The sequence below is a fragment of the Nannobrachium achirus genome, assembly GCF_963921795.1.
Source record: "Nannobrachium achirus genome assembly, chromosome: 6".
Taxonomy (NCBI): Eukaryota; Metazoa; Chordata; class Actinopteri; order Myctophiformes; family Myctophidae; genus Nannobrachium; species Nannobrachium achirus.
The window spans coordinates 52,852,264-52,924,352 of NC_137815.1; the positions used below are offsets into that span (position 1 = coordinate 52,852,264).

The window sequence follows — 72,089 nt, forward strand, 5'->3', positions numbered from 1 at the left end:
TTTTAAGACTGATGTGCTTTTATTACAAGAATGCTCGTTGCCCTTTTTAAAATCATACAGAGAATGGGAAGACAAGTGGCCAGTGGGACCCTCCATATGGAGTGGTTCCAATCAGAATAAAGCGGACGGTGTGGCCATTTTAATTAAGAACCCCCACATTCTGGTGAAGGGAAGCACGGTGGTGAGAGACGGGCGGGCTCTTTTAGTACATCTGACTTATTTGGGGAGGGTTTTTAACCTTCTTAATGTGTATGGTTTTACTGACAAGAACAGTAGATATGACCTTTTAGAAGACCTGCAGCCCCACATGCTAGGGAGGGATCCTTTAGTGGTGGGAGGGGATTTTAATTGTGTGTTAAGCAGGAAAGATAGACGAGGAGCAGGGGTTGAATTCAAAGTTGACAAGACGTCTGTTTTATTACAGAGCATCTGTAGGGATTTTAGACTAATTGACTGTTTTAAAACCCTGCATCCCAGAGAGGAGGGCTTCACCTGGTCTAATGGTGACGGCACCAGAGCCTCTCGCATTGACTATGCTTTTACACGGGACTGTCCGCCCACCGATGCTAGATTAACCCCTGTTTTCTTTTCTGATCACGCTATGCTTTCTGTCACCCTTTCACTTCCCTCAGGTGTGACGGTAGGGAGGGGTCTGTGGAAACTAAACTGCTCCCTGTTAGAGGATGAGGAGTTAGTAAACCAGTACCGGGAGCAGTACAGTCAATGGCAGACCCTTCAGGACTGTTATGACTCACGTGCACTTTGGTGGGAGATGGTGAAGGGAAGGACACAGACTTTCTTCAGAGAGGCAGGTAAGAGAAAGAAAGCTAGGGAAGATAGACGCATGTTGGGGCTGCAAAAAAGACTCCAGCGTTATTTTGACTACAACCAGCAGGGTTTTGATTTTAATGACTTGATTAAGGAAGTAAAACAAGAAATGTCAGATTTGGCAGAAATCAAGAGTCGTGGAATTATTTTAAGAAGTAGAGAAAGAGAAATAGAAGAAGGAGAAAAGTGTACAAGGTACTTTTTTAAAAAGATTGTTAACAGAGGGGAGGGAATGGTAAAGTTAAAGAAGGAGGATGGGGAGGTGGTGGAAGACATAGAAGAGATGAAAGAAGTAGTAGAGGGCTTTTATGGGGACTTGTACTCTGAAAAAGAAATTGACTTAAATACCATGACAGAGGTTCTAGGTTTTTTAGACAAAACAGTCTCAGACAGTGAGTTTTTATCCCAGGATTTTACACTTTTAGAGTTGGATAAATGTTTGAGAGGTTTTAAGAAAGGGAAGTCCCCAGGAAATGACGGACTTCCTTTAAACTTTTATCTGACTTTCTGGGACATTTTAGCACCTGACTTATTGACTGTTTTTAAAGACCTAGAGCGACTAGATCGACTACCTGACAGTTTTAGGTTAGGGATAGTAACTCTACTCCACAAGAAAGATGACAAGACTGACCTGAAGAACTGGCGACCGATTACACTGTTAAATTTTGACTGTAAACTTTTTAGTAAACTTTTAGCGTCACGGATGTCCATGGCTTTGGGGGAAGTGATCCACCCGGATCAAGCCTGTGCCTTACCGGGGAGGAGGATCACAGACAACCTAGTGCTGATCCGAGACACCATCTGTTATGCGAGAGACAGAAACATGCGGCTTATAGTCCTAAATCTAGATTTTGAGAAAGCTTTTGATCGGGTCTCGCACCAGTACCTTTTTAAGGTACTGCAAAAACTGGGGTTTCCAGGGAGGTTCATAGCGTGGGTGGGTTTGCTGTATAGAGATATCAGCAGCAGATTTGTTGTAAATGGGCATCTTACAAATGCAGTTGACTTACACTGCGGCGTCCGTCAGGGATGTCCGTTATCCGCCCTCCTTTACATCGCCGCGGTTGAACCATTGGCACAAATCTTGAGAAGGGACCAATGGATCAAAGGGGTAAGTATTCCAGGGAGTGGGGGGGAAACAGCCAATTGTTTTTTATACATGGATGATGTGAACATTTTATGCACTGACCTTTCATCCGTTAACAGGACACTTGACTTGACTGATTTTTATGGACGGGCCTCTGGTGCTAAACTTAATAGACACAAAACCCAAGCCCAGTTTTATGGACCATGGAGAGCAACTGACATGACTGGACTTCCCCTGACTGTGACCCAGACTGACTTAAAGATACTGGGGGTCAAATTTGACAGACAGGGGGAGGGCAAAACCAATTGGCCAGACCTGGTAGGGAGAGTTAGGCAGCGACTGGGGTACTGGGGACTTAGAAGACTGACAATAGAAGGTAAGGTTTTAATCATCAAAGCTGTGATTTTACCCTTGCTTTTATCTGTCTCCTCAGTTTTTATGCCTCCTAAACGAGTGATTTTAGACCTGGAACGAGCCATCTTTTATTTCATATGGGGATCCAAGTGGGAGAGACTGAGACGTGACGTAATGAAGAAGCCAAAGGAGAAGGGGGGGAAAGGAGTCCCCGACCTGTATTTATTTTTTGGCAGCCTTTACACCGCACTACACATCACACACGCTACAGCCCCATCCAGAGAACACAAGACAGCTGCTATGGCCAGATACTGCATGGGGTCTTATCTCAGACACTTGCACCTTTTACCAGTTGATCTTAGAGTTCCAGTGTCTTTTAACCTGCCACCTGCCTATGCTTTTATCAAGAAGTTTGTTCTGCACTTTAACCTTGAGCAGGATGTGGATGTTTTAAGTGACCACCGCTCTCTTCTCTCTCTTGTGCAGGAGCGGGAAACAGTGAGTCCAGTGCGCCTGCTTGCAGTAGGCGAGCCCCAGGCGGTGTGGCGCAATGTGAACCATCCTGCCCTCCCCAACAGACTCCGGGACCTGTCCTGGATGGTAGCTCACGACATCCTCCCAGTCAGGGCTGTTATGCACTCCCGGGGCATGGCAGCGCACTCAACATGCCCCCGTCCTGGTTGTGGCGCACCTGAGACGGTGAGGCACTTGCTCTGGGAGTGCCGCGGTGCCGTAGACCAGTGGGCGACAGCCGGCTCCCTGATCAATTCCCGTACTCAACCGGTAGGGGGCGTCCTCACAGCACAGCTAGTGCTGTATGGGGTGGGCCAGGATCGCTTGACAAAAGCTCAGTACACAAATCTCTGGCTCACCCTTGCCGCCATCAAAGACGCCATATGGACTACCCGCAACCTGCTGGTGAGCAAGCGCATGCACATCCCCCCCGTGGCTGCGATCCGTATGGCCGCAGCAACGGTCCAAGCGGCCGAAGCTGCAGGCGGCAGGCCCTAGGAACGCAGCCGCAAAGAAGCATGGCCTCTGCGCTCATTCGGACGAGGGAGACCGAAGCCCACAACAAAGGTCAGGGCCGCAGGCAGACTGACTGGTGATGTTCATTGACAGGTCCCGAGAGACCTGACCGTTTGGAGGAGGCAGGATGGGGATCTAACCGTTAGTGACTCACCCCGCTCCTGCACATAGAAACAAGTTGAACTGTGAATAAATTAAGAGAGTTTTTAACATCATCCACTTTTTAGTCTCTTGGTAAAAGAGCAACAGAACGTTTCCCTGATGATGGCTAGCCAGATTGCTTTTTAACTGACACTTTCTATGAACTCAACACACTTACACTGACATACATAATGGTCTTCAAACAGCACTTTCAACACTGTTTTTTAACCTGCTTTTTTAGTCATGATGCTCTGTTGTTTTTTACAAACTATGTTTTTAACTATGAAACAGTTCTTTAATAGCATGTGACACATCTTTTATTTATTTAAAATGCAGGCTATTTATTATTTTTTGAGTAGAAGAGAACAAAAAAACAGTGTAGAAGAGAAAAAAAAAAATGGTGTAGAAGAGAAAATGTGCTGTGTAGAAGAGAAAAAATACAATGAAATGTTATATATTTGTTTTTATTGATGAAATGAATGTATGTAAAGGACAAGTGTTAATAAACATTTACGAAACAAAAAAATTTCCAGTTTTCAGTACTTCACTACATCTCAAAGGCAAATATTGTACTTTTACTCTCCACTACAATTATTTGAAAACTTTAGCTACTAGTTACTTTGTAGATTTTGATTATTATTACAAAACATACTAACCACTTCAGCCCTAGATATTTTGGCCATTTGAAATAGCAGGTCTACAAACTCACAAGTGTCCCTATGTGACACTACACTGCTTGTAGATTTTCAAAAGTTTTTATATTATTATTATTCACTTTTAAGTAATGACTGGCAGTGGTTAATTTTAAAGATGGGGCTTTAATTGCTTCATCAGATCAAATCAATTTCTGTTTTTAATGGACGAACTTCCAAAATATACTCATAGGCCTATTTTCCAATGCTAGTTAAGCCTGATAAAAGTAGCCTATCAAACTCCCCAAATTCACCAGAGCACAGGACATCTACTCTGTTAAAAAGGTTCTGGGTGAGTAACCTCGCATCACCAGGCTTTCCACCTCTGAGGAAAACTGGGCGAGTACCCCCAGAATTTCTAATATGACCATTAGACATGTTGTGTTTTGCTACAGCACTATTTGTTTTCTTCTAGAGCAGGGGTTCCCAAACCTTTTTGGCCCAGGGCACCCTATTTTTTTCATCCGAGGCACCCCTACAATATATTCATAATTTTCACCTTTTATTAATGCCATATTTTAGCGATTATGTTGCGAGGAAAATGTTGAGATAATAGCCATTTTGGTTAGAACCGACTGAAAATAACTTTTTACTTGGTTTAAAATGCTACTAAATATGTTTTTAAAATAAATTAGTCCAAATAAATTCCAAATATTATCAAATTATCTCACGGCACCCCTGGACTGCCGTCACAGCACCCCAGGGTGCCCCGTTCACCCACTTTGAAAACCCTTGTTCTAGAGCTCCATATCAAATAATGAATAAAATATTTTGACAAAATAATTGAAAGCATGGGATGGGACTCCCCCATGACAGTGTGGTATGTTCAACAGCCTCTTTAGCTATGCCTTACTGAACTGAGCTGAGCTGAGTGACATTCACCCTAGATGCATACAGCCATGGGACCAGGGCAATGGCGTCCTCTTGTGGAACTTTGTTCAACAAGCAGTGCAAAAAAGGGGGTCCTGCTAGCTCAGAACTTAGATAGACAGGTCTAGATTGGAATGATAATGTATGTTAATAGTCACTATTTAGTTATAAGGTGTGATGACTTGTGGCTAGTGCTCCTTTTTAGAGAGCATCTTACAAGACGCATAGACCTAGGCTACAAGTGTAGTTTCGCAACTTGAATGAACATGACTAGAAACAACTTCAAAAATCATAGCTACACAGTGTTTGTGTGCACAATCCAGGTGCATCAGTGAATGTGAGCTTCCCTCCATCCAGGGTACAATGTCGTTGTGTCAGCACAGCCTGTAAAGATATAAGCCACCCCAACCACAGACTGTTTCAGATGCAGAATCCAGGAGATTTTCGTGATTACAGGGGGTCCTACCCCTGAAACCTTTTTCTTTTAACCAACTTTTTTAGTAGATGTATTTTCCTGTGCTCTGTTGAATTTTGTGTGTTGATACTTTTAGGCTTGCTTTATGGCATTGGAAAATGATGGGTACAAATTCAGCCATTAAAACACAAAAAGTATTAGGCCGACAGAAATTGATTTGATGATAACCAGTCATTATCTCTGTATGATTGCATGCACTGTCCACACTCCCCGATCAGGGGTCCCACTCTGCAGACATTTTTTAACATGGTGGATTTTGGGAGTTTGATACCAAATCCAGGAGAAATCCAGGAGTCCAGCAGGAGACGTACAGTGACGTCAATACGTGCGCGTCACGCGTCTCTGACGCATTCACGTTGCCTAAAGACGCATTCACGTCAGTGTCCGTGGGTCCCACGGACGCATCGCCTCCATTGGAGTCCACATTAAAATAATTTACCACGTCGCGAAAAAAATATATTTTAAAAAGCCACCATTGTTCATGGGTGAAGGCATGCTACTTAACGCTATGTTAACACAAATTAAATCCGCGTAGAAAGTCTTAAAACAGACGATAGAACTAACGACAGTGTGTTTTGAACGCCATTGTGTGTCCATGGATGGTCACATAATTCAATGGGTGCCTGAGTTTTAGCGTAGCACCGGGCCGCTCTCTGACCATAGTGGCACAGCGTGTTAGGTGATACACCAACAAGGGTTCCCCCACAGAACGCACGGCGCAGAAATATGACATGCTCACTGCTCACACAGCGACCCGCCTCCTCTCCCTCTGTCCTCTTCATTCAATAACAACTGGATACACGCGCTATTGTTTATAGATGTGGTGGACATTGGACAACGTGTTAGAAGCCACACAGGTCTTCATTGCGTCTTAACAACAATAGCGACGATTAACGTCGTGGTGAACGTGGTCAAATAACCTTTATTGGCTCAACTACAACACGGAGGAAGCAAGCTAGCCTAGCATGTATGCTATCTGAGACAGTATGTATGTACTGTATGTAGCCTAGGCTGGCTAACTGTTTGATTGATTATAGTGTTTTCGTGGCGGCGCCGTCCATTTGGTGGTCCGCCGGGGCAGCGGACCACCGCAGCCGCCTGTGCCTTGCCCTCCCGCATCCATAGAGGGGCGGCACGTCCCTCTATGATCAACCGTTCAGAACAAAAGTAGCCGATCTACAAGCAATCCTAATCCACTGTTTTTGACCCAGTCCACTGGTTCTCTGTGTACAGCAGAGCAAACACAAGCACAGCATTTCCCCCATTCCATAGAAGCAGTAACAGTACAAACAGGAGACATCATGATCTCACTTAGAAGATCCATATATTATCGATGTATATAAAATAACATGTGGCTGTTGATTATGAAGACTTGGTAAAAGCTATCTACGCCCCCAAGTGGTCAACATCCGATATTACCGGTTAGACCTGTATAAAAAAAAATCAACCCATCACATGACTATTTGGAAGTATTAAAATTGTAAGATTTGGAATTGTGGTTCATTTCTTTCAGACACATTTCTACGTAACATGAACATAACCATATAATAACCAATTCAAGTTAAATGCTGCACTTTGTCAAAAATGACATGACGCGTTGAATTTTTGTGGGACCCATAAAATATCCCTGGGACTCATCCAAAAGACCTGTCTTGGGTCCCGGGACTCATTACAATAAAAACCTATTAACATCACTGGACGTAGTCGAAATCCAGGACCAGGAGACTCCTGCTGGATCCAGGAGGGTTGGCAGCCCTAGGAGTGTAGCACCACTCAAAAATAAGTTTCTGGCCTGGGGCCATTCTGTTTTAGAATATTACCCACAACATCCACAGAAACACAGAAAATTAGGCCTCTCATCAAAATAATTCTGCACTTTAAGGAGAATATCACTACACTTGTATTTAGAAAATGTTATAAGCTTCAATTTGAGACCAGGATTAGGCCTAACTTTCTATATTGAGAAATACACTGACTATGGCCAAAATTCTATAGGCAAAACAAGAGGGCATATTGAATTTAATTCAAATGTACTCAATGCCCAGCAAAAACATGGCCAATAATGGAAATTCATTCATGACATGACATGAGAATCAGACAGACATGACAATGACAATTAATTAATGAAGTGATTGATTGGTTGATTGATTGATTGATTGATTGATTGACTGACTGGTTGGTTGGTTGGTTGGTTGATTGATTGATTGATTGATTGATTGATTGATTGATACCTACCTAGATTGTAGCAGTCAAAAATGGAGCTTCCTGGTCAGTAGCCCTGTCCTATGAATGGCTGGCTATATGATCCTTTTCGCTGAATGGCCAGTCACAGCCTCACCCTCGCCACCTGTTCCATTCAGGAAATATGAGACCAAAAATACATTTTTAATTTGGATCAAAACAGTGTAGTCTCTTCATTTCACACAACTACAATAAAGTCATTTGTACAAAGAGGTAAAAAAGAAGAAAAAGAAAATAACCCGATAAAAAGTGGAAGGAAGTATTATTTATTATTATTACAGTATTTATGTTCACCCGCACAAGCCGATGGTGCGGTCCAGTTTCTTGGCACGCACTCTCGATGCCATGGCTCGGAGGTACGGTGCGCTGTGTGAGTGGCTGGTTGGTCGCCAAGCAACCAGCAGCTCACCAAATTAGCCAATCGTAGTGCGACTGCCTTCAGACTATAGGAACTGGAGATAGTCTCATTCGCTAGCCCGACATTCTCGAAGGATTCTTCCCGTGTTTCTTATCGCATATCGATAGATGTAGTGAAGTGTCCCGTTTTCTGACTTGTCACGGGTTATCAGGTGTCTCAGCCTCTACTCTTCCCATTGATCTGAACTTATCTCCAGTGAAAATATGCTGCGTTTGAGGCCGCTGCTCTGCCAGTCTTGGAGAAGAGGGTAGGTACTACTAGGTAGTTTCACATGAGCGAACACGAGACTCCTGTCCCTACCTCCACTGACTTTAGCCTAATAGGCTACTAAATGTCATTTGCAATAGTGTCTCCTTTTAACTGTTAATTTGTAATTATGTATGGTTTTTGAATAAATGTGCCTCTTTTGACACAACTACAATAGTTTTTAATTCAAAATCCAATTTAAAAAACAGCTGTCCGTTCCATTTAATGCATAACTGTGTAATTGCAATCATGTGCAATGCAGATGCCAGATTGCTTTTTCGTTGACTAGTTAAGTAGTCAAGTCAAGCCTTCCCAACCAATTTCTTTTTATTGAAAAATGATCATAAATGTGTGCACCTTTGATACTCACTGCCTGCAACAGTTCACATGTAAGTGATCATACACACTCACTGACAAGTGCAGTCATGTTAACTTATGATAATCAGAAATACATAGGTATGAAAGATGTATGGAAGATGAGTTAATAGGCAAGGTTTTACTTTTGGAAGTGCTGTCACCTTCTGCATGTAATAATATAATAATAGACCGGTTTAGCCCTATGTTCATGTTGCCTTTGGTCTAGCACCTGTAATAACATGTTTTTCCACTCATGTTTATTGTCTTTTTCTCATGGTGGCCCTGAAACAAAATCACAGAGGCTTGCTTCATGTAATCTTGATGCACATGCATGAATGACAACCATATGTGAATAATGTTCCTATTTGTGTTTGTCAGTGGGAGATTTGGGGATATGATCTTTTTTCCACAAGGCTAGCTGTTGCACCCCAGTTGGCCCCTGTCAAAACAGTGACCTTCAGAAAGTTTAGACTTGAGTAGTTAATAATATATGAACTATCTAAGGGAATGTGAATGCACCAGAATGGAATGTTGTAACTTCTCAGAAAGAAAAGTCAGAGAATCAAATTAAATAATATCAAGAAATAGCTCACCAAGGCCTGATTGATGCCTTGCATTATCTATTCACATAACTATAACAACATCTTTTCTTTCTTCTACAACAGTGTACTGTAGAACACTAGCCATGATATAGACGTACCAAGAACTGAGCCTAAATCATAATACATATTTGAAGAATGTAACTGTCTCCCTTTCCAGTCCTAAAAGATTCATGTGTGGTTAATCTGGTTATCTCAAGTTACTCATTACCATGAAGACAGACTTGTGGCAAGCCACCGCTACAAACAGTTAAAATTCTGGGACTGCACTAAACTGATTCAGGCTAGAGCCTGTCTGTTCACAAGAGGTCAACATCCTCGTTTGGTTAAGATTTTCATGGCCACTGAAATCCTGTTCGGGTCAAAGGCACCGGTTGAACCGCACTATTGACCTACCTGGTGATTCAGACAGTGAAAGGAAGCAAACTGAATACATCTGGAATTGAATTTTATGGGATTATTTTATGGCATGTTTTATCTTCTTAAATGAAAGCCTATGAATAAGTCAGTGGTGTATTACACTAGCCTATATTATAACTTATACGCATGTTATAAGTAGTATGATTGTTTTATTTAAAGCATAGCCCTCAACCTCAACTAACCATTTCATCCATTGAAAACACGCTAGCGTACGACCATGCGCGTGTTGTTGTGCAGGGAATGATTATCGTGTCCCTCCGAAAAAAAAACTAGAACACACCACTGATGTAAGTCATGCTTTGTCATGTCTGTCTGTGTTTAGTTTCAAGACCTTTCCCTGTGCAGCTGTTGATGTAAAGAATGAACCGATCCTGGGATTCAAGGAGGGCAGTCCAGAGAGAGCAGAACTCCTGAAGGTTAGAACACAGCTGCTCAAAACATGTCAAACTTATCACATGCATGCAAAGTAACAAACATTATGACATTACTTTCACTCTCATAACCTGTACACTTACACTTGAAGCTGTCATATTCACGTTCTAAGAAGAAATTGATTAATTGATTGACTTTATACGTCAGTTGCAGTTTTCAAAAAAGAGCACAGGAAATACAGTTCAATATACATTTGGGTCCTTTGTACTCAATTAATCGAAAAAACGTTCTGAATTTAACTTAGAACGCTCTTCCAAAGGGCTGCACAGCCATGTCTCTCCATGTTTAGTATTCATTGAACATTTTATTAGCACGTCATAACACTTTGTGTTGAACTAACCATGTCCATAGCTAAATATTTCCTGCTTCTCATAATCTTATGATATTGGTTGCCAGTAATTCATCCACTCTCACACAATATATTTTTGTAGGTGCAATGGTGCATGTACAGAGTGTACTGTAGATTGCCGAAAGACTGTTTAAATATTTGCTGAATTACTGGATGTTTTTCACAGGCCTTGGAGGACCTGAAAGGGAAAACAGAGGAGATACCCTGTGTGGTCGGAGATGAACATGTGTGGACCAAAGACATCAGATACCAGCTATGTGTGAGTGGAGTCAACTCCATGTACTGTAGTCTGAGTAAACTATTGCCTCATAGTGTGGGAAAACATGGAGAATTGGGAGGCAGACACTTTCACCATACAATGTTGTTATTTACTGAATGCTGTGCTGCCAAAATGTGGACCTGCATTCAGAGACAGCAGATTGAATTGTAACATTCTGTCATTGTCTCCGCCTGGCCGAAGGTGTGGCCGAGACTATGTTTTGCACCCTGTCTGTCTGTCCGTGTCCGTATACGTCCGTCTGAGAACAGCTGATCTCCGGGCACCTTTGGCCCAATCGACATAAAACTGTGCACACACGCTCCCTGGATGCTGGAGCAGAACCTCTGCCCCAAATATTTCACACCAGCCTTTTTATAGCGCCACCAGGAGGCAGATATTTGCCAAAAACATATATATTTTTGTTATATTATTCCTAAAGATTGTGTCCTAATCACGCAAATCGGTACACATCTATAGTCATGTGATCAACACTGATCTGTCCGATTTTTCATATTCTGTCCCTTATCTAAAGTTTGCAGGAGTGGCTCGTTTTGAACAAAATGCCTAAAATTTGCTTTGCTTTTACTGTGAAACTTTGCACACACATTCCCACTAGGCCGAGGAACAATTGCCACTCATTTTTCATATTCCATCCTAATTGGTGAATTCCAAACATTGCTGGCCCTGGCGGAGACCCGTGCACCTTTTTCTAGTTTATATATTGTTTTTATCAGCTGTCTGTGTTTTATCTTGTTTTTGGTGATAAGATTAAGAAGGTGCTGTATTCTACTAGCTCCCGTTTACGCTTGCTTTCTTTTTCTTTTTCTCCTTTCAAAGCCTTACAATCACTCGCATAAAGTGGCCAAGTTCTGCTATGCTGACAAGGTAATTTGCTATTTGAGAAGAAAGACAATTAATTAATATTGTATATTTGAAATGTACTACTAGTTACATTTTCTATCCTTTTGCTAGATTTTATTATCAAAGCTAGACTGTATTTATGTCAAATGTGGGTTAACGGTAAACAACATTACATGTGCTTATAAAACGTTTTCTTGAGCAAGTCATTATTATAGTATCATTACAGTGAGTGAGCTCCAAACAGAATTTCAGCCTGGGATCAATATTTCTCATGGAAGTGTAGTAGTATCATATATTTTGTTATTCGAGGGTCTGTTTGCCCCTCCAGAATCATCATACAATTATCAAACCTTTTAACAAACTTGATAAAAACAAAAGGATCTCACTGTACCACACATTGTAAGCCTTCTGTCCAATAATCCTTCCCTCTCATTTGTGATGGACACAGGAGTTGCTCAACAAAGCCATCTTGGCCTCGGTGGCAGCACGGAGAGAGTGGGACCTGAGGCCAGTCCAGGACAGAGCCCAGATCTTCTTCAAGGCTGCTGATGCCATTAGTGGGCCCAAGAGAGCTGAGATCCTAGCCAAGACCATGATTGGACAGGTAGAGTAACATTTGATGACTTGTTGTGATATAGATTTTAATGTAAAGTACATTCTTGAGCTGGTAAGGAGCAGCCCTGATTAATGTCTAATGTCCAAAGTGATAGCGTGCGGTCTGCGACTCGGCACCCGGCACTGATGCAAAAACTCAAATTCCCATAACCCTTCGGGAGATGACCAGATCAGAAAATGAAAACCTATGTTTACAGCAATGGATTGCTGTAAGGAAAATGCATTTATCTCGTAATCTCTCTCCAGATGCGTTCTTGTTTAAAACAAGCCCTTCTCTATGGAACATAACAAAAGCACGGATGGTTTATAATTTTAGTTAGAATCTACTGATTAATTAATTATATACCCGGCAGTAGATGTGTTAAAATGACTTAGAGAGGAATGTTTTCTTCAATGTAACTTTACTGAAAATACCACGCTATATTGCTGATGATATACACATCAGCCAGCATATGTTTTCAGTGTGTCCTATCATTGGTTACTTTCCAGGGTAAAACCGTAGTACAGGCAGAGATTGATGCTGCTCCAGAGCTGATTGACTTCTTCAGGTTCAACGCCAAACACGCCATCGAGCTGGAAGACCAGCAGCCATTGGATACTCCGGGGGTCACAAACACAGCTCTCTATCGTGGTCTGGAGGTAGGAACTGTGCTTGTGCGGCATCTACCTACCTAGGGTACGATCACACTGAGATGCATCACTACAGGTGCGAAGCTTCTGACACACCTTGGCAAAAGTTACAAGAATATTGTTTTCCTATGGTACAGCGCCTGGTGTGCCGTGCACTCCTCCATAGTGCTGCTGTCACGTTTTTCTGGACGTTTTAGACATACCGGTACATAAAAGTTTAAACGGTCTCAAACTTTCAGCATCAGGTATGAAGTCACATCGCTCGTCAAACTACAGCAGTAGCGTTAAGCAGCCTTATTAATCGCTTTCTGTGGGCACCATTGTGGGTCCTTTTTCATACAATGGTAATTACATAATGATTACAGATACAGATGAAGACCCAAATTAGCTTGACACATTGCACCTAATAAGCTGGATTTGGTGGGCAGGTATATTTGAGTGCGAGTAATCTTGTTTTGTTTTTTTCTTTCCTCTTCTAGGGTTTTGTAGCGGCTGTTGCTCCTTTTAACTTCACAGCTATTGGTGGAAATCTGGCAGGCACCCCCGCTATGATGGTAAGCTAAAATGGATTCAGTATTTTCTCAAATTACTTCAACCTCAGTCCTGTCCCATCCACTTTAATCACTTTCAACCTGGTGTCCCTATTTTGGGCATGTCATTATTGACATGTATTTATGATATGTATATATAGTTATATACGGTATATGTGTGTTTTTTTTATTATCATAAACTACGCTGTGCATCGTAACGCATTGTGAGCTTGTAGATCAGCTATTTCTACACCATTGTACGTAAGTTACGATGGTTAAGTATATCATTCTTTAATCAGTAGAGTGGATTTAATTTGTTGAATTTGTGGTCCTGTTTTGCAGGGTAATGTTGTACTGTGGAAGCCCAGCGACACGGCCATGTCAGCTAGTTATGCTGTCTACAAGGTCCTGCGGGAGTGTGGCCTTCCCCCCAACATCATCCAGTTTGTCCCAGCTGATGGACCTGTGTTTGGAGACACCGTCACCTCCTCAGAGGACCTGGCAGGCATCAACTTCACTGGCAGCGTCCCGTATGGCCATTTTCAGTTCAGAGTTCCTGTACCAAGTTCTTGTAACACTTAACTTTGCCAGGACCTTATTCAAGTGTATTCTTAAATGTATAAGTAGCAGGCATGCATTGATGTTAGTGTTATTTTATATGTACATTCAGTGGTGTAACGACCCTCCGTTGGGCCCCGGTTCAAGGATCAACATTGTCCATTTATTATAAATTGTATTATTATTGTTACTGATGTTTTGATGTGAAGTTCTTTTTTTATTCTTCTGTTCAGGACATTCAAACGTCTATGGAAACAAGTAGCTCAGAACCTGGACATCTATAAGAACTTTCCACGTGTAGGAGGGGGTGCGTTGTGCTTATATAGCCTCTCCAACACAACATTACATGCACAACATCCACTTTACATGGATTACAACACACAAGAGTTTAATGCCAAAATTACAAGAAATGAATGTGTGTGTGTCACAAAATATAATGTTCATCTCCTTTAGAGTGTGGTGGGAAGAACTTCCACTTTGTTCACTCTTCTGCGGACATTCAGAGCGTGGCGACTGGGACCATCCGCTCCGCATTTGAGTACGGAGGCCAGAAGTGCTCTGCCTGCTCCAGGATGTATGTACCTGACAGCAAGTGGCCCCAGATCAAAGAGCAGCTCCTAGCCATCCACAAACAGATCAAAGTGGGAAATGTAAGTGGAGAATGTATCACAGCTAAAGAATCATTAGTGAATAAACATTATACTATTTTTTAGCTTATACATTTCACTTGTCCCGTTTTGCCCTTCACCTGACTTAGAGTAGAACATGATTGTTTGCATTGCTTTAACCTTCAAACCAGCATACACTGTAAGCTGTAAGTTAATTGGCTGTGTTTCTAATATTAGCCTACCCATTGCCTTCAATTAGGGTATGCTAATTTATTTATTTATGTTCTATTTTAGATCATCAAAATACATTTAAAACACTTCACAGTATTCCTTTCAGATAGCCTTGTGCATTATACATGCTTTTATAATAATGTGATGTGGAAAAGGGAAAACTAATTAGTGTTCTGTAAAGCTATTTAGCTTCATCTGATACTCTTTCTTTTTCTTCAGCCTGTGGAAGACCTCAGCACTTTCTTCTCAGCTGTGATTGATGACAAGGTACAGTATTGATTAGTCATCGTATACATATCATCACACTGAGCACCCCTAACTGCTCGCCGGGTGCTGTATCAATAGCACCCAGGGGGACAGGGCACTATTAGTTAAACGCAGAGGACAAATTTGTGCAAATGTACAGTGATGAAATAATTACCCCAAAGAAGTAAGCAATTTACCCCGAGTGAGAGGACATTATGCTCTCATAATGTCCGCAGTGAGGGTGTTATCGGACGAGGCGCAGCCGAGTCCGATAACACCCTCACTCAGGACATTATGAGAGCATAATGTCCGACCCCGAGTGGTAAATAGCTTTTCTACCACTTTTTCCCGTATACATGAAAGAAAACACATAGTTGTAACTTGCAAGGATCTTAAGTTACAATCATTATTGCCTATAAAACTTCCGCGAGACAGCAGATAGTTCCACAAACAACATCTTCTACTCACCAACAGATGGCGCCAACTCCATACTAATCCATGCGTCTAGCTTACAGCTAAGCTAACGTCAGTTAGAAGTACCGTTCCGGCCGTAAATAGAGGCTGTTCGCTTCCAGAAAGGCATAGGTTCAGAGAAAAGGGGCTTTAAAGTTGGCGGATTGCATTGGATCCAAATAAATCGGCGACTATAGCATGCACGTTAGTAAACATAGGACCGTTGCCACCGTCATTTGTTGGTTGGGGGAAAGGTGTTCCGACTACCTCCTGAAGTCCCCGGATGTACACTGAGGTGCATTGATCTCGGACAAGTCCTCATACAACTTTGCGGCAGTTGTTTTGTCATAACCTCCGGAATTTAGCCAATCAGAATCCAGTATTTGAACACGTGACTAGAAAAAGTGGTAGAATTATCATATCTGTACTACTATGCATGTAATGTCCACTATTACCTACACTGGAAAGGTTATGAAAATACCTACGGTATATTCCTTTACCCCCTCTAGTCTTTTGCCCGTAATAAGAAGTGGCTTGATCACGCAAAGTCCTCCCCTAACCTGACTGTCATCGCTGGGGGAAACTGTGATGATACCAAAGGCTACTTTGTGGAGCCCACCATCATTGAGACCAAAGACCCACAGGATGCCATCATGTGTGAGGTACGCTGTCTTCTATGAATGAGTTGGTTGCTGTGAAAGTAAATGTGAATGCTCCAGCACATTGCTAGTAAGGTTTTGGATATTTAGATACTTGTGTTATATATTATGTAATGATACTGTTATTGTCATAGTGTTTGCTTGGCAGTCCTGACATCTTTGACCATTTTTTTTTTGTATTGTTTTCAGAACACAGGCCGGGTGCATGACCTTAAATAAGCATTTAATGGGCATTATGAAAACCTTGGGTGAAGTTTGTTTAGCTAAACAAACTCAAACCAATGATTCACACACTGTTTGTCAGACAATTACCGTATCCATTCACACATAGCCGGTTAACTCAAGGGCCCTGCCAGCATAAAGTCTGTTGCATGTCCTCTCCCTTCCATTTAACGTCTGGAAAACGTCCATAATACAGTGCATGTGTGAACGTGACTGAATTTACAAAGATCAGTAATGTATTTTATGGCCTTGCAAACCGTCTCATATAGGACTTGTTTTGTTGCTGCAGAGGTACTTTTTGACACCACTTTACCTTTTCTAGGAAATCTTTGGGCCTGTTCTAACAGTCTACGTTTACCCTGAGAAAAACTACAAGGAGGTGCTTCACCTGATTGACAACACCTCCCCATACGCCCTGACAGGGGCTGTATTTTCTCAGGACCAGTAAGACATGTTTTTGTCTAAATACCCCAAAGGCATAGCTGTGCGAAGTATAGTAACCCTATAGGGTGTGCCAAATGTAGTTCTAAGAGCGGCCATTTCTTGGGTAAACACAGCCTTACACACGTGTTCTGATTGGAGTAAAGCATTAGTTCTATGCAATCAAACAATTGAAACACCTGTGTTTTGACCCAAGAAATGGCCGCTAAGGACTACAATGACGTAGCTGCTGGCACACACTATACGGTGGTTTTATGTATAGGACCTAATTTCTACTGTATTCATGTGTTCTGATGGTCCGCCGCTGCTTTGCCAGTGTACCACTGTTGTTGTATGTCTATAATATGTTTCAGATCATCGCCTTGGCATAGCTAATATCCCAACATCTATGCTTATTTGGGTGTATTTGTCCAATCCTTAGGCTATTTGATATGCTACATTGCATGACGATTCTGCAATCGTCATGCAGGCCTATTTATATTAATAAAAAACTAAATCAAACCGATTATAAAATTAATTAAAAACCCAATTTTTTTGTGGCCTGCGCCCGCGGAAGGGGTCCCTGAACCAGCACCTGCAACTGTAAATGACTTCCTACGGCTCTGCCCAAAGGGATAGGAATTTTGTAATAATAAATAGTCTGCTTTTGTATTTATTTTAATATATAAAAATTAATTATCATAAAGTCTGTATGAAGGATACTATGTGACACTTCTCACACGGTTGAACATTATAAAATAAAAAAGCACTTTATTGGACGATTAATTGCAAAAAACAAAGGCTCTGATTTTTGAACATTTGGGAATTAACATCACTTCACTTTGTTGCTTTGTTTCAGGACTGTTATTGCTGAGGCAGCCAAGGCCTTAAGAAATGCTGCAGGCAACTACTATGTGAATGACAAATCTACTGGCTCTGTTGTCGCTCAGCAGCCATTTGGTGGCGCCAGAGCTTCAGGTACGAATGCTGACTTGGTTACCAGATGATAATTCTGGTACATGTCCTTCCATGTCATGCCAATAGGGTGAGGGATAATGAAAGACCTCTGCTCAATCACACTTAGCCATTTACATTATTGTCCCCAAAAATGTGATAACTATTATAATAGTTATCATTGGGCAAAATTAACAGACTGGTTCAGAAAGAGAAACAAAGGAAATAAAGACAGTAGTGCATTCACTCTATAACATACAATACAAATACTGTACATACATATACAATACTGCTGCTGTGCATACACACAAATTATGCACATACATACATACAATTTCTCTGTTTTAAGTCTTATTTCAATTAGAAGAAAGGATTAGAATGATCTTTGGGGTGAAGTGTAGTAAGTACAGACTGTTAAATATTGGTTATTTAGCCTGGTTATTTTGTTTGTATTGTCTTCCAGTTGAGGAAACTCAAAGTAGGCCTACGGTACAATCATTTCACTCCAAAGTTGCTAACAGCTGTATTGTATGTGATAATAAATACCCTTGAAACTTGCTGCTCACAAGAAGGCTACATCAGACATGTCAAGTTAATATGACTTTGGATGTGGGAGCATCTTTGTAGCTATTTTTGGTCCAGTGTGGCTCAATATGTAACCATTCCCATCATGTCCTCTTTGGATAAAGTGTCCTAAAATAGCATGTGTTCATAATATTGTAACAACCATGCAAGAGATCTGGCCGTAACTCGCCATGCCAAGTGAGCTAGCTCTCTTGGCGTTGCGGGTTGCTTGCCTTGTCTGCTGAGTGGGGGGCTGGGGTTCGCTTCCCAGTTGGAGGCGAACTGCCTCACTCAGTCTGCTAAACAATATGAATGATTTTGAACTATATGAATCATATACACCCATATACACACCATATATATGTTATTGCCCACCTGACCAAAAAGTCTAAACCCTGACCCTTCTTCTCTGCTAGGAACCAATGACAAACCGGGAGGACCCCACTACGTTTTGAGGTGGACGTCGCCACAGATGGTCAAACAGACTCACGTCCCCCTCACAGAATGGAAGTACCCGTACATGGGCTGAGGAGAAGTTAACAAAGTACTATTACCCGGTCACAACCTTGTCCCTCCATCCTTACCTGAAACCTCTACCCCCCCACCCAACTCCCTGCTGAAGACATGACAGTGATTTGAAGAGAGAGCAATGTCTTTCTACCCTGTCGCTCAATGAATCTTGCACTGAACCCAGACGGAAATGTTAAGAATGTAATTTTAGCTTTTGAAAATGGGAAGGCAGTGCAATAGTGCTCCCCTGATGGTATTGATTGTCCCTGGCTGCTAGTGTCACAGGAGAGTGGTACGACAGTGTTCAGTCCGTCCTCCTGCAGTCTTACCGCAGTGTAACGACCTAATACAATGTGTATTTGATGTTACATTGTATTTTGTGCCCACATTAGGGCATGTCCGCACTATTCATCTGAGAGTCTGGCATTTTCAAGGTGTTCTCACCATTACTGTCCATGTAGCTGATAAAACTCAAAGGTAAAAGCCATCTGTCAATGGGACTTTTCTGTTAGTGAAGTTAATTTTTACAATTTACTTTAATTTACTTCCAGTTTACTTTAATTAGTTGTTATTATCTGAGCTGAACTAAATGTTATTTTATGTCAGTAGTGCACTCAAAAACATCTAGTAGTGCACACATACTGCTTGTGGCAATGTTGTGGCAATGTTAAATCACATGCTAGTAAACTAAAATTATATCTTATTTGGTGCTAATACAAAAATAATACATTGGTGTGTAATGAACAGGCCATTATCCATAATTTTATATTTGCTCTGGCGGTAACAGTGATTTGACAGCTACAGTAACATGTAATGAAACACAAATGGGTCATATAATATTTGCAACTTACCTTTGGTTTGAACATCTTGCATAAATAACTTGGGTGGGGTTTACTAAGGATTATTCAGAATACGGTATGTTGACACCCCTGTTGACAACCCATCTATATGATTGTCTTAACTTTCCGATGTTCAGTGTGTCCTGTGTCATAAACTCTACCCATTCACTATTTAATGCAGATTAATAATAGATACATCCTCAGGAGGCTTTGCAAATGCTATTCGGCCATATAGTCTGTTACTGTGAAGCTGGCTTGAAGGCTGACTGCTGATACCTTGGTTATACTTTATTTGCTTTGCCAGCTGATCAAAATAACCTCATAATCTATATGTATAACCTACTGTCATTTCACTTCTGGGAAATTTCCATAATGTGTATAGTTTTAAAAGTTCATGGGAATATATTTTCTTAAAGCATTTTATATTTTTAATTGTTGATTCTGTCAGCAAATGCAGCAGGTTTGACTGTATTCAAAATGTGCCTGTATTGATAAAAAAACTGCAAAATGACTTGAATTTGTAACAATTAAATTATCATTAACTCAACTGTTTATAACAACATTATATATAAAGCTTAGAATGGGGAAACTCTGTTATTTTTATGGCATTGGTCTCACTGGGAACCAGTCCTGTGGGAACACGGAGCTGTCAAAGTACAAAGGAGAGGTTTTACAACTACTTGTCAGGATGTAGCGAGTGTTTGATGGCACCTCCAGATTGACACACAAGCATACATACACACACACACACTCCACGGCACACTCCTGTCATTTTTGTCTCGGGAGATGCTGTCACTTGACCTACAAGCATTGTAAAATATTGTGGAGTGAGAGCCACACCTTTTAAGGATTATTTACTTTAACTTGTCTGAACAAACAACTCCTATTTCTCCCCACAGATTGCTTGACACCTGCTTTTTCTTTAATGACATGCACCACTGGAAGTTAAGTTTAAGGTCTTAACTAAAAGATATCTGGGGCCCATCATGCTTAATATGGTCAAGCATGCAGAATATGGAATGTTTGCAGATGAGAACTTTCAAGACAATGGGAATATAAGTCTTATTTACATTTGCACAATAGACAGGGTTGTGATGGTAACTTTCTTTCAAGTTGTCCAATCATTATGCAAGTCCTTCCATTGTTAAGCCATGCTGGGAGCATCCTTTTGCAGAATATTGGAATACATAAAGAGAGAGAATGCATTGTTATGCATAATGAATGGACCAAAACATAATAAACGTGGGCTGGCATGAGGCATACTCCGAATACCTTTCTCACCGTTTAAATCCAAATCGGCTATATGATTATTGGGGGTGCATGAGATGCTTTGTTGGCTTCAGCAAACAGATCAACACTAATTCAACGGTCGGATATCCAACTGTTTAGGCCTACTGTCAGACACGATGAAGCCTCAATTTCTGCTTGCTGCCATATTGACATTGAAATGTTAAGCTGCTGCTTATTACCATATGGCCATACTTACAAGCAATAAAATACAGCGCTGCTGCTGAGGGATTGGGGGGAGCTGCGAAATGGGACGCACACTTCTTAACTGACAGCTCTGAATGGTGCGAGTGTGAGAAAGCTCAGGTCGGCTTGGGGCTTTCCGGAGGCGACCGTGAGTGTCTGTGTGGGTGTCTTTGTACTCGAGTCCAAACAGCAGCTGGACTATTCACTCAGAAATTGTTTACTCAATAGATCCAATTCCCTGCTCTGATCTCTCCTCTGCCACGATTCTCCCGCCTAAAATCTTGGAACCATTCGCTGTAGGCCTAGCTAAATAAAGGCAAAAAGCCCAAAAACAAATCTTAAAAAAAAAAAAAAAATTAAATACATAGGCCTATGTAGGCCTATTTCAAAAGATGTCTAGGCCTATATGAAAACCTATTTCAAAAGATTACCTGCTAGATCTACATTTTAACAGCTACAAACAAATCTTAGAAATTCCATAAAAAATAATGTCTAATATTTTAAAAGGCCTACTGCCTTTATGTTTTCACTTTTAACAAGTTGGGTGTTTTTTACGACTATGTGCGATGTGCCGCCCTACTAGCCTGGTATAACCAGCCTAGATAATGCATCTAGCTAACTAACTACAGTTAACATGGCTGGGATGTCTAGCTCAGCTCCGCCCTACCCCATGTCAAGGTTGCTACCTCATGCAACTGATGCAAGCATGCGTCACACCTGATGCTTGTGAATTAATCTGTCAGATTGACGATTAGCCATTGGCCTCTGTTGATGATATGTAGGCCTAAACTGAAACGCTGCCTTTTTCGATTGAGACTGTTGATATAAAAAATAATACACATTTATTTCAAGTTTAACGTTTGCTTTTATTTTGCATTTTATAAGATGATATCAATGTGATATCATATCAAATAGATTTTCAAAAGACACGACTTTAAATAGACTATGTCGTTTGAAAATCATAGGCCTTTTGGTAATATGGGCATGCACATGTGCCAATACAGAACCTATAGGCAATAGTTTACAATATACAAAACAACATTCACATTGTGAAGAACACAAGAATTACAATACTAGCCTTGGGCTATAACTTAAAGGGAACAAAATATTTAGACAGTAGCCTATCTATAGGCTATAGGCCTATAGGCTGCTAGCCGCTACAACACAGAGAATGTGGCTAGAGCAGCATATTATGTCATTATCATGCTCAGTCAGGATTTTATGACTTTTAACAGTCTGAATGTGGACACCACATATAAACAGAATGCATGCATGCACGCACGCATTGCACGGACACGGAGCTGTTACATCTGGTCATCACCAGGGTCTCCAAAGCAACTGTCTTCCACCTGACCCACTGACGCACTTTGACGCGCTGTGCCCGAGAGAGCGCACCTGCACCACGGGACTTGGAGCCTGCTGCTGCACAGCCTTGACACTCTGCAGGGGAAGCCCGGCTGCAAGGCGAGCAAAGTGGCTGATGATGACCACGTTCTGCTGAGATTCAGCAGGCTGCATGTGCAAGGAGAGGAAGCGGAGCGCCTCCTGCAAGCACCGGGTGAAGCCCTCGGCGTAGCTCTGTGCAGGCACACGCGCGCTTTCTTTCAGGTAGCATACGGCTGTCTCCAGGATGTCGGCTTTCTCCAGCTTGGAGCAGGGCTGCTGCGCTTGCAGCTCCTTTTCCAGGAGAGCTTTGAGCATCTCGATGCTGGTGTTGATGCGGTCTCGGCGCAGTTTCTCCACCACTGGTTTTCTTCTCATCTGTAAAGGAGAGAAAATGATGTTTAGAGGCCAGTTTGCTGACATATCACATAAGGCTATCAATCAGACAACAGGCCTATCTGGGTCAAAGGAACCCCAGTGCAAACAAGCAGCTTTTTGTGGTCTTTATCCTTTTAATGACCTTGATATATCAGTGAACAGTAGGCTACTGACATGTCCTGTAGCCTACTTTTTCCTATACAAACTTCTAATAAAGTATTCAATCAATCAATCAATCAATCAATGGCAATATAGGATACTTACTTTGATTTTGTCTTTGACAGTGAGCATTACTTTGTGCATTTTCACAGGTGCCATAACTTCTGCATGTAGTGCGACTTGAGACAAGTTGTTTGCAAAAAAAACGTTTGGTCCTTGAAGTGACAGCTCTGTATTTATAGACCCTGCCCATGCACTGTAAACCGTGTGGGTCTCACTTTGACAGGGGTTTCCCACACTCGCCGGCCAATGGGGACCGCAGACAGTACAATGACAAGGGCTTCAATTACTTCATGCTAAATTGACTGTCTATTGCCTGTGGGACAATGAACGTGCACCCAGGGGAACAGGTGGAGCGTTAAATAAAAGAGTGCCGTGGAGGAAAAAAAAAAAAAAGTTGACTCCATTCCTCAGTCCAAGCTGTGTCGGCGGCCCATTCACACCAAAGCAAAACCAAATGGCGGGAAAACCTGACAATGAATGAGGGGCCACACCAGATGATCACAGGGGATTCGGTCCCTCTTTGCCCTTCACTTTATACCTGTTTATTTTTCCTTTATTTGTTTTCAACCAGTGGAGGAAAAAGTAGGCTACTCAAATGTTTTACTTAAATTAAAGTAAAAGTCCAGAATTCCAAACGTAGGCCTACTTGAGTAAAAGTACAAAAGTATCGGTATCAAAATGAAGGCCTATTAAAGTACCAAAAGTAGGCCTATACTTTATGCATAATGTCCCATTTCAAGTTTTCAAATGTATAAAAATCTTTTGAAAATAGCAGATCTAGAAGCTCACAATGCTGCGCACGTGACGTATTGTGAGCTTGTAGATCAGCTATTTTCAAATGGCCAAAATATTTAGGGCTGAAGTGGTTAGGCCTACTGTATGTTTTGTAATAATAATCCAAATCTACAAAGTAGCATAACTAGTATAGGCCTACGTTTTCAAATAATTGTAGCGGAGTAAAACAAAGTACAGTATTTGCCTCTGAGATGTAGTGGAGTTGGAAATACTCAAATAAAGTAGTCTATAAATACCTCAAAATTGTATATAAGTAATACAGTAGGCATACTTGAGTAAATAAGGCTACTTTACACCACTGGGAAAACCTGACAGTGAATGAGGGGCCACACCAGATGATCCCAGGGGATTCAGTCCCTCTTTGCTCTTCACTTTCTACCATTCTTTTCCTGATTTGTTTTCAACAATTCGTTGAACAGTATATGCCTATAGGTCTATGCTAGATTAGGTTAAAAAATGAAATGTATTTTAGTTGACAGAAGGCTAAGCCAAGGCACCAATCCTAATAGGCAACAACATGTCCGATTCAAATACTGGTAGCCTAAATTGAGGCTTAAAATGTTGTCCTACTATTGTGTCAAGAAGTTATGTGGTAGATTATGAAAACTGCTATTAGATTGGTGGGTCAATGGCCCATAGGCTACCCCCTGGCGCCCCTGCTTTTTTATTTCAACAAGGTATTTCCCCCTCGTCGTTGGATCTCCTGGGAATGGGATGAGCCCTTGTTGGACCATGACTAATACGGTATTGAGCACGGCACACGTCCATTGTTATTGTGTTCAAAGCGTGCTGTGGGAAAGTTGGGACCGCACGGGCTACAGGATTAGTCTTTGAACAACATGAGCAGCAGCTGCCTCTGTGAGCGGGAAGAACCAGCGCTGTGGCTCTGGGCTGTGGGTGTGCCTGCGCAGTAATTTTTAGTGTGTAGAATAGAGCACTGGTTCCCAAACACTGGACCGGGACCCATTTGTGGGTCGCGGACCCATTTTTATGGGTCACTTAATTTTTCCCACATTTTGTTTTTCATTATTATTGTTTCAAACCATTACCAAAAGATTTACAAGCTCACATCATGGCACGAAGTGACACGTTGTGAGCTTGTCAATCTGCTATTTTCACTAGTTTGGGTCCAGGCAATTGGGCAAACATCACATTTCTCTTGACTTTTGGGTCACAGCCTAAAACATTTGGGAACCACTGGAATGAAGGATGACATACCACGGAAGTAGTGTAGGCCTACCTGTAAATCAGTTTTTTGTTGACATGTGTGTTGAAAATATGGTTTTAATATGTAGCTTACATCACTGTAGTAAAAAAAATATCAAATAAGAATGACCTCTCAGCTCATTAAATTGTTTATAACAAGCTGCATTTAGCTATCACAACGTTGATGCTGTTGCCTTTTGCTGTCCTCAGGCTCCACATTGTTTCGCCATCACACACAGCTAGTGTCTTCATCGTCTTTATCATCGCGTCTATGACCATTTTGTCCCCGTCACCATAGTTATCTGGCATATTATAGAGCCGTATATGCAAAATGAACACATGGCATTCCTGTTGCTGTTGTCCAGAGCCAGGCTTTGACTTCGAGTGGCCCTGTGTAGAGGGTCAGAGCCGGCCACAAAGGATGGATGGGTGGGTGGGTGAGGGGGGGCAGGTGCAGTGTCAGCCGACTCAGGAATATCCTTGTGTCTCCAGCAACATTAGTGAATCTGGGAAAAGACTGACCCCTCTTTTCTAAGACATTAGACAGCCGACCCAGTTCTCTTGATGTGGGTCCCGCTTGTATGGACATTCCAGAGCATGTGACTCTGACATTCACAGTCCAGGCGTGCTGCCTTGGAAGAAAAAACCCTTGAGGCGGGAAAACTATGCCACTGTCACAATAACACCTTATGTCGGTATTGAGATTCCCTAAGGAGTGAGTGGTGTGGATCATTGGTGTTTGTTTGTTTGTGTGTGTGCACGCGCGTGTGTGCGTGTGTGCGCGTGTGCGCGTGTGAGTGTGTGCGTGTGTGCGTGTGTGTGTGAACTTCACACTATTATTTACCTGCAGTTCTCCTTGGAGGTGTATCCTTGCTACCAAGCATGGGAAGAAGCCTTTAGGTAAGGTTCCGCCAGTAGCTGTCCAGATGGCCCCATTGAGCACGGGGCACAATGAGGGACCAGTGGTTCAGTGGCGGTCATGGCAGGGTGGTGTGCTGCCCTGAATGGGGGGCTTAAGTGTGGGAAAGAGGAGCAGGTCAGAACTCTCACGCATTCCTCAGTGGAGGGATGAGGAGACAGAGAGAGGGCCTTTGGCTGCACACTAAACATGGGTGGTGCCCCTGGGCTTAAAGCCATGCACGGGGACTTGTTTTGGCGTGTGCACGTGGGGAACGTGTGAGAAAGTGTGTCAGCGTGTGTGCGTGTGTGCGCGTGTGTGTGTGTGTGTGTGTGTGTGTGTGTGTGTGATGGGGCCCATCGTGAGGCCATGGCCTTTCTTCCTGAATAGCAGGAATGTCCGCTTTGGAATGTGTTTATACTCAAAAGATGTGTTTTCATCTGCATATGGGGCCATGACTCACTTCTGAGAAATGCTTCTTGAGGACCAGAGAGAAGAAAGACGAGCGAGGTCTTCCCTCCAAGAGGAGCCCCCTGCCATCTGCCTCCTTGCCACACACATATCTTCATGGTTATTAAGACACACTAAGGACTTCCAAATTGTTCAATCATTTTCTCATTCTCTCAGGGCAACCATGCACATTCAACAGCGCACAAACAAGTTTTTTTTTTTCTAAGAATCGCTAAAAACTTCGGAACACAGGTTCAGCGTATAGTCTCATTAGTGCTGGTTGAAAAGCACACATCCTCAAATTCAGTTATATCAAATATTGTAAATTGTAAGTACATTCAAGTATACCGGTATGTATTTTTCATTGTACGTATCAAATTGCGGAAAATGCAATCTCAACCTTCTGCTGTTCATTACAGATTTGACATCAATTTCGATTGTGGTTATAGGATTGTTTTGGGGGGTTACTGTATATAAGGTGTTCAACAGTGTTCAACAGTGTATATTAATTTGCTGTGAGAACAGGCTGAAAGGTTACTTAAATGTGATCACACCAACAAGAGTTAATGGTATGAGAAAATATTTATTATGAATCCATTCATAAGTTCCACATTATGTCATAAGAACTCCATAAACATCATGTCACAATTAAACAACCACCCCACTTGATTGATTTATAAGACAATTGAAAAATGAAAAAGAAAAGTGTAATGCTTTATGCTTGACAGGAGCGGGTACATGAAAGGACTTGAGAGGAAAGAAAGGTGTAGTGCGGAGAAGGGTGCACACACACACACACACACACACACACACACACACACACACACACACACACACACACACACACACACACACACACACACACACACACACGTACGCACGAACAAGCACATGAAAGCACACAAACGCACGTGTGGATGTGCACACACCCTAATGTACGCCATACACATTCAGCATGCAAACACGTGCATGCACTCACGCGTGCACACAGGCACTCATGCACGTGTGAACACACACGCGAGCGCACACATACCATCATACACAATCTCTCTCTCTCACATACATTAAGTACACTCACCCACCCACCCACTAGTGCCCACACAGGGGCTGGGTGCTGTGAGGGGGAGGCGGGAGCCCCCCACCACCACTATGCGGCATCTCTGATCTGGCCTGCCAGGGCAGGTTGAAAGGCTGTCTCTTGAGAGCAGGCGATGGGAAGGGGGGGAGGCAGAGAAAGAGAGGGTGCACTGGGGTGTGCTCTATTGACTGGAGGATGTGTGAGTTGGATCCCAGCCTTCTTTCCCACACTCTTTCCCATTTATGACATTCTCCCTACAGGGAGGGGTGCGAGGGGTCGGGTGAGGAGTGGGTGAGGTGTCGGACAATGGAAGTGTGCCTTCCCAGAGGCCACAGTATAATTGTGTTGGATTGGCATTTACAATGCATCTCTCTCTCTCTCACGCACGCAAGCACGCGCGCGCACACACACACACACACACACACACACACACACACACACACACACACACACACACACACTTTGGATACTGGTCTGATTTAAGTAGAATGCACTACATTACGCGATGCAGATATGTAATATACATTATACAGTAATTCAACTGTTAATCACTCAACATTAAGTGACAGCAACAGAATGATTTAGTGTTACTTGATCCAGGGTTGATACAGCATAACTTGTTATCTTTGTTTACAAAATATATCAATGACAAAAAGCAAACAGCAACATATACTGTGTGAAACACTCATAACTGAAGTAACCTATGATATGTTTCATCTTTATCAAGCTGCAGTTTGTACAATTGTACCAAAAGCACATGGGGCAAAATAAAGGATTTGCATGCCAGAATTGAGATGCATAGTACTTATGCAAAATATGCCAAATACTTAATAATTCTTTGGGCAAATAAACCTTGTTGACCCTTGGTGAAGATAGTTCCAATGTAACATGTAGGAATTCTATTATTTTATATTTTTTGTAAGCTTTTTCTCATGTAAAAATAAGTTATACATCCACTAAACTCTGTGTGTGTGTGTGTGTGTGTGTGTGTGTGTGTGTGTGTGTGTGTGTGTGTGTGTGTGTGTGTGCGTGCGTGCGTGCGTGCGTGCGTGCGTGCGTGCGCGCGCGCGTGCGTGCGTGTGCATGTGTTGCTGTTTATTTTGGGGGAGCACGAGAGCTCAACAAATTTTACATTAACAGTGACATCATGGCATTTGTTGACTTTCTGTGAATTAAGCATGTGCCTTATCTTTATGTCTTTAGTGGCCCTTATCAGTCTGTCTCAGCCACTCTCCATCTGTAGCAGTCAGGTCAGACAGAGGGAATGTTCCCAGGTAATAAAAGACTAACGACCTGCTTGTGTTGAGACTGTACCTTTAGATAGTAGCCCTACCGTTCCCTCTGTTTAAGGCCACGGGGCCAGTTAGCCATGAGATAATTGATGCCTCTCCTATTGTTGCGTCCGCCTCGCCCACTGGCCTCGGAGTGTGGGAAAGCTAATCCAGCCTGGGACTCATGGCTTTGTAATGCTAATGTCAGCTATAAATAGGAGAGAGGGAACCATGCTTGGATCACAACTCACTGCTCTCTGTCAAAGAAGCTACTGCTCTCTCTCTCGCTGCCAGAATGGCACCTACGACTACCAGAGATTCTACCTACTCAATGCTCTCTACCAAAGACAGACACAAAGTAAGTACAGTTATACATTCATTGTAATGACATTGAATATTTCTAAACTATTGTCTTTATGGCTTCAACTTAAAGAACATAGATCTGACCAAAGTCTTTATTTTTTCTCTTTGTGCAGATAAGGAAACCAGTTGTGGAGAAGCTGCGCAGAGACCGCATCAACACCTGCATTGAGCAGCTCAAGACTCTGCTGGAGAAAGAGTTCCACAAGCAGGATCCCAACGCCAAGCTGGAGAAGGCTGACATCCTGGAGATGACAGTGGCGTTCCTCAAGCAGCAGCTGCAGCGCCAGAGCGCAGCCCCTCACAGGGCCCACAGCGAGGGCTACTCACAGTGCTGGCAGGAGACAATGCACTTCCTGTCCGCTAGCTCCTTGAAGGAAGTGTCACTCCCACACCTCCAGTACCTCCACCCTGCCCACAGAGCTGGCCGAGACCTCTGCCCCAACTCTCCTCCCTCTGCCCAGCAGCAGCTCCACAGCCAGAGTTCAGAGAAGCAAGCCCCCAACACGAACAAGGCGGTCTGGAGACCATGGTAGATGCTTCAAATAGACTTGTCTTTCAAACTGGATAAACATTCGCCATTAGATGCCGTAGGAGATGGATTTCCAGATGTTTAGCAGAATGGATGTGTTTCTTCACATTCTTGTTTCTAATTGAATGTTGCGTTACATTATTGCTCTTGAAAAGGAGCTTACATGGCATTTAGATTTCTTCATATTGAAGACAATGCTTTTGTGAAGACATTCTCAGTGACTTCAGTTAGTGCTCTGTTGATGTAGGCCTACAATTTTACTTATTTGTTCCCGTTATCTTCTATGAAGATGGTTTGTGTAAAGATAATATCTTTATTCAGATGACTGGTCAGCAAGCTGGGTCCTTGCCTTAAACCTCATTATCACCCTATTAGTGTCATTAAATGATGTTGATTTATTTTATTGATTACCTTTTGTAAAGGCTTTTGTTGGAACCCCAGTTGTTCCCAAAGAGGTTTTGTGCCTTGGAATTATATATTTACACTGTGTGTTTGCTAACATCACTTGATGAAGTGATTAAATGTGAAAAAACAACAAACCTTTTCTTGTGGAAAAGTTCAGTGCTTGAGTACTTGTGGTCTCAAGGAGAAAATATGCATCATATTTCTTATCTGTAAATAATAAAACAAAGAATGTAGACATAATCGTGTTCTCTACCTTTCTTTTTTCTTGCTCTGTATAAATACAGTAGACAACCAGTGATACAGTGATAGACATTTGCCCGATGCTCTTATGGAGTGACTCACAACAAGGAAAACTGTATATTCAAGTTCTTTTGTATGTCATGTTTTTTTATGGGTCCCTCTTGAAAATGAGATGCTGCATCTCAAGGGGCTATCCCTTCAATAAAATCTTACACGTCTTACAAATATGTTTAATTCTCTGGTACACTGACACATATTTAATTATCTGGTAGAATTACATATACAACTATAGAATATGTTTATTTTTACAGTACACAATGTACTATAAAACTATAGATAATGTTTCATTATCTGCTACACTGACACATACGGTACACTTGAAAATAAAAGACAAAACTGTAAACTTTGTAGGGGGGAAAAAACAATACTTCCTGCTTGTTCCCAGGGCCCATGAGTTGGAATGGATCTGAGTGGATCAAATTGGATTTGGGGTTTTAAATATAATTTTTGATTAATTAAACTTATATGAACACAGATTTGATATCAAAGTGATTTATTTCAAAAATCTTTCTTTTGAACTACCCAAGATTCAAATATGACCTGCTCAGAGAGGGGCAGTCTTAACTCTTAAAAGTCTACTATCCAGGGAAGAATTACCTACTCCGTCTTCAGGTGAAAAAATACATTTATTTCATTTTTGAGCAAAACATACAAGTAGGCCTAACTAAAAATATGTTTAATTTTCTCGTACACTGACATAAATGTAGAATATTCCATTATCTGGTACACATCAGTTCTTCCTGTAATACAAGAGCAACAAGAAGTGATCAGCATAGTGTGATTTTTGTCACACTATGCTGCTTTAACACCTCAATGTCCCCTTGGGGATTAATAAAGTATATCTCATCTCTCTCAGCATCTCGATCATTAGAGAATCTGAATCCCTCAATGGGATTGGTTATACCGGTATATAGCCTTTGAGCACAGGTTTAAACATTCTATTACACAACAACCATCATTATCATCATTACTATGAAACTTGGAATCCTAAATCACTTGGGCCTGATGTAAGGAGTATTGATTAGGGTTTCAAGCTCATTAATCAGTGATCATGGGGTCGGAGGAGTGTTTTGTGCAAACCATTGATACAGCATTGACCTCATGGGTCTAGAGGTCTTCTTGCTTTCCCACACTCCAACCAATTGTTTGTCACAACAGATAACATCACAAGCTATCAGAGACGTGTGTGTGTGTGTGTGTGTGTGTGTGTGTGTGTGTGTGTGTGTGTGTGTGTGTGTGTGTGTGTGTGTGTGTGTGTGTGAGTGTGTGAGAGTGCGTGCGTGCGTGCGTGCGTGCGTGCGTGCGTGCGTGCGTGCGTGCGTGCGTGTGCCGTGCACGTGTGTGAGACGATCTTGCATCTGTGCATGTGTCTGTATCACTATGTGTTGTCGAGTCTGGTCACTCTGTCTCTGTCAGGTCTGTGCGCATTAGCTGACAACATACCAGGTGAAAGGAGTCCTGCTCTGTAGCCTGACTTTACACCTTCTTACAACAGACAGAAAGAAAAGGGTTCCCACCAGCACAAGCCATCCTGTCACATCAACACCAACATCTTCAAACAAAGGCCATAAAAGTCTTGTTGTTGTGTCAAGCCAATAAAATCTTCAAGTGTGTCTTCTACTGTTCTTTCAGTTATATACTGTAAAATATGTAAGGAATACAATGAGATAAAGCTGTGTAGTTTCTACACACATCAGACATTAATGTTGGAAACATCTGGAATGAGATCAGAGTTATAATAAGTAGACAAATTAAGTCTTGGATTTAATGTATTACCGTATATATACATGTTGTATAGTTGCAGAATACGTGACCACTGCATTTTATTAAAAAATATATATTTATTATTATCTCACAACCTAATCAGAATGGGGTCGTGTGTATGTATGTCTGTATGTCTGTATGTCCCAATGTCTTGCATCTGCAACTCCACGTTCAGCAGTTGTTCAATTGTCTCAAAAACATGATACAAAAATCAACAACGCATGTTCCTTGCTGACCATCAACTTTTCTTTTTTTTTTTTTTTTACTTTTTTTTTTTTTTTTTTAAATATGAGCGCCCGTTAGGGCGCGATTTCTAGATGTGAGCGGCCGCACAGCGGCCGCGAACTTCTAGTTATTATTATTTCAAAGGATTATCTGACAATGACAAACATCAGGCCGTGGACCTGCAGTTTTCCCTCCAAAGACAGCTCTGGAAAGGGGGGGGGGGGTAAGTGGGGAGTCAGGGTGGAGCTGGTGGTGAGGTAACCGGGTCAGGAGGATTCTCCCCATAATAGTGGCTCAGGGGGTTGGGGTAATTTAGACACGGCACACTTCCTTTGTCCTGGGGGATGAAGGGGAGGGAGGAGGGCGGCTCAGGAGTGTGGGAAAGCCGTGGAGCGATGGGCTCCACACCGGGGGGGAGAGACGCACCCACCAGCTCCAGCAGCCTGCCAGCTGTTTGATGAAACCCGACCTGACAAGAGACTATTGCTCAATGGCAGCCCGGGGGCTTAGTACACAAAAGCACAAAACGGACATGCCTCGGACACACGGGATGGGGAGGGGGGGGGGGAGAGGGGGGGGGGCACGCTTTCAGAATCGGGTTATAGGTTTGATTACACTGAACATGTGCATAAGCATAAACATATTGGACGCTTAGCCTCACACGCTCTAATAGCCAGTGGTTCTCAACCTGTGGGTCGGGACACCCCCAGGGGTCGTCCCCGAATTATTTTGGGGGGCTCCCCAGATGATTAACTTAATGTGAAACATTGTTTTCTCACTCAACAGTAAACAAACTAACCAACATAATGTTTTTAAGTGAGAAGGTATCTGCACATTTCTAAAGTGACAATTTAAGGACTTTTTATTACTTCTAAAAGGACAAATTAAACATTGGCCAAATTGTCAAATATTAGAGGCAGATACAATTGTGAAAATAGCAGATCTACATGCTCACAACGCCACGCGTTGCGAGGCGTTGTGAGCATGTAGATCGGCTATTTTCACAATAGAACCATGTTATACAAAAGGCTTGTAGGGTGGGGGGTCCCCAGTTAAAATATGATTATTTTGGGGGTCGTGGCCTGAAAAGGTTGAGAACCACTGCTCTAAGCATGCAGGATTCCTACATTTGCATGCATGAACGTGTAGGCTGCCCTTCTATTTGCTCTCCCTGACACCACAGGCTGCAAAAATGGAATCACCTGCTCTCTTTTATTGCCAGTTTAATCCAGATCAAAGCTGTGAACATTTTAGCCCTTTGTTGAAGAGTTGAAACTAGTGAAGAGAGAATTACATCACCTCTGCAAATACTTCATAACTTCAGTAGCCTCTTTTCATGTATTATCATCATCTTGTGATTCTTGCTGGATGTGTCATTTCTATTAGTCATACGTTTCTGAAATGGCCATAATATAATTTCAGTAGACTACCTCTTTTCATGTATTACCTCATCTTGTCATTCTTGCTAGAAGTGTCATTTATATTAGTCGTTTCTGCGATGGCCATAATGACCTATTAGCCATACCCTCATTAAGACATGATACTATCCAGAATGTTGGACATTGGGGGGGGACTGGAAAAAATAGAAAAAGGTTACTTCAATGTTATGTAAGTTTGCGCCTTAGAGTTTCAGCCTTTGATACATGTCTATTTATTTACTTCTGTCAAGAAAAATAGCTCCTTAAGGTTCATATTGAATATCTGCAGTACAGGGGGGAAGGACTACTCCAAATCTGAAAAATTATGATAAAAAATATTTTATTTTCGTTGTGGCTTCACCAAACTCAATTTGTTTAAGCTCAACACCAACCACATAAAGCAATTGTATTTCACTATACTTTCCTTTACAAAAGGTCACAATCAGATTTGCTTCACATGGAAGATATAACAGATAGGATAATATCTCTAATGCATCATACATATGCAAAATAAGAGGGTGACTCCACAGGAGTCAGTTACACAAGAAAGGGTATTACAATTTCACAATAGAAATACTTGTTTCCTGTAAGGGACGTACAATTTGAGCCTTTACATTGCAGAGGCACAACCATTCCTTACAGGAGTAGAAATAACAGCAACACTGAAGCCATGGCACGTGTCCAACATACAGGACCTAAAGCACACAGTCAGCATTCGGTGTAGAGATAGCTTTTACAGAATGTAAGATAGAGAATGTCCATCCAGTTTGAGAGACAGTCATCTACCATGGTCTCCAGACCATCTTGTTTGTGCTGGGCGCTTGTTTCTCTGAACTCTGGCTGTGGAGCTGCTGCTGGGCAGAGGGAGGAGAGTTTGGGCAGAGGTCTCGGCCAGCTCTGTGGGAAGGGTGGAGGTACTGGAGGTGTGGGAGTGACACTTCCTTCAAGGAGCTAGTGGACAGGAAGTGCATTGTCTCCTGCCAGCACTGTGAGTAGCCCTCGCTGTGGGCCCTGTGAGGGGCTGTGCTCTGGCGCTGCAGCTGCTGATTGAGGAACGCCACTGTCATCTCCAGGATGTCAGCCTTCTCGAGCTTGGCGTTGGGATCCTGCTTGTGGAACTCTTTCTCCAGCAGAGTCTTGAGCTGCTCAATGCAGGTGTTGATGCGGTCTCTGCGCAGCTTCTCCACAACTGGTTTCCTTATCTGCGAGAAGAGAAAAATAAAGACTTTGGTCAGATCTATATTCTTTAAGTTGAAGCCATAAAGACAATAGTTTAGGAATATTCAATGTCATTACTATGAATGTATAAAATACTTACTTTGTGTCTGTCTTTGGTAGAGAGCATTGAGTAGGTAGAATCTCTGGTAGTGGTAGGTGCCATTCTGGCAGCGAGAGAGAGTGCAGTAGCTTCTCTGACAGAGAGCAGTGAGTTGTGATCCAAGCATGGTTCCCTCTCTCCTATTTATAGCTGACATTAGCATTACAAAGCCATGAGTCCCAGGCTGGATTAGCTTTCCCACACTCCGAGGCCAGTGGGCGAGGCGGACGCAACAATAGGAGAGGCATCAATTATCTCATGGCTAACTGGCCCCGTGGCCTTAAACAGAGGGAACGGTAGGGCTACTATCTAGGTACAGTCTCAACACAAGCAGGTCGTTAGTCTTTTATTACCTGGGAACATTCCCTCTGTCTGATCTGACTGCTACAGATGGAGAGTGGCTGAGACAGACTGATAAGGGCCACTAAAGACATAAAGATAAGGCACATGCTGCATTCATAGATGCAGCTATCACTCCAAATGATTACTAATCCGTTTTTGACATATGGAAAAGGAAATAACACACGAAACAGCTAATGCAATTATTATTGAATGTTTTAGTGAAGCTTACGTACTGTAAATGACCACCTGTATTACATACTTATTTTTTGTTATCTTCTGGCAGGACTACTATTTGTGAGATTGAGTTGCAACCGAAACAAGGAGACACTCCACAATGACCAAAGGCAAGTGTATTTCATTAATATGTTTCCATATTCCATAATATAGATATGAACTTTGCAGTTTGCACATAGACAGAGGCATTCAATCATCCACATCCACCGCCTCATTTGACCTCTGTGCCTCTGTATCGTCCTAATGTGATGTGTCAAAGTAATTATCTTGCCTGTATCTCAAGGCACATTGATAAAAGAAGAAAAAGCTCTACATCCACTAGGGGAAAAAAAACAGGTGCAGCACAAACTGGTCAATAACATGACATGCGCTATCTGTATACGGGATATCTTTAGTTTGTAGATGTATTTGTTTCTATACAGCGTTTCTTTCTCTTTTCATTCTGTTCTCTCTCTACCTTTATCCTCTCTCTTCTCATGGACTACAAAATTATAGCACGCACATGGAAAACAGATTGAGAGGCTGAGGTTCGATTCCCGGCCAGGTCATACCAAAGACTCAAAATGGGACCCAGTGCCTCCCTGCTTGGCACTCAAGTATCAAGGGTTGGATTGGGGGTAAATCCCTGTGACATACTAGCGCCATGTCCAGGGGGTGTACTTGTACATCAAGCTGCCTCACGCTACAGAAACAGGAGATAGGCTCCTGCCCTATGGGCCTCATGGCTTGGCAAGGCTTTACTTAAACCTGTTTTAAGAATGATTCTGAAAAGGGAAAAAAGAAAAAAAAAGAAAAAAAGAAAGAAAAAGATAGAGCCTGCACAATAATTGCTCCCAGGCAGTTTGTTCATGTTTTGATCAGCACAGGGTCTTCATCAGAATGAAGCACCAAGCAGAACAATACTCAATATATAACACAGATATAGGCAGGCACTCAATCAATCAGCAGAGAGCTGCACAGATAAGACAGATTTAAATTAATTAAGTGTGTAATGGTCTTGCTGGTGCAACAATAATTGCAACAATAATAATCTTTTAAAGACAGATGATAATTGTTGTTTGCAGTTTATTCCCATGAATTTCTGATTGGCTAAGATTGGCATCTAATATTTGCAGGAGTGGTTTGTTTTGAACAAAATGCCTCAAATCATAAACGCAGCGTCTGATTACCATGAAACTTTGCCCTCACATTCCCACTAGGCCGAGGAACACATCACAATTTTCACATTGTCCTGTTATTTTTGCTTAATGTCATGTAGCTACTGCTACAGATTTTGTCCAAACATCATGCAAATCGGTACACCTATTTACAGCAGTGATCAAGACGGATCTGTCCGAATTTCCATATTCTAGCATGTTTGGCGAATTTCTAACATTGCTGGGGCCTCAATAACCTACCTGACCTGGTGGAGACCTGTGCTCCAGGTCCAATTTCCATTGCAATTCAATGAGGTTGTTTTGGCTTAGGAAACACATTTGTTTACATTGCCAGCAATTGTGAAATCAAACGACGTCACCTCAAGGTCTAATCACAAAGCCACAGAGCTGGTCAATTGTTTATAATTACAAAGTGCAGTTTTAACTTTTCACTTTTCACTTCATGGGTAGGGTACATTGGGTGCAAAGTCAGTCTTCTATTCTGTGGTGACCAGCTTGGGCTTCATGGCCAGGCATGGGCAAAACTATAGGTTTCAGGTGTTCTGCCACTGTTTGTTCTGTGTTTAGGGCTAAATTAAATAGCTGTTTTTTTGGTTGATTCTTTCCAATTTGTAGCCTCCACTTTTTTCTGTTTCTTAATTTGTGAAATGTAGGCTATAAATGCAGACCAGTTGGGGGTTCTGTAGACTCTGGACAGTTCCAGCACACTGACTGCACACTCTCAATGATTTGATTGAATGTATTGGCCTCTGACCCCCCCCCCCCCCCCCCCCTTCTCTCTCTCCCTCCCTCTCTCAAGGCACGTGGTCTTTCTCCTGTTGAAATGAATTGATCTCAGTCTGCAAAGTTGACATTAGCCAAAATGTTTTGCTTACAAATGCGCATCACCTCCTGCAGCGCGGCGCGTGGATATATTCCCCCGGGGTTCTTATCGAGCGCCTTTGATGTTCATGGAAACGTGTGCATGGGCACTTCTGTTTCCTCTTTTCCCACCATAGGGATCAAACGTTCTCACAGTAGGCTACGGCATACGTGCTCGTGGACACGGCGAGAGGCGCCATAGAGCTAGGTGTGATGGTGGCACGCTTTCTGGTCACACTTCTGTTTGAAAAGAGAGGAAGCCGGACTGAAGGGAGTGTTAGCTGCTTTATTGCAGGCCCTGCTCACCGCAGACGCAGAGTGTGGGAAAGTCCTAGGTGCTAGAAGTCCACGCACAGTGAGCGCCATCCATGGGGTTTCCTGGGGGCCTATAAATGTGCTCCTTTGTGTGGAGGTGCTCAGATTGACTGAAGCTTTAACAAGAATACATCTGTGCACGAGTTGCATGCTTGCTGAAGACACTAGGACATTGTGGGTATTTTCTACCGTTTGGGATGGCTTCTGTCACAGAAAACAGGCCCCAGGATACTTCCGTTGAGAATAACAGTTCAAACAAGGTAAGAAACTTCAAACTTTAGCCTACCTCTCATTTGTCATAGCTCAACTGTCATTTGTTATCCTACATTGTAGACCTAGGCCTATATGTTTTTTGAGTGTTTCAGTTGTTTTAGAGAATGTAGACGAATGATCAATTGTCTTATTTTCCCAGTTACGAAAGGTGATGGTGGAGAAAGTGAGGAGGGACCGCATCAACCAAAGCATCGAGCAACTCAGAACACTTCTTCACCCAGTAGAGCAAGGCGATGGGCAGAGTTCTTCAAAGCTGGAGAAGGCTGATGTGCTGGAGATCGTAGTGCGTTTTCTCAGGCAGAAAGCAATGGCCAGGGCCGCTCCCGGCTACTCTCACGGATACTCTCAGTGCCTTCAAGAGAGCCTTCGGCACCTGTCGCTCCACGCTCGCCTGAAGCCCGCGGACAGAGAGGAGATCAAGCGCTTTTACGTGCACCAGAGGACGGCCCTGCAGAGGAGCGTGTCGGCCCAGCACGGCCGACGGACGGGCACGTCCAAGCGGTCAACGTCAAGGTCGTCGCCGCGGACCCAAGGCTGGCTGTGGAGACCATGGTGACAATGTACTGGCCGAGTTTTCATGGACTACTAGCAGCTAATAGGCTGCGAAATATCTCGGATGAGGTTTGTTTATTTCTGCGCAAATGTTGTCTTTGATGCCATATTTTGGTGGTTGGATCAGTCGTGCAACATTTGCACATAAGCGCCTTGTCTACCATGTAGTGCTACGGCAAATAGAAAATGTAGAGCTGTTTCAGGTCTGTAGTTATGTTGCCTTTTGTGAAGGCGTTGTGTTTGGCCAGGCCCTACTGTACATATACTTTACTTATCCCAACAATAAAGTTCAGCGTTTCTTCTTTTATTTGACCGTGTAGCCTATATTACATTTCACTTAATAATTGTAGTCCTATTGTCAAAATGTCCTGTGTTTACATGGCTGGGCAAAATGAGTACCATGGACAGCGCCACGAGACCCTTTAACGAGAGACTGCTGCAGTAGCCAGTGGTTCTCAACCTTTTCAGGCCGCGACCCCCAATAATCATATTTTAACGGACCCCGATGACGAGCACTAGGAGTTGAGGAATTACATTTTTAATAACACGGTTCTATTGTGAAAATAATATAATAATAATTTCTGCCTCTAATATTTTACAATTTGGCCAATGTTTAATTTGTCATTTTAGAGGTAGGCCTATTTAAAAGTCCTTAAACTGTCACTTTAGAAATGTGCATATTATACACTTAAACGTTGTGTTGGTTTGTTTACAGTTGAGTGAGAAAACAAGGTTGCACATTAAGTTAATCATCTGGGGACCCCCCCAAAATTATTTGGGGACCCACCTGGGGGTCCCAACCCACAGGTTGAGAACCCCTATAGCCTATATTTTGCAAGAAGAAATGTTTTAGAGTTGCAGAAGAAACATATGCTATAGTTCCGATTAGATGACACATTGCAAATTTGCAACACTAATTTAGACCTACAGTAGGCCTATTTATTTGTATAAATGTTTTGGTATTGCACTAAGGAGCAAAATTTGAGGCATTTATCAGTGAATGGAGAACAATGGACAAGTATGATTGCATAATGATGTTTGTTGCAGGAAAATGTTATATAAATTATAAATACCTCAACTGAAGGTAGAAGGGATGACACTTAACAATAACTTCAATATTTCTCCAAGACAGTGTAAAGGTCTCTATGAGAGACATAGGACATTGTATGAAATCAACAGTATTTTGAGAAACATTACTCTCCATTTTCTGGTTTGTTCCAAAGATGATCATATTTTGTAGGAAAAAATTAGATCACGAAACAGAAGAGATTATAATACCATAACCTAAAATTCACAGAGAAAGAAGATAGACATTGTCATAATAATGTTAATGTTAAGAGAAAATAACAGTTAATATGATTAATAAGCCTTTTTAACAAAAGAAAGATAGATTTATGTTGATCTTACAACAGATAATTCCTAACTCATTTTACTTTAAAGTAGCCTAAAGGTTTTCGGTCAAAATATCTGATCCATTGGTAAAAACATTGTCATGGCAGTGAAAAGATCCACCTCATAATAAAGATCTAGGTTGACATGAAAATGCAACATTATACTGCTAATTTCACCAAGACAATGTACTCAAATAGAGTAGAGGATTTACAAGGCAAACTATGATAATATTATAAAATAGATCAGGCTTTGATACTCAAAGCCTGAAGTAATAAATAACCCGTTATCAGAAACAAAAGAACATACACATTGTCATAACTATGTTACTAGAATGTCACTAGAAAATCATGTCAATAAATAAAGTTGGACTGAACTGAAGACCTTAGCTGCAGCAAAAAAAAGAAAAAGAAAAAAAAAGTATCCATTCATGTCCTTGTCAGAGGATGACTCAGTCCAGCAGTCTTCTCTGGGACTATCTTCACCTCATTCTTGGACAGGAAGTGCACCACCTCTTGGACACACCTGGAGTATCCCTGATTGACAGGTGCTGAGTTGACAGGTTGATGCTGCTGCAGTCGTGTCAGAAAGCAAACTGTCATCTCCAGGATGTCTGCTTTATCCAGCTTGGAGTCATTCTGTTGTTTGAGGATCTCTGGACCCAGGAGAGACTTGAGCTGCTCAATGCTGCTGTTGATTCGCTCTCTGCGCAACTTCTCCACCAATGGTTTTCTTTGCTGAAGAAGAAGGGCATCATTAATAAACAAATTCTGAGGAACAGCATACATTTGAAGTACACACATTTTAGGACTGAAATGTAAGTGTCCATGAAGCATGTATACATAATGCATCTGGGTTACGAAACAACCCGCTCCCAGAATGTTTTGTTTGCAGAGTCTCAAGGCAAAACAGAAATGCAATTGTTAATTATTTATATGTTCCAATATTGAAGGCCAAAACCATTAAATGCCCTGTCTGCCTTTAGACTGCAGTCAAATCTGAGTGTGAAGTTAGTTGAATGAATTACATAACATTTTTTTTTTTTTTTTTACAAATCATTGCAATAATTTTATTTGTGTTTTTGGCATTGAATAGGCCTATATTGGAACATGAACAACTTTGGTTGGACTTTCTCACAGTCTTGGCAAATCAGAGAGCCATGAAGTACAATGAGAAATGTCATGCTACCACATACTCAATGCTGATGGACAATGGTTAGATCTCAGGGGAACAGACTTTGTGTGAATCTGGGTAAGTGGTGACCCTGTAAAGAGAGCAGATCTGCTCGATTCCGGTGCCTCATGTTGAGATCATTGACTTTGACTGAGCACATGCTCATCATTACATCACACGTGTGAGTTTGACAAAGATCCCTATGGTGTAACAACTTACAAAAACAAAAACAAAAACACGCCTATACCTTCTGTTTGACTTTATGCTGCATATCTGGCACATAATGAACAATTCTATTACACATATCATTAAATGATATGCACACACTAATCATCCAAATTATAACCCATTTGTGATATTGTTATTGATCATGGTATATTATAAACTACAGAATAATTTAAATGCATTCAATATGACCCATTTTAATAATTAAAATAATAACTGCTTACATAATTCTCATTGTCATATACTATATGTAGGCTATTGATTACATAATGGTTCATCTTGTTTCTTTAAATATTTACTCAACAAATGTATTCAGCATGATGAACAATCCTGACCAAAAGTTTTTCTCAAAATATTTTTGAAATTGCCAGAACTATTTTGTGAGTGTTATTTACAAAATATGCCTTTCATATACAATTAAGACGTATGTTAAATGACACAAGCAGAAGTAGATGCTGCTGGCTGGAAGTCATGTGAGTAGAGAGTTGGACAACATTTTCGACACTGAGTCCTGTGAGCTGTGGTGGTCATTGCAATACAAAAGGACTTTGAATAGACAGATATGTCACAAACCATCTGGAGGGAAAGGTTCTCAATAGGTGGCTCTGAGAATTTCAAGAAACATGGGTAAAGTAATAGATTAAGAAATGTTAAATTAACTATAATATTTATAGTGTAATATTATTCAGCTTAAAAATGCACTCCCCTTGAATTAATTGGTAAATGTTTCATTGTTAACCATGGGGTGGGGGTCTGTGAAGGTTTCTTCCTGAAGTGTGCCAAATACCAATTCCCCTCTGAGAATAGCCAGGTACAGGTGGGTTTGAGGATGCTAAAGACATTGAACTGATCTCCAGAGAATAAATGTAATGGACAAAAAGATTTCATTGATATTTGTTTATTGAAAAAGACTCAACAAGTCATATCAGGTGTATGCATTCCTCAACTGAATGCAGATAGAAGTGATGACACATCACCACAACAATTTGAATATTTCTCCAAGACACCATACTCAAATAGAGTAGAGGATTTACATGATAAGTCTCTATGAGAGACATTATGAAATGAACAGTTTGAGTAAACATTACTCTCTCCATTCCACAGTAGTTGGTTCCGAGTAATATAAAACTTTACACTTAGTAAAGGCAAATTAAAGAAATACAATCTTAATATAGATCAAGTTTAGCTAATCACAGAGTGATGACAAAAGGTTTAACAATCATATTGATCAATAATATTCATAGAGAAAGATTCCTCATGAAAACATTAGCATCACTGGAAAATAGTGAAAGTAGGTGCTTATATAAGTATCCCTTAAAGGTTAGATTAAACCTATATTGATCTTACAACAGATCATTCTTAACTAATCCTTTAGATTAAAGTGATATCTAGTCCACAATGGAACATTTTCAATGAGAAGGAGTCATGCATGTTTTTAGATCAATTTGATCTGTAACAATCTGGTAAAACTAAAATATCATAGTGAATAAATCAAAGTATAGTGAAAGCTAGGCTTAGAAGTTAAATTAATATCAGATTACTCTGATGTATCAATTGAGTAATGCAATGTGACATAAAACACATGTTATAACATTTTCCTAGATATTTCCATTTAGCTTTTTAAAAACAAAACTAAAAAGGTATTGTTTTTTTTTTCTAAAGTAGAAAAAAAGAAAGAAATCAATTGTACTCCCCCCCCCCCCCCCTGTTCTATGACAGTAATCTTGGACCAATATGGTCAGCTCAGTTAGTCAGTTAGGAGTTCCAGTCTGTAGTTTTCTACCAGGGCCTCCAGAGGGCGATGTTGACTGGACTCTTCTCTTTGGTGATGCTGGACTGAACTGGAGACCTCAGCTGAGGTAAACAAGTCTCCTTCATGTTCTTGTCAGAGGATGACTGCAGGTTCTGGAAGTGGTCCAGCAGTCTTCTCTGGGACTGTATCTTCACCTCATCCTTGGACAGGAAGTGCACCACCTCTTGGACACACCTGGAGTATCCCTGATTGACAGGTGCTGAGTTGACAGGTTGATACTGCTGCAGTCGTGTCAGGAAGCAAACTGTCATCTCCAGGATGTCTGCTTTCTCCAGCTTGGAGTCATTCTGTTGTTTGAGGATCTCTGGACCCAGGAGAGACTTGAGCTGCTCAATGCTGCTGTTGATTCGCTCTCTGCGCAACTTCTCCACCAATGGTTTTCTTATCTGCAGAAAGAAGAAGGGCATCATTAATAAACTTATTCTGAAGAAAAATATAACCTTGACTAAGTAAAAACATTTCAGGAAATAAATGTAAGTGTCCATGAAGTTGAATCTTCAAATTACCTTGTGGTTCAGAGTCAGGAGCTCCTTAGAAGAGGTGAATGGTGAAGTGATTGTAGGAGCCATGGCTGATCTCTGTGCTGTGTAGACTAGAGGTCTCTGTAGAGAGAATCTGATCTCTCCTGGCTTCATCCCTCCTATTTATAGTCCCCAATCTCCATATGAATGTGTGGGTCTGGGTTTGGTTGGACTTTCTCACAGTCTTAGCCAATCAGAGGGCTAGAATTGACAATGAGGAATGTCACAACAATAGATCTCAGGGGAACAGGTGGACGACTGGGGGGGATGGAGAGAGACTTTGTGTGAATATGGGAAAGTGGTGACCCTGTAAAGAGAGCAGATCTGCTGCCTGATGTTGGGATCAATGACTTTGACTGAGCACACTCTCATCACACACGTGGGAGACGGATAATGATCATTAATGGTGCATGCTCATTGTTGCTATATACTTTAATACATATATATATATATATATATATATATATATATATATACATTAATGGTACAGGCAGAACGCACACACATCACTCATTACATAAACACATTTAAATATTTGAAATATAAACTATAGAAAATGATTGCTGAATATATTGTTTAAATGTGATATATGTCAGTGATGAAGAAAAAAAGAACTTCATGACACATTTTCAAATTTTTATTATATTAGTTACTTACAAAAAGCTTTGTTTTCAAAGATTTATTTACAAATTTAAAATGAGGGTCAGGGTTAGGGTTAGGGTTAGGGTTAATTAACGAAGGCTTTAAAAAAAAAAAAAAACTATCCTAATATTCCAATATTCTTAAACTAATTTGGGTATGTTTTACTTAGTTTTAATGTGCACAAAAGTAACTTTACAAAAGTAACTGTCAGATTGTTGCTGTGAAATACAAAACCGATGTTAAATAGCATACGTTTTGATTGATTGATTGATTGATTGAAGACTTTATTAGAAGTTTGCATAGGAAAAGGTACAGTTTCATGACGGTACAGTTCACTGGTACAAGGTCTACTAAAAGGAGATCCATGAAAAGACTACGCTTATTTCCACAGGAAACCATTAAAGTATATAGAACACACGTTATATGGTGTTCAGAGGAAGCAAATGTTTCTCCTGCCTGTTGGCTGCATGAGTAGAGAGTTGCTCAGAGTTTCCCACACTGAGTGCTGTGTGCTGTGGTCAATGCACTATAAAAGGACTTTGAATGGACCTTTAGTGACTGACGGCTTATAGATCCTGACATCACAAACCATCTGGAGGGAAAAGACCTCATTGGGTCATTTTGAGGATTTCAAGAAACATGGACAAACTCACAAATATGTTGTGTAATATATGTAGTGTAATATTACAATTATATTGTCAATGAAATATCAACTATGAATTCCTTGATAAATGTTTCATAAACATGAAGCTTGGTGTGTGTGTGAGACATGGCTCCTTCCTGAAGTGTGCCAATTCCCCTCTGAGAATGCTAAAGACATTCAGCAATTCCCAATGAACCACCTCCAAAAATATCATTTTCCAGTAGTTTGAGAACAATAAAAGAAATTATTGATTGTAAAACCACACGATGAAGACAAAAGGATGTATCATCAAAATAGGTCAGTAATGGATAAATCAAACAAATTGATGGGTTTATGGAAATACATTATAGTATGAAGGTTCCATATAGATTGTATAATATACAGTATATGTATATGTAGACTATATGTGGAGAGAGAGAGAGAGAGAGAGAGAGAGAGAGAGAGAGAGAGAGAGAGAGAGAGAGAGAGAGAGAGAGAGAGACCTCTACCCTGGGAGAGTCAGAGGTTGACAGGGGTATCAACCTCTGACTCCCCCAGGGTAGAGGTCTAATTCTATTGTCCCATAGGGGCTCTGTGAGTGAGGTTTCTCTGGTTTCCCACACTCTGTCTATTGACTGACTTCAATGGAAAGACAACAGAAGTGTGTCTTATTTATACATCACATTAGTTACACAATGTGACGTCATTGTTTAGAAGAGAAACAGTAGCGGAAACATTTCAAGTTGGGTTTCAAGAAAACAACATTAAAAAGAAAACGATTCAGCGGAATTATGTAAGACAAACCAAAATAGTGCTGTATGAATGAGTTAGCTGTTTTCATTTGTGGTTATATCAAGGCAAGCAATTGCATTTGAATAGATTCCAGTTTAATGGAGGTCTAATTGCCAAACCCTTCCATATGATTAGATATTCGCTGATGTAACTTATAGCCATGCATTTAACGGACTGATATAAAGTCAGAAAGAATCATATCAAAAGTCTATGTTGATATTTGCTATTGTTACATGGATTTAACTTTGAGGTCTTCATCAAGGAATAGAGAAAAAGACAAAGTGCAAAAAAGATGTCAGTTTGTGTTTGTTTATTGAAATAGCCTCAATGAGTCACACAGGTATAAATTCCTCACCTGAATAAAGATAGAAGTGATGACACATCACAACAATAAGTTGGATATTTCTCCAAGACACTGTACTCAAATAGAGTAGAAGAGGATTTACAATGAACAGCATTGTGGGTAAACATCACTTTCCAATCCACAGTAGTCTGTTTAGAGTCAGAGAACCACAATACTTTGCACTTTGTAAAACTATACAAATGAAAGAAATAAGATCTTAAAATAGATCATGTTTTTCTAATCACAGAGTGATGACAAAAAGTTAGCAATCAGTTCGGTCAAGGACATTCATAAGATTTACATCATTATGAAAATATTAGTGTCACTAGAAAATGGTGACAGTATCCCTTAAAAAAGGACAGATTAAACATATTGATCTTAAAACAGATCAGTCTTAATTAATCACATAGACACTGTACTCAAATAGAGAGACATAAGACATATTAAATGAAAAGCATTGTGGGTAAACATTACTTTCCATTCCACAGTAGTCTGTTGAGAGTCAGAGAACCATAATACCCTGCATAATGTGAAGTGAGCGGTTCTGCATTGTATGTGTTAATTTCATTAAGCGTTCCGCAAAGCTTGGCCAATAAGCCAAGTGTGGAACGGACATACATACATACTGTACATACATACATACAGAGAAAGCCAGATGTATTATCACAGTGTTTCTCAAACATTCAAATGTCAAGGTCTCAACAAATACAAAATACAAATGGAACCAAATGGACGCTAACGGGTCCATTTGGTTCCATTTGTACATTGTCAGAGTTTACAGACTTGTGGGTCAATTTAGACCCCCATAAAGGAACCCACAGAGTCCCTGGAATCCACTTTGAGAACCACTGTATTAGCGGTTAGCACTGCTCAAAAAGGCAAATAAGATCTTAAAATAGATCAGGTGTCGCTAATCACAGAGTGATAACAAAATGTTAAATGACCAGTTCGGTCAATGGCATTCATAAGATTTACATCATTATGAAAACTGTCACTAGAAAATGGTGACAGTACATGATTTTGATTATCCCTTTTAAAACAAAAGGATAACTTAGACACAGATCTTACAACAGACCAGTGTAATTTAATCACTTAGATTAGAGTATTATATCTATTCCACAATGGAAACATTTCCATAAGGACAGTAAAGTTCTTATAGATCAATTTGATCTATAACGATCAAGTAAAAAAAAAGAAAGAAAGAAAAGAATCCTAGCAGTGGAAAAAAGGCACAGCATTACAAGAGCTAGGCTTGGAGATAATGCAGTAATATCAGATTATTCTGATGTATCAGGTTATTCATGCAACATGCATGGTGTTCATGCCAAAGTCCTGTCAGAGTTTAGCCTGAAAGACAATACACAATTTTCTGCAGACGATGGCATTCTAAATATCAAACAAAAATGTGTGGGTAATAAAAAGTTATTCAAACACAGAAAAGTAAACAAGTAAAACATTCTTTCATTAGGCCTATAGCATTTTTCAGTTCTGTTAGGCCTATAGTAATCTTGGACCAATATGGTCAACTCAGATGGTCAGGTTGGAATTCCAGTCTGTAGATTATTACCAGGGCCTCCAGAGGGCGATGTTGACTGGAATCTTCTCTTTGGTGATGCTGGACTGAACTGGAGACCTCAGCTGAGGCAAACAAGTCTCCTTCATGTTCTTGTCAGAGGATGACTGCAGGTTCTGGAAGTGGTCCAGCAGTCTTCTCTGAGACTGTATCTTCACCTCATCCTTGGACAGGAAGTGCACCACCTCTTGGACACACCTGGAGTATCCCTGATTGACAGGTGCTGAGTTGACAGGTTGATACTGCTGCAGTCGTGTCAGGAAGCAAACTGTCATCTCCAGGATGTCTGCTTTCTCCAGCTTGGAGTCATTCTGTTGTTTGAGGATCTCTGTCTGGACCCAGGAGAGACTTGAGCTGCTCAATGCTGCTGTTGATTCGCTCTCTGCGCAACTTCTCCACCAATGGTTTTCTTATCTGCAGAAAGAAGAAATACATCATTAATAAACATATTCCAAAAAATAACGTACATTTGAATAAGTACAGCCAATTACGAACAATATTTAAATGTCCATTCAGTTCAGTCTTCAATTTACCTTGTGGTTCAGAGTCAAGAGCTCCTTAGAAGAGGTGAATGGTGAAGTGATTGTAGGAGCCATGGCTGATCTCTGTGCTGCAGAGTAGAGGTCTCTGTAGAGAATCTGATCTCTTGTGGCTTCTTCCCTCCTATTTATAGTCCGCCATCTCCATATGAATGTGTGGGTCTGGGTCTAGTTGGACTTTCTCACAGTCTCAGCCAATCAGAGAACCAGGATGGACAATGAGGAGTGTGGTGTTGCCACATGCTCAGTGCTCTTACTGCTGAGGGACAATGGTTAGATCTCAGGGGAACAGGTGGACGACTGTGGGCTTATGGAGAGAGACTTTGTGTGAATCTGGGAAAGTGGTGACCCTGTAAAGAGAGCAAGATCTGCTGCCTGATGTTGTGATCAATGACTTTAGACTGAGCACACGCTCATCATCATAATGGTGTAACAAGGAATAATCCACACAATTTACTGAACAATGCAAAACTGTACAGTAGTAGGCACATTTGACTTTTTGTTTATATCACATTTGACTTTTTGTTTATATCTTTTTACTGAATGTATACACTTGCATGAGAAAGCTATACTTGAATGAGAATTTCTGCCCCAATTGTTGCTATTTTAGCCATGCACCTTACAGTACAATATATGACATTGTTATTATTTCACATTTGTTTCCTTGTTTCTTTTGTTCTTAATTCTTTATAACTTGAAATTGAAAAATTTAGGCATCTTTTACACCTAAACTTGTGATGTGACAATAAAGTGGAATCTGGAATGTGGAAACAATAAGAATATGTCACCAATGTTAAATTAATTAAAAATAATTTTCTGGTATTTTTGTACGGAAATCTACGTTTATTTTCACATTTTTTAGATCACTTGAGTTGGAATGTCCTCCCTGACAAACAACATTAATCTTATTCGCCTTCTGAAGGCGTTTCTTTGGGGCGAACAAGACTCTGTTTCGCCAAGATTAAGTGAAACACTGAGGAAAAGTGGCTACAGATATGTCTAGGATGTAATTGGTGATGTAATATGGTTACACACACACATATTGCTATGGCAAAACGCTGAGGAAAACACATTGCTATGGCAAAACGCTGAGGAAAAGTGGCTACAGACACATAACTCTATGGAGTGGTTTACCACCGCTCAAAAAAAATCAAACCTCGGTTCGAAGTGGAGTGGTGAATCTGAGCAGCGTGCGTGCGTACGTGCGTGCGTGCGTGCGTGCCTGCGTGTATGTGTGTGTGTGTGTTGAGTGTGCCTGGCCTGCACAAAACAGCGCCCCTCCTTTAACTAGTGTGTTGTGTGTGGCCACTCAAGGTATTGCCAGGCTACGGACACGGCCAGCCAGCCACCCAGCCACCCAGCCACCCACCCACCCACGGACATACCCACGGATATACCTGTCTATTGGGAGTGCTTTCACCACTCCAAAAAGTTCCCCCTCTTCTGTGTTGCCTAGAACTGGAGGATTGATTTTGGGGTTTGTATTGTAAAGTACAACGGTGTGATGTCTTTAAGTTGTGATTTGCAATACAAACCCCAAAATCAATCCTCCAGTTCTAGGAAACACAGAAGAGGGGGAACTTTTTCTTTATTTCCACACAACTCCTCTAAGGTATATTAATGACATAGTTCAATATTGAAAATGGGTGGTCTTCCCCTTTAAGGACATACCTGGGAATGTTTTGACATAACATTGTTTTAGGGCGAGGTTGCATGTCGCCCTGAGGCGTCTTACTAGTACTAAGGAAGGACAGACACATGCCCAATAGTTTCCTGCCTATGATTTGCTCTTGCTTTTATACAGCGGAACTACTTAAGCCATCTTCAACTCATCAGGCATAATGCTAGACTCGATAATGAATCGATAATATGAGTAAGATGTTTAGCAATCACAGGAGCTCAATCTTTCACAAATCTAGCTGGCATGCTGTCTAAAACTGTATAGCCTTTGTATAGACAAAAATTCAAATAATTTAAAAATGTGTAGATTGATTTCATGAAATACAACACGTGAATGTTATCTTAAAATGTGTCTTTGACGAAAAATCTAAATTGATTGTTAAATGACACAAGTTCTGGTGTTCGGAAGAAACAGATGTTTCTCCTGTCTGTTGGCTGGAAGTCATGTGAGTAGAGAGTTGGTCAGAGTTTCCCACACCAAGTCCTGTGTGCTCTGGTCAATGCACTACAAAAGGACTTTGAATGGACCTTTAGTGACGGCTGTTAGCTCTGTGTTGCTGAGACTGAACCTGACGTCACATACCATCTGGAGGGAATCATTGATATCATTAACATTGTAAAAAAGAAGTTGCTTTATTACAGACGTATTACAGACGTCCACACAAATCATTCTATAGCTAGGCTTTATTTTGTAGGTTTCGGTTATAAAGAGTGTGTATAGTTTCAATGTACAGATTATTTATTTTTTGATATTGTACTTAGACTGATGACAGGTTCTTGGTTTACCTATAATCATAGATTACTATTTCCATGCATTTGATGTAAAATTCGCTCTGAATTAAGAGCGGCTGCTAAAGGCCTAAATTGTAAATGGTAAACACAAAGTCGCCTAAATTCTATTAAGTACGTAACATACTGCAAAACACAGACTCCCCTTCATTATTAAACATGAGGATGGTTTGCGACAGCTCCTTCCTGAAGTGTGCCAATTCCCCTCTGAGAATAGTCGGGTGCTGGTGGGGTTGAGGATGCTAAACACATTGAACTGGGACTCTGCTCTCCAGAGCTTTCCCACACTCTGTTCATTGACAGAGCTCTCACTGAACAATAGACGTGTGCTAGTTATGTGTAATGTATCCCAACACCAGCAGCCCCCCCTCCCCCCCAAATGTAATTGTTGTATAAAAAACAATCAAAAAGTATTGACGGTATCCACACGATGATAACAAACTTGTACGACTTATCACTTTTCAGCTTTTGATATATTTTGCTCTTTTGGATTGGCCAGTAATGTATGGCCCATACAAATAATAATCAAATTGATTCTGTGTTTATGGAAATACATGTGTGTTGGTTGGGGCTGGTTCAGGATGGATTGTCCTCTGTGAGTGAGGTTTCTCTGATTTCCCACACTCTGTCTATTGACCGAGGTCAATGGAAAGACAATAGAAGTGTGTCTTATTCATACATCACATTAGTTACAATGTGACGTCATCATTTAGGAGAGAAACAGTAGCAGCAACAATGTTGGACTCAAGTCGATTTTCTTGAAACTACTGGAATCTTAAGACATTAAAAAAAGAAATGACACTTAAAAATGATTTAAGACAAACTATGATTTTGTAAAATAGTGCTGCATGAATGAGTTAGCTGTTTTAATTTGTAGCTACCATAAGCCAAGCAATTTTATAGATTCCCATTTCATAGAGATCTAATTGCCAAACTCTCTTCCATGTCTTTAGATCTTCACTGGTATCTGTAGCCAATAGCCATACATTTAATGGACTGATATAAAGTCAGAGAATCATATCGAAAGCCTATTGATGTTGACATTTGCTATTGTAACACAGATTTAACTTTGAGGTATTCATCAATGAATAGAGAAAAAGACAAAGGGAAACATTTTGTCAGTTTGTGTTTTTTTTTTAATATAAAACAAGACTCAATGAGTCACATCAGGTATACATTCCTCACCCAAAGGGAGATATAAGTGATGACACATCAGAGCAATAAGTTGGATATTTCTCCAAGATGCTGTACTTACTCAAAAAGAGTAGAGGGTTTACAATGAGAACTCAGTCTCTATGAGAGACATAATGAACAGCATTGTAGGTAAACAATACATTACTTTCCATTTCACAGTAGTTGGTTCAGAGTCAGAGAACCATAATTTGCACAAAAAACAAAAAAGTCAAATGAAAGAAATAAGATCTTAAAATAGACCAAGTCTTTCTAATCACAGAGTGATGAAAATAGTTAAACAACCAGTTCGGTCAATGACATTCATATGATTTACATCATTATGAAAATATAAAGTGTCACTAGAAAATGGTGACAGTATGATTTTAATCATCCCCTTTAAAACAAAAGCATATTTTAGACATTAGAATAAGTTGGATATTTCTCCAAGACACTGTACTCAAAAAGAGTAGAGGGTTTAAAACGAGAACTCAGTCTCTATGAGAGACATAATTGTAAATGAACAGCATTGTAGGTAAACAATACATTACTTTCCAATTCACAGTAGTTGGTTCAAAGTCAGAGAACCATAATTTGACAAAAAAGTCAAATGAAAGAAATAAGATCTTAAAATAGATCATGTTTTGTTAATCACAGAGTGATGGAAATAGTTACACAACCAGTTCGGTCAAGGACATTCATAAGATTTACATCATTATGAAAATATTAGTGTCACTAGAAAATTATGACAGTAAAATATGTTAAATATCCCTTTAAAAAAAGAATTAAACATATTGATCTTACAACAGATTAGGCTTAATTAATCACTTAGATTTGATAATAATATAATAGTCCACAATGGGGGAAAATACGAGTTTTTAGATCAATTTGATCAAATACATCGCTTGGAGTTGACAGTAATATCAGATTATTCTGATGTGTCTTTTCATTCATGCAACATGCATGGTGTTCATGCCAAAGTATTGTCATAGTTTAGTATGAAAGAAACATTGGTGAGTTGTCTGCAGACCATGGCATTCTAAATATCAAACTTAAAAAGTAGTTCATAAAAGACTTTTCAAATACAGAAAAAATAAATTAAAACAATTCTTCCAAAATTGCATTTTCAGTTCTGGTATAGTAATATTGGACCAATATGGTCAACTCAGTTGGTCAGGTTGGAATTCCAGTCTGTTGTTTTCTACCAGGGCCTCCAGAGGGCGATGTTGACTGGATTCTTCTCTGTGATGCTGGACTGAACTGGAGACCTCAGCTGAGGTAAACAAGTCTCCTTCATGTTCTTGTCAGAGGATGACTGCAGGTTCTGGAAGTGGTCCAGCAGTCTTCTCTGGGACTGTATCTTCACCTCATCCTTGGACAGGAAGTGCACCACCTCTTGGACACACCTGGAGTATCCCTGATTGACAGGTGCTGAGTTGACAGGTTGATACTGCTGCAGTCGTGTCAGGAAGCAAACTGTCATCTCCAGGATGTCTGCTTTCTCCAGCTTGGAGTCATTCTGTTGTTTGAGGATCTCTGGACCCAGGAGAGACTTGAGCTGCTCAATGCTGCTGTTGATCCGCTCTCTGCGCAACTTCTCCACCAATGGTTTTCTTATCTGCAGAAAGAAGAAGGGCATCATTAATTAACACATTAATTCTGAAGAACAATGTAGCCTTGAATAAGTACAAACATTTTAGGAATTACAATTAAGTGTCCTTGAAGTTGAATCTTCAATTTACCTTGTGGTTCAGTGTCAGGAGCTCATTAGAAGAGGTGAATGGTGAAGTGATTGTAGGAGCCATGGCTGATCTCTGTGCTGTAGAGTAGAGGTCTCTGTAGAGAATCTGATCTCTGCTGGCTTCATCCCTCCTATTTATAGTCCCCAATCTACATATGAATGTGTGGGTCTGGGTCTGGTTGGACTTTCTCACAGTCTTAGCCAATCAGAGAACCAGGATGGACAATGCGGAGTGTGGTGTTGCCACATGCTCAGTGCTCTTACTGCTGAGGGACAATGGTTAGATCTCAGGGGAACAGGTGGAGGACGGGAGAGAGACTTTGTGTGAATCTGGGAACGTGGTGACCCTGTAAAGAGAACAGATCTGCTGCCTGATGTTGAGATCAATGATTTTGACTGAGCACACGCTCCTCATTACATCACACACGTGGGAGACAGATAACGATCATTAGGCTAATGGTGTAACATAATCTATATATTATGCTCACTATTATACGTGTATATCTGGCACTACAGTATCCAGTATCAAACATATTGTATATCATTATCATGGTACAGGTAGAATGCACACTAATTATCCCATTACACGTGTGATACTGACATGACTGATCACTCATCAAATAAAAATACATTTAAATATTTGAAGTATAAATCATAAAAGAATATTGTTGAATATTGTTTTTAAATGTGATCCATATCAGTGATGCGAAAACAAATAACTTCATGTAATTACCAAATGGTTGATTAAATTAGTTATACTTTAATATAACTAATATACTATTAGTATACTTTATTTTAAAACGTTACATGAACAGGGATTTATTTACAATTCCAAAATGGCGTCTGACGAAGCACCCTTTTTCCTCATGTACAATCTTAGTCCATAACACTGAGGCTTTATTAATTTAAACAACTTATCCAAATATGCCTATTGTTTTCCTAAAATTTGGTATGCTTTACTTAGGTTTAATCCGCACAAAAATAACTTAAAAAACTTGTTGCTTGAAGAAAGAACATGTTCCAATATATATTTTTCATGTATCAAAACATGACAAGTTATGGTGTTCAGAGGAAGCAGATGTTTCTCCTGCCTGTTGGCTGCAATGAGTCATGAGTAGAGAGTTGCTCAGAGTTTCCCACACTAACGTGCTGTGTGCTGTGGTCAATGCACTACAAAAGGACTTTGAATGGACCTTTAGTGACTGACGGCTGTTTAGCTCTGTGTTGTTGAGACAGAACCTGACGTCACAAACCATCTGGAGGGAAAATACCTCATTTGGTCATTTTGAGGATTTCAAGAATCATGGACAAAGTCACAAATGTACAAATATTGTGTGTAATATCGTGTAACATGTTATATTGTGAATGAAAAATCGCCTACCCTTGAATTCCTTGATACATTTTTCAATATTAAACATGAGGGTGGGGGTTTGAGTGTGCCCATCCCCTCTGAGAATAGTCGGGGGCTGGTGGGGTTGAGGATGCTAAAGACACTGAACTGGGACTCTGCTCTCCAGAGTTTTCCCACACTTTGCTCATTGACAGAGCTCTCACTGAACAATAGACGTGTGCCTGTAGCTTAATGCTAACATCCCAACACAAACAGTTCACAATCAATGACCCCTGTCTGTAACGAAGATGTGCTCTGTTACTTATCTTTCGCTCTACTTTGTACATTTAATCTATTTTGCTAAATATATTGCATACGGTATTGATTGAATTATTTATATTTGCCCAGCATGTGCATTTAGTAGGGGTGTAACGATACATTTTAACAACGATACGATATGACACGATACATGGTTGAGGATACGATACATGGACGATATTGGTTCATTCATTGCGATACGATACGATTCGATTCAATGATTTAAAATCGATATAGTAATTATTTTGCAAATAAATTAAATCTGTGTGAAATGTGTCAATAGTGCATCTTTTTAAGGGAAAAATCTTGGATCATGGATATAAATAAGTAAACATTGTGATTCTCTAGCAAATACATGGACATTAGCCTATATTTCAAAAGATATGGACAAACCCACACCTTGACATGAACACTGAGATTACACACACGCAAAAGGGCCTTTCTGTGTGGAGTTTGCATGTTCTCCCCGTGTCTCCTAGGGTAGGTATCCTCACAAAAAACAAGCAGTAATCCTGGTCTCTATACTGCATCCCCCTGGTCAGTCTGATGGAGGGTAAAGGAACTGGTTGGAATAATGTGTTCCTTCCACGCGCAACGTCCAACCGAGGAAACTCCCCCGTCAGGTGAAAAGAAGTGACTTGGACTCCTCATGCATAGAAGGAAGCATGAGGTCCGTCCGTTGTCTCCCCAGGTTGGCAGAGGGAGTGTAGCGCTCGGGATTACATTAGATATTTGACATCGGGTGAAAAATGGGTTACAAAATCATGGGATTAAACATTAATAAATAATAAAAATTAACAAACTGACCAAACAAAATGTAGGAAACAAAAACTAAGGTACCCATAAAAATGGTTCCTGACCCAGTGTTTGGGAACCAGTGGTTTAGAGCATGGGCTAATGAATTTAGGCTACAGACAATAATGAATAATACTAATAACGACTAACAAGATTACATTATCCTAGTTTAATAGGCCATATAACATAAATAGCCTACACTTTACTAAAGGTTTAGTGTTAACAATACAAATAATTCTGTGAATTTAATAAGCAAATGATATAGTAAAAATATGATTTTAGCTATAGGAGAGAGCAGACAAATTCTAAATGGAACAAAAATTAAAGCTGATAAATGGGTGACACCTCCAGCTCAGCCGAAGGATATACTTACCTGTTGATGCTCACAATGATGTTGCAAATTAATTCCGTCCTTGTCCCTTTTATGCCCATATATGGAGATCCCTGATTTCATCAATATCATCCCAGCTCAGCAGTGCCCGGGTAGCTCAGTCGGTAGAGCTCTCGCCTTTGTACCGCAAGGTCATGGGTTCGATTCCGGGCACTGCCAACTCAGCGTATGAGTAGCTCGGCTTGACAAGTCGTGCGGCAAGTACTGGGAGCTGATGGTAGGTGTGGCGCTCCACCTCAGCAGTCCATCTCCCAGGGGTCTAGTCCATTGTAACGGGGACAGACTCCCGCGTGTTACTGGCTGATACCGACAATAAGCCACTCCTGACCTACTTGTCAGCAGAAGGATATAGCTAACCTGTTGGGTCAGTCTCACGTCATATCCATATTTGGGAAAATATGGCCACACGTTGGCCTCATTTTGTCCAAATTAAACAACCAACCGCAACATGAATCACACTTGCTAATTAATTCCATCCTTCTTCCTTTTATGCCCATATATGGAGATCCCTGATGTCATCAATATTAAGCCCATATCTGGGAAGACCCATATGGACATATTGTGTCAACAAACATCTATGATGTCAGATGTCATCTCCATGTATGGGAAAATATGGCCACATTTTGTCCAACAACCAACCAGGTCTGTGCATTATTTTGGTCAAAGTTGATGCCATGTAAGCCCCAGCGCTCGCCCAGCAGTCTGCAGTCTGCCAGGCAGATGTGTGCAAGCGCCCTTTAGGGCGAGGTTGCTTCTTGTCTTTGACGAACAATCAAAATTCATGTTAAATGACACAAGTTATGGTGTTCAGATGAAACAGATGTTTCTCCTGTCTGTTGGCTGCAAGTCATGTGAGTAGAGAGTTTCCCACACAGTGCTGTTTGCTCTGGTCAATGCACTACAAAAGGACTTTGAATGGACCTTTAGTGACGGCTCTTAGCTCTGTGTTGCTGAGACTGAACCTGACGTCACATACCATCTGGAAGAAAAGGATCTCATTGGCTTTAAACTGTGGATTTTACCACCATTGTCAATATAATAATACGTTTCTAACAATAAACTATAGCAAATATTACATAATGTCCACATGAATCTTTCTATATCTATGTTTTGTTATAATGACAAGTTACATAGCCTACTGCAAAACACAGATTCCCCTTGAATTCCTTGATTATTGTTTCATTATTAAACATGAGACAGGGGGTTTGAGACTGCTCCTTCCTGATGTGTGCCAATTCCCCTCTGAGAATAGTCAGGTGCTGGTGGGGTTGAGGATGCTAAAGACATTGAACTGGGTGAGTTCTTCCACAATCAATGTTCAAAGAACTTTCCACTGAACAATAGCCATGTGCCTTGTTAAAATCGAACAAACAAACAAAACAAGGCGTTTACTTTTACACAAAGAAAGATCAAACCATCAAGCTTTTAACCTCATAGCCGTAGATCTATCCCTCTACTCTTACCTGTCCTGCATGTTTCATGCTTACTGAGGTGCTGCTAGGACACCTGAATTTCCCCCATGAAATCAATAAAGGTCTGTCTGTCTGTCTGTCTGTCTGTCTGTCTGTCTGTCTGTCTATCAGTGTCCCCCCATCAACCTCTGACTCCCCCAGGGTAGAGGTCTAGATCTGAGTGAGGTTTCTCTGGTTTCCCACACTTTGTCTATTGACTGCTGTCATTGGGATAATAGAAGTGTGTCTTCTCAAACAATTAAGGCTGTACGGCTGTTTTCACCCCTGTCTGTCCATCCCTGTGTGTGTGTGTGTGTGTGTGTGTGTGTGTGTGTGTGTGTGTGTGTGTGTGTGTGTGTGTGTGTGTGTGTGTGCACATGTGTCCGACCGACCACCCGTGCGCGTGTGTGCACGTGTCCGTCCACGCAGGGCCGTGCTTACCATACAGGCAAAATAGGCAGCCGCCTGGGGCCCCCTCACAGCCTGGGGGCCTCATGAGATTATTATTATTATTTTATTTTTTAACCAACATGGCCATCAGGGGGCCCCAGTTGAGCTCTCAACTGTGAGACAGAGAACAGTTGAAGTGAGGGTGAGGGTTAACATTAGCTCATTAGAATCTGAAAAGAGCGTGGCTCTCAAAGGTGTGACCAGAGAACAATGGTCCTGATTACCCAAGCGGTTCTTTTGTGTCTGTTCTGTGATGTCACGTACATTACTTTAACTTTAAGAAGGATCGATGCAGGGAATGGATACATTATTTCTAAAGTGTGTGTATATATTTATATTTAAAAAAAGTTTTGAGGGCCCCCATATTTATATATACATATAATATATGTGTATCAATTCCATTTCATTTTGGGGGCCCCAGATAGTTTGAAGTGGGGCCCGGGATGAGATCAATATAAAAGAAGGGTAAAAAGGGCCTTAACATGAAATGTGATGTTTAACTTGAAATACTTTCACAGGGTTTACTGGGGCTTCTTAAAGATGGCACGCATAGTTTGTATACTGTTTATTTATATTTAACATTTTGAGGGGCCCAAATATATCCATTTGGGGCCTCTCAATCTCTCAAACAGAAACACCCAGGGGGCTCCATGAGTTATCGTCAAATATAAATAAACAGTAAAAAGGCCCTTAACATAGTCATGTAATGTATGTGTTTAACTTTGAATGGATATGTATAGCCTTAACCCACTGACTGTCCTGTGAGACAAACTTTGTCTTTGAAAACCACTGCAAAACATGCACTTAAAAGTTATTCTTATTCTTATTATAATTACGTTTTTTTAAAACACTATAAGTAATAACACTGATTCAATTCATAGGTTTAATAGTGTATGAAACTTGAGCTGAAGTGTGTTATTTAACATGAAGCAACCATCCTTAGATGACATTTCTGCCACAGACATGCAGCTAATTACCACCTGAAAGAAGTTGGCCTGTCGCTGCAACAATGGGCTCTGATTATCTGAAAAGAGCTTTAATGTCACAAGTTACTTTAGTCTCCTTAAAAATATAAACAAGATTTATACTGTATTTATATTTAACGTTTTGAGGGCCCCCAAATTCATTTGGTGCCCCACCAGCTCTCAAACTCAAGCTCTCAATACCCTCATATATAAATAGTAAAAGGGCCCTTAACAAAAGGCTGTTAACATGGTCATGTAATGTAATGTTTAACTCTTCTTCTTCTTCTTCTAATGGTATTTCCGGCAGTGTTGACGCTATTGCGTATTACTGCCCCCCACAGTTCGGGAGTATATAACTTTTTTTTTTTTTTAATCTACATATCATTTCAAACTTTAATATAATGTCCATTACACTCCACCGTGTTCCCCCGTTCCCCACAGTATCTCAGTCTCATTCAGAATCCCTCGTCTGAGTAGGCGCGAAGCCTTCCCTCAGTGTAATGTCTAAATCTTCCCCCGTCACATCCTCCACATTAAGAAACCTCTTAGCTGCATCCAGCACCATTTTAATTCTCTCCGATTTTGCTTTAATGTCCGCTGCGCAGTTGATGACCATTGCAATGAATGCTAAGAATTTCTTCTTATCCACGGTGATGTTCAGGTTCATTTCGTCTGCCTTTCTTTCTGTTCTCTCCACTTCTGCTTGTGCTGTTGTTACTCTAGCGCTCTCTTCCAATCTCCTCACTGCTTCAGCATATGACACTTGTCCCCTCGCTTCTTCTCTTACTCTGCTCACCTTTGTCTCCTGCACTTTCCTTGGGCATTCTGCTGCACCCGCATAATGTTCACCACTACAATGCACACATCTTGCTCGTTCTTCTTTGCACTTCTCCTCACAGCAGCTGTCCTTCCCACACCTTCTGTTTCCCCCACATACGGTTGCGACATGTCCATATTCTTGGCACCTATAACACCTCAGTGGTGCTCTCACAAAGGGTCTGACCCTAAATGTTTAACTCAGTATTCTTATTCGTATTACTTTACCTGTCCTGTGTAAGTTGCTTCTGGTGAGAGAAGTTGAAGCTCATGATTTATCTTCTATATGTCAAACATTGTGGCCATCCATAGCTGAGTGGTTAGTGAGCCTGCCAAGGGAACCAGATCCCTGGTTGTCACAGGTACGATTCCAGGCCAGGTTAGCAATGTGTTGCAGTGTCCCTGAGTAATACACCCAACCCCTGTTTTCTCCCTCCTCCTCTTATTATTTTCTCTGGAATTCTTTTGAAAAAGTGCTAGAGTTTATAGGCTATTAAACTTGTGTTATTAAAAATATATATATTTTTTCAAATAATTAAAAGCTAAAATATAGGAAACAAAACATAAGGGAGTATTTATTCGCGACCCCTAGAAATGGGTCCGCGACCCGCATATGGCTCCCGACCCAGGGGCCTCAAACTGGGGTTTGCCTGGGGCCTCCAAATCGCTAAGCACGGCCCTGCGTCCACGCGTGTACGTGCTTGTGTCGGTGGGACTACACCAAGCCGTTTCGCGCACGTCAGTGCGTATGCGTGCGTATGCGGGGCGCGCGCGTGTATGCGCGTTTTGGATAGATCCAATACATATTAATTCTTGCCTGACTGCTAGCGTCCGACATCTCAACACCACACTACGTGGGGGGAGAGACACTACAAACCACCCACCAGCAGGGGGGGGTGATGTGCGGACTGAAGTGTCAGGCTATATTAATTCAGCCGGCTACACCAGGCGTACGGATAGCGCGAACCACGGATACGCATTCCCTAAAAATAGGATCGGTTCTATTTTTTAAGCAGGCGTATGCGTTTTGTACACAGACTATCTGGTCTTCCTCACATATATCCCCTCCTTGGTGTAGCCTGGAGCGTTTACGCATACGCGAGCGTCTTCACGGACAGTACGCGCGTATGAGCGCATTTTTTGGTGTAGTCCCACCGGTGGGACTACACCAAGCCGTTTCGCGCGCGTCAGTGCGTATGCGTGTGTAACGGGACCAAGGAGGATAGACTGATGTTTCCAACTGGTGTCACATATTTGTTTTTATTTATAGTTGTCTTCTCTGTAAAACAGATAATACTCTCTCAGTATATATCACACACACAAACAACATCACAGTATGCATGTGCTGGAATGAATGAGCTGAAATCTCACAGACTCATTAAATCACAATAACCTCAAAATTACAATATTCAAAATCCAAATATAACCATTACTCAATATTCAATAATCAAAACATTCACATTGTCTTCTTTCAAAATAACCCACTTCCCTGTGTAGTATAAATCCAACATTCATATAACATGTCACATCACATTACAGAATATCACCATATCCCATATCATTAACACCACAGAACATCCCAGTACCATCTTACTCCAGCCCAGCTTAGCACACCTCACTCAAGGTCCTAACATGGCTTCTGCACTGCTGCAGCTACTAGTAGCAGTCCCCATGCTAGTTGCTAATGGCTACCTCCCACTCACTCTAGCAAACTCACTCTAAACAAGTCCCCATCAGAGTTACACACAGTTAATACATTCCCCAAACATATATCTTCCCCAAAACATCATCTCTACAGTATATGCATTCCCAGTACTCATCTCACCTGTAAAACAGATAATAATGCTCTCAGTATCACACACACAACACAACATCACAGTTTGCATGTGCTGGAATGAATGAGCTGAAATCTCACAGACTGCTGAAATCACGCGAGACTTCAGACACCTCCACCTGGCCCAAGCACTCTGTCCTCATGTGATACTCTGCCATCTACTGGTGCATACTGGTACTCTGATTACACTGCTGCAATGATAATGAATGAACACCAAAAATAACCTTTTCCCCATAGTAAAACATAGGAAAACATCTCACCCACCACCTGTATATAAAATCACACTTTTTAAATTGTCAGCAACTATTTGGTTGCGCCACACTCTCCCCCTCAAACTTAAATGTCTCCAGACATTTAGTTCAGAAGGCATCTCTACTTCACACATTGACTTTTCCCTCTGAAATCCCATATGATGTCGATCTGGACCTGGTATATGACATGGAAATTAACATATCCTGTACTTCAGACAGTAATGTTCATGAATCACTTTGTACCTTGTAATCAGACCACATTTATACCTCATACAGTTTAAATTTCAGTAAACCTCTTTATCTTTTCAGACAAATACCCAGTGTAACAGAACTCATATTTCGGCCACTCATTTCTTTTAGTCTGTCACCATTATTTTCAGTTTACAGGATCAGTACATTATGCTTCTCAGGTAATATCGTTACCTTTCAGTATTCGCAAAAGTATTCAGTGTCTCTGTCACCGTTTCTGAAAAATGTACGCTTTCTTTTCATTAAATGTTCTTCTTTTCAAGTGTCTCTTCTAGTCTCCAATCAGGCAATATCAAATGTCACTCAAAGTGTCTATTAATGTCTATGTTACCTCAATGTCTGGCATGGTCCAAGGTCGCCACAGTCTCTCGTAGGCTGAAGGCATACTCACACGCAGGTCATCAACTCCAACCTCGACCACCGATGGCTCACCCAGGGTCCCGTAGGTCAGCATTCTCGGGCGACGTCTCTCCCTCTGTGGGTGGGCACTCACTGGTGATGATGCAGGTTCATCTTCCTCCGACGTTGGATGCTCTGATGATTCTGGCAGACGATCTTCAGGCTCTGAAGCGTTGTCATCTCCGTCCTCTGCTGGTGTGTAGTCAACGATGTCTTCTCCTACGTCCGGCGGTGCTGGTTCTTCCTCTTGATATTCTATCTCTGGCACGAAGGGCTCTGCCTCAGGGTTCAGGTTTACAGTTCTTTGGCTCTGTTGCTGGTGATTAGGGAAACGGCACACAAGCTCACCATCATCACTGCTTTCGCTGTCAGAGCATTCAATTTGTTTATCAGTCTTTTGTCGCCTTTTTCTTCTCTGTGTGGGGCTGACTCTTTTCTGCTCTGTGTCTGTTTCTGTTTCAGGGTGACTTAGGGGTAAGCTGTCGCATGGGAGAAGGAGGTTTCTGTGCAGCACTCGACATTTACCACCTCCCTCGGGTACCACCTCATAAACAGGGCTGTCACTGCTCCTTCTTTTCACCACCACATGGACTCGGTTTTCCCAATAGGAATGTAGCTTGCCCGGACCACCTCTTTCTGACAGATTACGGACAAGCACTCGTCCACCGGGTTCAAGGTTGACTCCATGAACTCTTTTGTCATATCCCGTTTTGCCCCGAGCAGATTCCTTGGCTGCGGTTTTAGAGGCAATCTCATATGCCTGTTTCATTCTGGCTTGCCAGTTCTCAACATACTCTGCATAGCTCTCTTGTCCCTCTGTGGGTGGTATGTTGAAAAGCAGGTCTATTGGCAGGCGGGGAGAACGGCCATAGATCAGGTAATAGGGGGAGAATCCAGTGGCCTCGCTGCGCGTGCAGTTGTATGCATGAATCATCTTGTCCAATGAACTTTTCCAGTCTGCTTTTTCTGTGTCTGTGAGTGTTCGTAGCATTGAGAGGAGCGAGCGATTAAAGCGTTCTGCCTGTCCATTTCCGATTGGGTGATAGCAGGTTGTATGGGAGCCTCTCACACCACTGCACCTCTGCAGCTGGTCCATCAATCGGTTCTGGAACTCGCCACCCATGTCATGGTGAATTCTTTCAGGAAAACCCCAATGAAGGGCGAAATCATTAAACAATTTGTCAACCACAGTCTTTGCACTTTTGTTCTTGGTGGCATAGGCCTGTGCGAAACGGGTGTAATGATCTATTACTACTAGGATATACTGGTACCCTTGTTTGCAGGTCTCCAAATGGAGGAAGTCGACAGACACTATTTCAAAGGGGCGTGTCGACACAATGGGCACGAGAGGAGCTCTGGTTGCTTTTTGGGGTCTTTTAGATTTCAGACACTCACAGACTTGGGTGACAAAGTGGTCTATGTCACTCTGCATACGGGCCCAATAGAACCGGTCTCTGATCAGGTAGTGCGTTCTGTCGACTCCAGGATGTCCCATTTCACGGTGGAGCTCCTGAAACACAGTGGGGTGGTGTTCTCTGGGCAGAACAAGCTGACATTTGTCACCGGCTTTTCTATAGAGGACACCATTCTCATCAACATACAGTTTATGCCATTGCCTCAATAAGGCTCTTACATCAGCTGACTCAGTTTTGAGTGTCTTGTTGGGAGGCTGCTGGTTGTTACTTTTGAAATGAAGGACTCGACCAATAGCAGGGTCTCTCAGTTGACTTTCTCTGATTTGCTCTGTAGTTAAAGGTTTGCTCAGGGTGGGTGAGTCTCTCACTACTGTCACGGCCTCCATAGACACTGGCATGGCCCAAATGAAAGGTGTATCTCTTTGCACTGTCACTCCCTGCACAGAAGCACTGATAACTTCCTGGTGAACCTCCTCTGTACACTGCTCCATCAGCTTGTTTATGTCTACAGGCATACTGGATAGGCCATCTGCGTCAGCATTGTTTTTGCCTGGGCGGTACTTTATAGAAAAGTTGAAATCTGACAACTCACCGACCCAGCGATGCCCTGTAGCATTAAGCTTCGCTGTTGAGAGGACGTAAGTCAGGGGATTGTTATCCGTATATACTGTGAAATGGGGGGCATGATACAAATAGTCTCTGAAACGCTCACAAATGGCCCATTTCAGTGCTAAGAACTCTAACTTCCCTGAGTGCATGTGATAGTTCTTTTCAGGCGGGGATAGTGTTCTGGAGCCGTATCCAATAACAACCATTTTACTGTTCTGTCTCTGATAAAGCACTGCACCCAGTCCCTCCTGGGACGCATCACAATGCAGTGTGAATGGCTGGGTGAAATCAGGGTAGCCAAGAATGGGGGGCTCAATCAGCTTATCTATGAGGGAGTTCAGTATCTCTTGGTGGCTATGTGTCCAGTGTATGGGAGTGTTAGGTAGGAGGTTACCTTTATTTCTTTGGGGGCCACGCTTTCTGTTGAACTTCGACTCCGCTGGCGATGTCTGGTCAGGAGGTGACGAGAGCAGCTGGTACAGTGGCTTTGCAAGTCTGGAGAAGTTTGGGATATATGGCCTGTAGTATGATAAAAAGCCCATTGTTCTCCTCAGGTCTGAAACTGTAGCATGGACCCTCTCCTTTAATGCCTGCACAGGGGCCACTTCAGCAGGGTCCATCGTGTAGCCCTCACCCGAAACCATCCGTCCCAGGAATCTGACCTTTCGCTTGAACACATCACACTTGCGGGGACTGAGCTTCACTCCATGTTTTTGATATCTCTGTAACACAGTTCTCATGTGGTTGACATGGTCTTCAAAGCTAGTGCTGTGGACAAGATTATCATCAAGGTACGGTTGACAGATATTGTCTCTCAGACCCACTAGGCACTCTTCCATGTTACGCTGGAACTCAGCGGGGGCTGAACTCAAACCGAAGGGGATTCTGGTCCACTGATAAAGGCCCCAGGGTGTTATGAAGGCTGTGAGGTGTTGGCTTTCCTCGCTGAGGAACCCCTGGTGGTAAGCCTTCCCCTGATCCAATGTGGAATACCAAGAGCTGCCTGTGAGAGAGTCTAGCATATCTTGGATTCGAGGGATTGGATGGCAGTCAGGGATAGATTTTCTGTTCAGCTCCCTGTAATCACAACAAAGTCTCAATGTCCCATCTTTCTTCCTCACACACACCACTGGTGATGCGTATGGGGATCTTGACTGGACTACCCAACCACGATTCAGCAAGTCTTGTATATATTCTTTGACTTCATTGTGAAGTGGTTTGGGGACCGACATGTACGTTCTCTTTACTGGAGTGGGGTCATGAAGACTAATGTGTAGTTTCAGGGAGGGAATACACCCTATGTCATCTTCATCATAGGCAAATGCATGACACTCCTCTCTCAGTAACTGTTTCACGAGGTCTCTCTGTTCATCAGTTAGGTGGGAATGATTGACAGGGGGATCCCACTGGCTTGGTTTCTGTGTTTTTGGTTGGTTGCTAGTGGTGTCCCTTTTCTGTTCACTCGTCTGTTCAGTGTCACTTTGTTTACAGTCATCTCTCCCTCCATCTTCATTTTTGACATCACTCTCTATCTGTTCCACTTTAACTGGATAGGCAGTCTTGACTATCTGGAGGTGACCCAGGACTGTGCGTTTATTTAAAGTCATGGCCTGCTTGCTGACATTTGCAATGGGGATCGGCACATACATTGACCCGTCGGTGGGGATGCTGACTAACCCCTCTTCAATCATGACCCCCTCAGGTAGTGTGGGCTCTTCACAAGGGACAAGTAGGAGGTTTTGACCTTGAAACTGTGCCCCACTATTAGCTTTGACATAGACAACACTGACTTGTCCAGCTGCTAATTTAATTATTTTCTTCCCCGTATGAACAATTCCCACTTCTTCATTCATTTCTGGGGATTGAACAAGCTTGAGCATTGACTTTGCTGATCTGAAGGTCACAGAGAATGCTTTGCTCACTTGGAGAATGGTTGCGGACCTCGCCTCTGACATCACCTCCCCATTTAGCACAGCCTCTATTACATTAAAGCCAATTATGGGCTGCTCTGCAACATTAGGGTCACTTGACACTAGGGTGGGCACTAATAGTGGTTCAACGTGGTCTACATCTTTGCCTAGTCTGAACTCCACCTCCACCCAACCCAGGAAAGGTATTTCTGTTTGGTTTGCTGCGAGCCCAATTAACCTGTCTGACTCTAACAGCTCATCAATAGGTCTCACCACACGATGGGGTAAATTCACTTTCCTCCATTCCTCATTAATGATACTAGACTGAGCACCCGTATCCCATAATGCTTCTACCAGAACCCCGTCTAATTGACAATGGACAGTACATCTCTTACCGATGAGGTCTAGGAGTTTGGCTTGGCGTCGAGGTGAGAGATAGTTGATGGGGCTCTGGAACGGGGACGTTATTTGGGTGACAGCTGTATGCTCAGTGGGACTAAGTGGTCTTTCATGTCCATGGGCTACCGAGAGTCCCGGCTCAGCAGCCCTCCCTAGTTTCCCTGCTGTTCCCTGCTCTGCCGACACCCTCTGGAGAGGTGTCCGTCTTGGCCGCACTTGAAGCAGTGTCTGCATGACTCTCCAATCTGAGCCTCCTGACAGGCTCTGCATCCTCTTGGTCTGTTCCTGTTGTAGGCTGAAGTTCTGTCTGCTTGAGTCTTTTTGTTAGCCTCTGCTGTTTCCAGAACTAGCTTTTTCATTTCCAGCAGCTCGGCTCTGAGTCCTTCTATGAGGTGACTGGTGCTGGAATCCTGCTCTGTGCTGCGCCCCTGACTTTTCTTATTTTTGGCTCTGAACTCAGCTGTGTTCGTGGGGTCACTGCGGTCATCTGGTGGCTCGGTTTCTCTCCTGGAAGGGGGTTGGGGGGCAAGGGTGGACACCTCTGTCTGGATTTCACTGAGTCTAGGGGGCTTACTCACGACAGTTTTCTTTAATTTGTGCTGCCGTTCCTGCTCCAGATTGGCAGCCTCACTTATTCGCTCAATTAAGTCTTCATCTGTCACGCTAGGGCTGGAAAGGTAAGGCTTAATCTGAAATTTCACAGCATCACTATACAGTCCTGTTTCCAGAGAGCGAAGGAATTTTCTCTGAATCAGTTCAGGGCTAAACTTCTCACCTTCATTTTCATTACTCAAGCTCCACAGTAACTTCTCCTTTAGTTCAATTGCTCGGAACAGGAACGTTTGGGCTGATTCCTTGGGGTCTTGTGTAACGTTCATTAGTCGGTGTAGCAGATCTGAAGATGAATCGACTTTGTAGTGACCTCTGAGAAAAGTTTTTAATTTAGGCAGGGTCAAGCCTCTTTTGATCTCCAACATATCCCTCAGCTGTAGGCCTGGAGTCACTGCACGGGTGACCGCTTCAATTATTTCTGTTTCTGAGTGACCCTTACGCTGCCCAGCTTCTATTTGGTTGATTAGGCTGGTGTAGGAGATTTTCTCTCTTTGGCCTGGTTCTCCAATCTGGCCACAGATACGAAATTCCCTTCTAAGTGTCACTTCAGGCAGTGGCAGTGAAGGTGATGACATAATGACAGTCTTTGTGTCCACCGCTGGGTCTTTGGTCGGTTGTTGTCCTCCTCCCACGACGGCGATCTCCTCCAAGACGACGATCTCCTCTTCTAGCTGTCGACGGGCTTCCTTCTGTTCCTCTTGTAGCTTGCGATATCTCTCTTTCAAGACATCTAATTCACTTGGTTTATCAGGTACAGTCTCTGGCTCACTCTGTTCTTTCTTTTTCAGGTTCTTCATCCATAATAGGACATTCTGCAAGTACTGCTGAAACGCCTCATTCTCCTCTTCATCCTCCATTTCATCCAGCGTCTTCTCAGCCAGTCTGAAGAGGGCACGACGAGCTTCCTTCTCGAACCCCCCTGCAGGCTCTGAGCACTTTAGCTGAAGACATGTGGCGATGAGCTCTGGCTTTTCCAACGCCAGCAGTACTCTGCTTACTTCATCCCTTAGTTGCTCCATTCTTCTTCTTTAATAATGATGCTGATCCAGGTTCGTCTCTCTCTCAGGTAGAATCACTGGCTGGATCACTCCTGGCTGGTTGGCTCGCCAAAATATGTAACGGGACCAAGGAGGATAGACTGATGTTTCCAACTGGTGTCACATATTTGTTTTTATTTATAGTTGTCTTCTCTGTAAAACAGATAATACTCTCTCAGTATATATCACACACACAAACAACATCACAGTATGCATGTGCTGGAATGAATGAGCTGAAATCTCACAGACTCATTAAATCACAATAACCTCAAAATTACAATATTCAAAATCCAAATATAACCATTACTCAATATTCAATAATCAAAACATTCACATTGTCTTCTTTCAAAATAACCCACTTCCCTGTGTAGTATAAATCCAACATTCATATAACATGTCACATCACATTACAGAATATCACCATATCCCATATCATTAACACCACAGAACATCCCAGTACCATCTTACTCCAGCCCAGCTTAGCACACCTCACTCAAGGTCCTAACATGGCTTCTGCACTGCTGCAGCTACTAGTAGCAGTCCCCATGCTAGTTGCTAATGGCTACCTCCCACTCACTCTAGCAAACTCACTCTAAACAAGTCCCCATCAGAGTTACACACAGTTAATACATTCCCCAAACATATATCTTCCCCAAAACATCATCTCTACAGTATATGCATTCCCAGTACTCATCTCACCTGTAAAACAGATAATAATGCTCTCAGTATCACACACACAACACAACATCACAGTTTGCATGTGCTGGAATGAATGAGCTGAAATCTCACAGACTGCTGAAATCACGCGAGACTTCAGACACCTCCACCTGGCCCAAGCACTCTGTCCTCATGTGATACTCTGCCATCTACTGGTGCATACTGGTACTCTGATTACACTGCTGCAATGATAATGAATGAACACCAAAAATAACCTTTTCCCCATAGTAAAACATAGGAAAACATCTCACCCACCACCTGTATATAAAATCACACTTTTTAAATTGTCAGCAACTATTTGGTTGCGCCACACGTGCGTATGCGGGGCGCGCGCGCGTATGTGCGTTTTGGATAGATCCAATGTATGTCAGTTCAGCAGGCTACACCAGGCGTACGGATAGCGCGAACCACGGATACGCATTCCCTAAAAATAGGATCGGTTCTATTTTTTAAGCACGCCTATGCGTTTTGTACACAGACTATCTGGTCTTCCTCACATATACTCCCTCCTTGGTGTAGCCTGGAGCGTTTACGCATACGCGAGCCTCTTCACGGACAGTACGCGCGTATGTGCACATTTTTTGGTGTAGTCTCACCGTCTGAGATCAGCTAATTTCTGGCATAGTTGCAACAACTGGCGTGAAACTTTGCACACTTTAGTGGGGCACGTCCTGATAAGTCATGGAAGAACACACGTGGAGCATCGGAGGAGAGCCAGGTACCCAGTAAAGTAAGTTTGTCTGCTCTTAAATACCAAACATGGTGATTACCTGACTCTCATCAGCTGCACAGCACCTGACCTGAGGTAGGTGGCAGCGGCCAGGTGCTGATAAATCAAACTGATTGAGAACAATCACTCTGCCTAAAGCTAGTCGCTCTCCATGGTGCTGACTGCGAGCTCCCCTGTGTACGCTGGCTCTGTAATACCTCATACCTGATCTGGGCTGTCTTGCAAACGTGACTGACTCCACACTACATTAACCACTTGAGTCTTGAGTTTAGCAGGTTCCATCCTATCATAAATCCACTCACGTCCTTTGAAACCAATGCTGTTGCTGACGGTATGTAATGAGTAGAGAGAGAGAGACTGCCTATAAAGGTCTACCTTATTAGTGACTATTACATCTATGGTGAAATAGTTGGACTGTGGAGTGCATGGACATGCTATAACTGACCTGACCTGGCTTTTTTTTTTTTTTTTTTACACATTGTATTCATGTGCAGGCTATAGAATAGTGCTGCATAATTTGTTGTAGCTGATTTGTAAGGTTGGCAAGGTATTGCTTTACAGGTCAGACCAATTTACCAAACCCTGTATAACTCATCATATCATATGCATGTTCACCATCAGTTAATTTGGAGGCCTTCATATAGAGAAAAGAAAACTTGTCTTGAGAAAGAAATAGGACATTGTATAAATCATGTAATGATATTGTGAGTACACTACACTACACTCCATTCTACAGTAGTTTAAGAAACGACGGCAACTTGGTAGGAAAGGCTAATTAAAAAAACAAAAAAAAAAAACAACAACATTTTAGTCTTCTTAATCAATAGAAAATATGAATTGGGACTATTGTAATTGTTTAGTAGTATGAAAAAGAAAACAAAAAAAACACTAAAAGACACAATTTAGTCTTCTTTTTGCAGAGCAAAAGAGCTGGGTCATGTTATGGTCAAGTTTAGTTTCTCAAACTGGATCTCCTGTATGTTGTTTTAAACCTTGGCCTCTAGAGGGCAATGTTGTCTCGATGTTAACAAAATGTCCCTCATATTCTATTCTAGAGTAGACTGCAGTGGAAGTGGTCCAGTAAGTAGTCTTTTGATTTCATATATTATATAATTAGAGAATGACACTGAGCTATTACTATTATGTCACATTTATAGAAATACCGGTATGTAACACATTATAGAAATGTCCAATTTTGAATTAAAATGTGTTGTGTCTAAAACTGCACGGTTTATATTATGTTGGATGTTGTTGTCCAAGTGATGGAACATGAGCATAAACAGAGATAAATGGTGTTCCCATTGTTGGAGAATAAACCCAATAATACTCAATATACAATAACCAGTTATTTGAAGGTTGCACTGGTAAGAGAGACTGGTAAGAGAGACATACATTGATAAAACAATGAAACAGAGAAGACAACTGATATTCATGAAGTGTTTTTCTTCTTTAATGGTGAACAAAAATATTTTCAAATCGTCATCGGTATGTA

At 41.6% G+C, this 72,089-nt stretch overlaps 7 protein-coding genes and 2 pseudogenes across 9 annotated transcripts; 3 read left to right on the top strand and 6 right to left on the bottom strand.

The window, feature by feature from the left end:
- The first annotated feature begins 8,171 nt into the window (after positions 1 to 8,171).
- Positions 8,172 to 20,244, top strand: LOC308286756 (delta-1-pyrroline-5-carboxylate dehydrogenase, mitochondrial). Its single transcript, XM_080727880.1, has 15 exons — positions 8,172 to 8,382; positions 10,080 to 10,173; positions 10,705 to 10,797; positions 11,635 to 11,682; positions 12,107 to 12,262; positions 12,763 to 12,912; positions 13,383 to 13,457; positions 13,776 to 13,963; positions 14,225 to 14,298; positions 14,445 to 14,641; positions 15,050 to 15,097; positions 16,039 to 16,191; positions 16,733 to 16,854; positions 17,690 to 17,808; positions 18,765 to 20,244. Exons 1-15 carry the CDS (start codon positions 8,339 to 8,341, stop codon positions 18,875 to 18,877), a joined length of 1,674 nt encoding a protein of 557 aa, XP_080584006.1. The 5' UTR covers positions 8,172 to 8,338; the 3' UTR covers positions 18,878 to 20,244.
- A 2,243-nt stretch (positions 20,245 to 22,487) lies between these two features.
- LOC308287164 (transcription factor HES-5-like) lies at positions 22,488 to 22,931 on the bottom strand (the record flags this gene model as incomplete). The annotated part of the gene is made up of 1 exon (XM_080728284.1): positions 22,488 to 22,931. The coding sequence occupies one exon, from the start codon at positions 22,929 to 22,931 to the stop codon at positions 22,488 to 22,490; it is 444 nt and encodes a 147-aa protein (XP_080584410.1).
- A 6,215-nt stretch (positions 22,932 to 29,146) lies between these two features.
- LOC308287165 (transcription factor HES-5-like) lies at positions 29,147 to 29,747 on the top strand (the record flags this gene model as incomplete). Its single annotated transcript, XM_080728285.1, has 2 exons — positions 29,147 to 29,209; positions 29,328 to 29,747. 2 exons carry the CDS (start codon positions 29,147 to 29,149, stop codon positions 29,745 to 29,747), a joined length of 483 nt encoding a protein of 160 aa, XP_080584411.1.
- Positions 29,748 to 32,672: 2,925 nt separating this feature from the next.
- Positions 32,673 to 35,236, bottom strand: LOC308287166 (transcription factor HES-4-like; the record flags this gene model as incomplete). The annotated part of the gene is made up of 3 exons (XM_080728286.1): positions 32,673 to 32,906; positions 34,656 to 35,057; positions 35,174 to 35,236. The coding sequence occupies 3 exons, from the start codon at positions 35,234 to 35,236 to the stop codon at positions 32,673 to 32,675; spliced, it is 699 nt and encodes a 232-aa protein (XP_080584412.1).
- A 3,270-nt stretch (positions 35,237 to 38,506) lies between these two features.
- On the top strand, positions 38,507 to 38,911 carry LOC308287168 (transcription factor HES-5-like; the record flags this gene model as incomplete). Its single annotated transcript, XM_080728288.1, has 1 exon — positions 38,507 to 38,911. The coding sequence occupies one exon, from the start codon at positions 38,507 to 38,509 to the stop codon at positions 38,909 to 38,911; it is 405 nt and encodes a 134-aa protein (XP_080584414.1).
- Positions 38,912 to 40,724: 1,813 nt separating this feature from the next.
- LOC308287169 (transcription factor HES-5-like) lies at positions 40,725 to 41,740 on the bottom strand (the record flags this gene model as incomplete). The annotated part of the gene is made up of 2 exons (XM_080728289.1): positions 40,725 to 41,033; positions 41,717 to 41,740. 2 exons carry the CDS (start codon positions 41,738 to 41,740, stop codon positions 40,725 to 40,727), a joined length of 333 nt encoding a protein of 110 aa, XP_080584415.1.
- A 1,733-nt stretch (positions 41,741 to 43,473) lies between these two features.
- Positions 43,474 to 44,142, bottom strand: LOC308287432 (transcription factor HES-5-like; the record flags this gene model as incomplete). Its single annotated transcript, XM_080728605.1, has 2 exons — positions 43,474 to 43,893; positions 44,014 to 44,142. The coding sequence occupies 2 exons, from the start codon at positions 44,140 to 44,142 to the stop codon at positions 43,474 to 43,476; spliced, it is 549 nt and encodes a 182-aa protein (XP_080584731.1).
- A 3,848-nt stretch (positions 44,143 to 47,990) lies between these two features.
- Positions 47,991 to 48,610, bottom strand: LOC308286501 (transcription factor HES-5-like; annotated as a pseudogene). The gene is made up of 2 exons: positions 48,534 to 48,610; positions 47,991 to 48,414 (listed from the first exon to the last, which is right to left on the bottom strand). The product of its transcript is annotated as a transcription factor HES-5-like (transcript).
- A 4,769-nt stretch (positions 48,611 to 53,379) lies between these two features.
- Positions 53,380 to 54,045, bottom strand: LOC308286606 (transcription factor HES-5-like; annotated as a pseudogene). The gene is made up of 2 exons: positions 53,921 to 54,045; positions 53,380 to 53,796 (listed from the first exon to the last, which is right to left on the bottom strand). The product of its transcript is annotated as a transcription factor HES-5-like (transcript).
- Between the last annotated feature and the right edge of the window lie 18,044 nt (positions 54,046 to 72,089).

Bases quoted from the DNA above. Each gene is read 5' to 3' on its own strand.
- LOC308286756 (XM_080727880.1), top strand. From the start codon at position 8,339: ATGCTGCGTTTGAGGCCGCTGCTCTGCCAGTCTTGGAGAAGAGG. The intron at 10,174-10,704 runs GTTAGAACACAG...TGTTTTTCACAG, and splicing joins AGAGAGCAGAACTCCTGAAG to GCCTTGGAGGACCTGAAAGG. The intron at 15,098-16,038 runs GTACAGTATTGA...TACCCCCTCTAG, and splicing joins CAGCTGTGATTGATGACAAG to TCTTTTGCCCGTAATAAGAA.